Source organism: Oryx dammah, unplaced genomic scaffold, assembly GCF_014754425.2.
Source record: "Oryx dammah isolate SB20612 unplaced genomic scaffold, SCBI_Odam_1.1 HiC_scaffold_29, whole genome shotgun sequence".
Lineage (NCBI taxonomy): Eukaryota > Metazoa > Chordata > Mammalia > Artiodactyla > Bovidae > Oryx > Oryx dammah.
In genome coordinates, this window is record NW_024070213.1 from 72,929,299 (window position 1) to 73,001,387 (window position 72,089).

General features: G+C 38.2%; 1 protein-coding gene across 7 annotated transcripts; it reads left to right on the forward strand.

Annotated features, from left to right (window-relative positions):
* The first annotated feature begins 25,637 nt into the window (after positions 1 to 25,637).
* Positions 25,638 to 58,386, forward strand: CPSF6 (cleavage and polyadenylation specific factor 6). Of its 7 annotated transcripts, none has more exons than XM_040233416.1 (11): positions 25,782 to 25,907; positions 33,800 to 34,009; positions 35,382 to 35,485; positions 38,825 to 38,970; positions 39,877 to 40,050; positions 40,180 to 40,290; positions 40,739 to 41,243; positions 43,614 to 43,729; positions 44,726 to 44,879; positions 46,689 to 46,881; positions 46,962 to 58,386. In XM_040233416.1, the coding sequence occupies exons 1-10, from the start codon at positions 25,848 to 25,850 to the stop codon at positions 46,876 to 46,878; spliced, it is 1,770 nt and encodes a 589-aa protein (XP_040089350.1). In that variant the 5' UTR covers positions 25,782 to 25,847; the 3' UTR covers positions 46,879 to 46,881; positions 46,962 to 58,386. The 7 variants fall into 7 exon arrangements, with proteins under 7 accessions (XP_040089353.1, XP_040089355.1, XP_040089354.1 ...); XM_040233415.1 differs by having other exon boundaries at positions 53,593 to 58,386; XM_040233418.1 differs by having other exon boundaries at positions 46,692 to 46,881.
* The last annotated feature ends 13,703 nt before the right edge of the window (positions 58,387 to 72,089 follow it).

Consider the following 72,089-nt stretch of genomic DNA (forward strand, 5'->3'; position numbering starts at 1 on the left):
ATGTCTGATTCTTTGCAACCCCTATGGAGTGTAGCCCAGCAGTCCCCTCTGTCCATGGAATTCTCCAGGTAAGAATACTGGAGTGGGTAGCCATTCCCTTCTGCAGGGGATCCTCCCAACCCAGAGATCGAACCCAAGTCTCCTCCATTGCAGGAGGATTTTTAACCATCTGAGCAACCAGGGAAGCCCATGCTTATAGTATAATCTTGTAGCTTATTTATTTTATACATACTAATTTGTACCTCTTAATCCCCTACCGCCATCTTACCCGTCCCTTCTTCCCTGTCCCCATTATTATCCAGTAGTTGGTTCTCTAGATCTGAATCTGATTCTTTTTTGTTATAATTGCTAGTTTCTTTTATATTTTAGATTCCACATATAAGTGATATCATACAGTATTTGTCTTTCTCTGTCTGACTTATTTCACTTAGCATAATACCCTCCAAGTCCATCCATGTTGTTACAAATGGCAAAATTTCATTCCTTTTTATGGCTGAGTTGCATTCCATGGTATATCTATACCATATCTTTTTTTTTTTTTATACCATATCTTTATCCATTCTTCTATTGATGGAAATATGCTTCCCTATTTTTGCAGTTGTAAATAATGCTGAAAATAGTGGGGTGCATGTATCTTTTCAAATTATTGATTTTGTTTTTTTCCAGATATATACCAAGAAGTGGAATTGTTGGATCATAGGATAGTTCTCTTTTTAGTTTTCATGAAATCTCCACGCTGTTTTGCATATAATGATCTTTTTAAGTATCATCTTGACTAGACTATGGTCCCCGGTCATTCAATAAGGTATTAACCTAGATGTTATAGTAAAGTCTTTTTGTAGATATGATTACAGTTCATCAGTTCAGTTCAGTTCAGTCACTCAGTCGTGTCCAACTCTTTGTGACCCCATGAATCGCAGCACGCCAGGCCTCCCTGTCCATCACCAACTCCTGGAGTTCACTCAGACTCACGTCCATCGAGTCCGTGATGCCATCCAGCCATCTCATCCTCTGTCGTCCCCTTCTCCTCCTGCCCCCAATCCCTCCCAGCATCAGAGTCTTTTCCAATGAGTCAACTCTTCACATGAGGTGGCCAAAGTACTGGAGTTTCAGCTTTAGCATCATTCCTTCCAAAGAAATCTCAGGGCTGATCTCCTTTAGAATGGACTGGTTGGATCTCCTTGCAGTCCAAGGGACTCTCAAGAGTCTTCTCCAACACCACAGCTCAAAAGCACCAATTCTTTGGCGCTCAGCTTTCTTCACAGTCCAACTCTCACATCCATACATGCATGACCACAGGAAAAACCATAGCCTTGACTAGACGGACCTTTGTTGGCAAAGTAATGTCTCTGCTTTTGAATATGCTATCTAGGTTGGTCATAACTTTTCTTCCAAGGAGTAAGCGTCTTTTAATTTCATGGCTGCAGTCACCATCTGCAGTGATTTTAGAGCCCCCCCAAATAAAATCTGACACTGTTTCCTCTGTTTCCCCATCTATTTCCCATGAAGTGATGGGACCAGATGCCATGATCTTCGTTTTCTGAATGTTGAGCTTTAGGCCAACTTTTTCACTTTCTTCTTTCACTTTCATCAAGAGGCTATTTAGTTCCTATTCGCTTTCTGCCATAAGGGTGGTGTCATCTGCAATCTGAGTTTATTGATATTTCTTCCAGCAATTTTGATTCCAGCTCGTGCTTCTTCCAGCCCAGCATTTCTCATGATGTACTCTGCATATAAGTTTAATAAGCAGGGTGACAATAGACAGCCTTGGCGTACTCCTTTTCCTCTTTGGAACCAGTCTGTTGTTCCATGTCCAGTTCTAACTGTTGCTTCCTGACCTGCACACAGGTTTCTCAAGAGGCAGGTCAGGTGGTCTGGTATTCCCATCTCTTTCAGAATTTTCCACAGTTTATTTTGATCCACACAGTCAAAGGCTTTGGGATAGTCAATAAAGCAGAAATAAATGTTTTTCCGGAACTCTCTTGCTTTTTCCATGATCCAGTGGATGTTGGCAATTTGATCTCTGGTTCCTCTGCCTTTTCTAAATCCAGCTTGAATATCTGGAAGTCTGTGGTTCACGTATTGCTGAAGCCTGGCTTGGAGAATTTTGAGCATTACTTTACTAGCATGTGAGATGAGTGCAATTGTGAGGTAGTTTGAGCATTCTTTGGCATTGCCTTTCTTTGGGATTGGAATGAAAACTGACCTTTTCCAGTCCTGTGGCCACTACTGAGTTTTCCAAATTTGCTAACATATTGAGTGCAGCACTTTCACAGCATCATCTTTTAGAATTTGAAATAGCTCAGCTGGAATTCCATCACCTCCACTAGCTTTGTTCATAGTGATGCTTTCTAAGGCCCACTAGACTTCACATTCCAGGATGTCTGGCTTTAGGTGAGTGATCACACCATCGTGATTATCTGGGTCATGAAGATCTTTTTTGTACAGTTCTGTGTATTCTTGCCATCTCTTCTTAATATCTTCTGCTTCTGTCCATTTATCCATACCATTTCTGTCCTTTATCAAGCCCATCTTTGCATGAAATGTTCCCTTGGTGTCTCTAATTTTCTTGAAGAGATCTCTAGTCTTTCCCATTCTTTTCTTTTCCTCTATTTCTTTGCATTGATCTCTGAGGAAGGCTTTCTTATCTTTCCCTGCTATTCCTTGGAACTCTGCATTCAAGTGGGTATATCTTTCGTTTTCTCCTTTGCTTTTCTCTTTTCTTCTTTTCACAGCTCTTTGTAAGGCCTTCCAAGACAGCCATTTTGTTTGCATTTCTTTTCCATGGGGATGGTCTTGATCCCTGTCTCCTGTACAATGTCATGAACCTCCGTCCGTAGTTCATCAGGCACTCTATCAGATCTAGTCCCTTAAATCTATTTCTCACTTCCACTGTATAATCATAAGGGATTTGATTTAGGTCATACCTGAATGGTCTAGTGGTTTTCCCTACTTTCTTCAATTTAAGTCTGAATTTGGCAGGGAGATAAGCTAGATGATCTGGGTGGACCTGATTCAATCACTGGAAGGCCTCAAGAGCAGAGCTGAGGCTTCCCAAATGAAGAAGAAATTCTGCCTGTGGATATCTGTTCTAATCCATGCCAAGAGTTCCATCCTACACTTCCTGATAGCATGCCCAGTGGATTTAAAACTTGCCTGGTAGAACCTCATTTCACATTACTCAATTTCTTGCAATAAATCTCTTAATATATAAACTTACTGGTTCAACTTCTTTGGTTGAAAATTGACTAATACCACTGCATTGTTGTAAACAAAGATTTTTTAAATCAAAAAAGCACTACTACAAAAGAAAACATTGTAATTTGGACTTCATTAAAATTCTTTCAGGAATTCCCTGTCAGTCCAGTGGTTAGAACTCAGCGCTTTCACTACTAGGGCCCTGGTCAGGAAGTTGGGATGCCACAGATCACATGGGATCAGCCACTGATATATATATATATATATATCACTATATATATATCACTATATATATATCACTATATATATATATCACTATATATATATATGTATAGTCACACTAGGAAAAGATATTCATAATACATATTTCTGTCAAAATATTCATGTTCAGAATATGTAAATAACTTCTACAAATCAATAGGGAAAAAAGCAAATAACTAAACTAAAAGTGGACATAAAATTTGAATTAGCATTTCACAAAATAAGATACCCAAACATCCAATAAACATATGAAAAGATACTCCACATCATTACGCATTTGGGAAATGCAAATTAAAATCACAATGAAGTACCACCAGACACCAATCAGAATGGCTAAAATTAAAAGGATCAATAGTGTTAAATGATGGCAAGGATTTGGAGGAACTGGGATGCTTACCGTAGAAGGCAATGGCACCCCATTCCAGTACTTTTTCCTGGAAAATCCCATGGACGGAGGAGCCTGGTGGGCTGCAGTCCATGGGGTCGCTAAGAGTTGGACATGACTGAGCAACTTCACTTTCACTTTTCACTTTCATGCATTGGAGAAGGAAATGGCAACCCACTCCAGTGTTCTTGCCTGGAGAATCCCAGGGACGGGGAAGCCTGGTGGGCTGTCATCTATGGGGTCGCACAGAGTCGGACACGACTGAAGCGACTTAGCAGCAGCAGCAGCAGCAGCAGGGGGTTCTAGTCCCAAGAACCGTTGGGTAAAATGAACAGTATCTACCACAGCCACTTCAGGGGGTTCTGCTTTCTCTACATTGTGCTGTGTGCTTGCTTGTACTAAGTTGCTTCAGTCCTGTCTGATTCTATGTGACCCTATGGACTGTAGGCTGCCAGGCTCCTCTGTCTAAGCGATTCTCCAGGCAAGAATACTGGAGTAGGTTGCCATGCCCTCCTCCAGGGAATCTTCCTGGCCCAGGGATCAAACCCAAGTCTCTTATGTCTCTTGCACTGATGGACAAGTTGCTTACCACTAGCGCCACGTGGGAAACCCCTCTCTGCACTACTTGAGTGCATTTCCCGCTGGGTCTTTGAAAGAGAACTGTGTGAGAAATACTTTCTCAGGACATCCACCTGGGAGGCTGGTGGGATTTGGAGTCCTGGGAGTTCAGAATTCTAGTTAATATTCCTCTGATCATTACTTGGAGTGGTGCAACAGGGTATAAAAGGAACACGAGGGACCAGATAAGATCGCCTTAAGTTTAAACTTGTTGCCTAAAATTCAATTTAGCAAATGTTACGGGAGGCCTGAGTTTTTACTGCCAGAACCAATAATGAAGATAGATCTAGAGACATAATTATTTATGGTTGGCATAAATAAGCACAACTTGCAGCTGACAACTGGGAACTGAAGCGCTCCACATGTATTTCATTTGGTTAGAAAGCTTAATTTAAATAAAGCACCAGGGGAAGACCTTCTGCTATCAAAATTATTCAAAGCTTGTCCTAAGTGACGTTTTCTAAAACATAGACCTATCTGTTTGTTAAACGTTCCATTGAAACCTGATGTCTATTTCTTCCTTATTTCAGACTGAGGATTTCTAGATCAATATTTTATTCAAGTTTCAATACGCCACTATTATCAATAGAAAAAAATCAATAATAATATAATAGACTGTTTGTGTGTGCTAAGTTGCCTCAATCATGTCCGGCTCTTTGAAACACTATGGATTGTAGCCTGCCGGGCTCCTCTGTCCATGGGATTCTCCAGGCAAGAATACTGGAGTGGGGAGCCATTCCCTTCTCCAGGGGGATCTTCCTGACCCAAGGATCGAACCCGGGTCTCTTGCATTCCAGGAGGATTCTGTACCATCTGAGCCACTAGGGAAGAAGCAATAGACTATTAGAAGCATCACCTTCTTGGAACTAACTGGGCACAACTAAAAACTTAAATACAGTAAATGCAAATTTTTTACCATTTGAACCACCAGGAATACCCAAGTGAATTCGAGTTGGTTTTTCCTGTTTGCTTTTTAACCTATCTTTCCTCTCCCTTTAACCCTGAACTAGAATGATTCTAGGTTAAGCTTCCTGAGCACAGCATTGACTCCCAGTTGTTGGTTCTTACATAAAAGCTGCATTATAACACCATAGCAAGAGTCAGTGTCTGTTTTCTGACAGATCTGTCTCCTGGCAAACCAGATAACTACGTTGAAGGGCCTAAAGCAGGGCTATGTTCTCCTCCCTCCCATGCTTCCTTAAACTGTTCTTTGACAGAAAACCCGTAGATGACCTGGGTACATTCCTCCCTGCTGGAAACATGAATTAGGAATGGCTTCAAAATTGCTCAAAGTTGGAATTTTCATGGTCGCATTATGCTGTTTTTCCTATTTCTGTGATGAGTGATTAGTAAAACCTCTTTGAAAATTTTCCTTGCTAAGTTACCTCATCCATACATGATGATGAAAAAACAAAACAAAACTTCAGGGACTTGAATTTGTTTATTTATTGAAAGACCAAAATAGGTTCTTAAGAATGATCCTGTCTTGGTTATAGTTACTCCTTTGGTGAACCTTTGAAATGAGGAGGGTGTGGGAGATTGTAATTTACAGATGTGGCTGCAATAACATTTTTGTTCCCAAATGGTCCTCTAAACTCTACCACTTCCCCATCAATACCTCCTGGAGTCTTTATCCCTTCCTCTTGAACCTGGGCAGACCTTTGTACACTGCCTCAGTGGATGCACAGTGATAGAAGTGACAGTACATGGTTTCCAAGGCTAGGTCAAAAAAGGTAATATGACTTCTACCTGACTCTCTCTCTCTTTCTGCCCTTCTCCCTCTCCCTCTTTCTTTCATTCTGAGCCACCATGTAAGAAGCCCAGCTAGCCTAAAGCCATGCTGCTGGAGAGACTATATGTAGAAGCTACATAGATATACAGTTACACAGTTGCACAGGGGCCCAGCTGTTCCAGCCCCAAGCTGGATGAGTCTCCTCAACCTGATACCAGACATGTAATTGAGCAGACCATCAAGTGATTCTAGCCCCAGTCACTGTCTGCAACTGCATAACTGCCTGGCTAAGCCCATCCAACACCTATAACTACGAGAGATACTAACAATAGCCAGTTTTATTTTTAATTAGTTAATTAGTTTTTGGATGCACTGGGTCTTTGTTGCTGTGCATGGGCTTTCTCTAGTTGCAGGGCGCAGAGGCCACTCTCTAGCTGCGATCTGCAGGCTTCTCGTTGCAGTGGCTTCTCTTGCTGTGGAGCACAGGCTCTAGGTGCGTGGGCTTCAGTAGACACAGCACACAGGCTCAGTAGTTGTGGCACACAAGCTTAGCTGCCCTGGAACATGTGGAATCTTCCCAGGGCAGGGGTCAAACCTGTGACCCCTGCATTGGCAGCTGGATTCTTTTCTACTGTATCTCACCAGCGAAGTCCACCAATGTTATTTTAAGCCACTAAGTTTTGGGGTAGTTTACTAGGCAGTGATGGGCTTCCTAGGCAGTGCTAGTGGTAAAGAATCCACGTGCCAGTGCAGGAAACACAGAAGAGTTGCCTCTGATCCCTGGGTTGGAAAGATCCCCTGGAGGAGGGCATGGCAACCCACCCCAGAATTCTTGCCTGGAAAATCCCTTCTTCCCTGGAGAAGCCTGGTGGGCTACGGTCCATAGGGTTGAAAAGAGTCAGACATGACTGAAGCAACTTAGCATGCACAGACTGCTGCTGCTACTGCTAAGTCGCTTCAGTTGTGTCCAACTCTGTGCGACCCCGTAGATGGCAGCCCACCAGGCTCCCCCGCCCCTGGGATTCTCCAGACAAGAACACTGGAGTGGGTTGCCATTGCCTTCTCCAATTCATGAAAGTAAAAAGTGAAAGTGAAGATGCTCAGTCGTATCCAACTCTTAGCGACCCCGTGGAATGCAGCCTACTAGGCTCCTCAGTCCATGGGATTCTCCAGGCAAGAATACTGGAGTGGGTTGCCATTGCCTTCTCTGATGCACACACTAGGCAGTGATATATAACCCCCACCCCCCAAAAAGGGAGAGAGAATTAGTCATCCATTCTGAAGAATGTTTTGGTTAGGTGCCTCAATTTTCATAAAAGCTTGGAAAAATCTCTTTGGATAACTCTTGTATGTGTTACCATCCTAAATGAACAACATAGAACAATCACCCTTCAGGCTTTGAGAGATGATAAAAACTCCAATGATCTGCTCTCAACCATTGTTAAGAGATCTAGTTCAAAGAAGTGATCTTCATGGAGAAAGTGTCTGAAGGACTTCTACTCCTCTGGATTTTCTGGATGTATTATTTGATTTAGCTAAAAGTTTGGAAAGTTTCGATCTCAAACCATGTTACCCTGGTTTCCCATAAAACTGCTTTTGGTGAGTTGCTCTATGGGTCATGTGCCAGATTTAAAGCACTCTGTTAAGAAACAGAGCTTCCCAGGTGGCACTAGTTGTAAAGAACCTGCCTGCCAATGCAGGAGACACAAAAGTCAAAGTCACAGGTTTAATCCCTGGGTCAGGAAAATTCCCTGGAGGAAGGCACGGCAACCCTCTCCAGTATTCTTGTCTGGAGAATCCCATGGACAGAGAAGCCTGGCAGGCTACAGTCCATAGGGTCACAAAGAGTCAGACATGACTGAAGCAACTTAGCAGGCACACATTAAAGCACAGCTTTAGAAACACTTTATTGAATTTGTTGTAAGAACATCATTAAGGACACTGTTTACCACATTACTTAATGTCCCAGGTATAAAATACCATATCAGAAAAAAATTTTAGAGCTAAGTTCCAATAAGATCTTTAAAAAAAATAGAATGTTTTGCTTTCGTAGTGAAGAAAAATTATGACTGACCTTTATTTTTTCAGCAGAAAATTCAAATTCTTACCTGTGGCTCGGCTTAGATAATTCTGTGGAACCCTATTGCTTATATAATTTATTCCACTCCACTGACTTGTTTTTGCCTAATAGATGTTTCTAATGATCCTATTTATTATTTATATTTTCTAATGGATCATATGTATTCTTGTGAGCTTTTCCAAACCCTTACAGAAGAGGAGAGAATAGAAATAAAGTGAGAGGAAAATGAATATATATGTAAATTACTCTTCTGAGACCTTACCAGGCCTCCCACAGGTCTCATTTAATGATTTATTCATTTACCTTGCAAATATGGATTAAACATCTACTATGAGCCAGCTTGGAGTAGGAAATGGCAACCCACTCTAGTATTCTTGCCTGGGAAATCTCATGAAGAGAGGAGCCTGATGGGCTACAGTCTATGCGGTCACAAAGAGTCGGACGTGACTTAGCAACTAAACACATGACTTAGCGACACAACAACAAATGAACCGGGCATCGTATATAGAGAGAGTAAGGGCTAAAGCAATTGTAACACACACACACACAGAAATAGCATGCCTGAGCATGGCCCAGAGGTTTGGGTGTCAGCAGCATCGGGCAGCAAATTCAAGTAGTGACCTCCTGATCCTTCCCACAAAGGGGCCCAGGGTAAGGGTGGGAGTGGGAGTGAAGGTAGATCTTGGATGAATATGCCCTTTCGGTTCTTGGCCAGGAACGTCCAGAGGCTACCATCTCAAAAAAACTCTTTCCAATTCTGGGGAAGGCCTTGCTAAACTTGCCCTTAGACCTGGATCGCCACATCTACACTGACCAAGTCCTTTATCCACTGCAAGACAACACTTGCAACCGGTTTGTCCCACTGCTGCCAATTAGACTTTACTGATGTGTTTGACTCCTCCTCTGGTCCTCTGGTCTTCCCTCATGGCTCAAATGGTCAAGAATCTGCCTGCAGTGTGGGAGACCCAGGTTCAGTTCCTGGGTCGGGAAGATTCCCTGGAGGAAGGAAAGGCTGCCCACTCCAGTGCTCTTGCCTAGAGAATTCCATGGACAGAGGAGCCCAGTGGGCTACAGTCCATCGGGGCGCAAAGAGTTGAACACAACCAACTAACGCAACTAACGCTTGCGGTGGTCCTCTGCTGTCTTCATTTGCACTGATTGCGTCAACTTCTGCATCTGTGTCTCAGGATACACCTGTGATCTCTCAGCCTCTCGTGCCAAGGGTGACAACAAACCTAATCTTCCTTGTCAACCTTAAACCTTCACGTTCTTATCCATTTCATTATTTCTTTTTCTTTCTTTATTTTTTTGGCTTGTCCATGGAAGCCTATTTATTAACTTATTCTCTTTCTTGCATTAAGGTTTATTCAAGATATTGAATATAGTTCCCTGTGTTAGAGAGTAGGACCTTGTTGTTCATTCATTCCCTATATAAATAGTTTGCATCTCTTAATCCCAAACTCCCAATCCATCCCTCCTCCTTCCACCTTCCTCTTGGCAACCACAAACCTGTTCTCTGCATCTTCATTATTTCTGACAGCATTTCCATGAAACGTTTCTACATTTTTTTGGTCTCTGATTTTCTTTGCTAGTCTTTGCCAGCAGGGGTCTCTGTACTCTTGTCTCCAGGCATCCCCTCTATCACTTGAGATATTTTTCTGTCTTCTAAGAGGGCTATCCCTCCCTATTCTAAAGTTGGCAAATGTGGTTAGTAATCATATTACCCTAGCATTGAGAGTCCAAAGACCATGATGTTTGGTTTGCTAATGAGAATATTCATAAATATTTTGTAGTTAAATAATAAATCTCTTTTGGCTTCTGCTGGGTTCTAGGTACTTAAAAATGAAAATAGGCTTGGGACTTCCTTAGTGGTACAATGGATAAGAATCTGCCTACCAGTGCAGGGGACGAGGGTTCAATCCCTGGTCCAGTAAGATTTTACATACAACTGAAGACACTACTGAGCCCGAGCTCTAGATCCCAAGAGCTGCAAGTACTGAGCTCAACAACAAGAGAAGTCACCACAACTAGAAGCCTGTGCCCCACAACGAAGAGTAGCCCCCACTCGCTGCAACTGGAGAAAGCCCCCACACAGCAACGAAGATCCAGCGCATCCCCCCACCCCCCAAAAAAAAGAATTCTAAAAAAAAAGAAAGAAAATAAGCCTGTCCTGTACAGGCCCTTATCTATGGAGTTTTAACAAACTGCAGTACTCTGAGCTAAATTTAAATAGATGCGAATTGCTTTTTTTTTAAAAAAAATAGTCACATGCTGTCTTCCATTTACCTAATAAGAGATGCATGATCTCAGCTAATTTCTCTGACAAATTGCTGTCATAAAGTATGAGTACTCTTCCTGGCAAACAGTCCTCATGGCTGCCATTTTTTCCTCAATGGTGCATGAAAGGAATAGAAGTTCCCCTTCTGCATATAGGAAAATCATCGAAGAGGTGACTTTAGTAATTGTTCACATCACTGAGCACTCTTTGCTTAAAGTGTCAGTGCTACAGAATGAAGCTACATTCAGATGATGATGGCCCCGTGAATTCAATACAACCTTGAAGGTTGAGGTCATCTCGCATCAATATGGTACATTTCATCTCTTGTTCTAGCTCTCCATTAACACCATCCATCTGCCCTCCCCCTAACATTTTGTCAAAGGAATATCCGCCTCTAAGAACTGCTGTGTTGGCTGCTATTTTGAAGGATATGACTCAAAAAGATATAATTTTTCATCTTTTGTCCACTTGGTTGGGTGTATTAGTTACATCTTAGAGCAATACGCCATGTTGTGCTTCTACAGAGAACTAGGTCTATCCCATAGCCAAAGTGGATTTTATACACAACTCACTGCATTTCATTACACAGAACACCTTCTTTCACAGCAGCTGGTTCCATGTTTGCTATTTATCCATACCTTTAAGTACCACCTTTACCCGCATCAACTGGGCAGTAGCTGAAGAAGATATAAGCCACTAGAGAGAGCCTGCAGGAAATCCTCCTACTTGCCAGAAAGCAACCTGTGTTTACTAACACTGAACATCAAGGAAAATACATTGAGTGGAGGACATCATCGGCTAGTTATTTGTCTAATGCAAACATATTACCTTTCCATTATAAAACTGGCTTTCTTCCAGGTCTTTAAAAACCTTAACCTCACAGCTTACTCTATCAGTTAGAACACTTTGCATTACAAGTGACAGAAAATCCAATTTAAAACCATTTAAACAACAAAGCCAAAGCCTTTGGTACATCTTAACTCAAAGATCCAGAGTGAGGGTTGGTTTTAAGAAGCCTGAACTAATTATATCATGAAGGACTGGGTTTTCCTCTCTCTGTCTCTCCACTTAGTGTTGACTTCATCCTCAGCCTCTGCAACAAGGTCCTCAGTAGTCCTAGAATGCTCTCATGATGACAAGATATCATGTCACCTGGCAGATGCAAGTAGTTCCTCAGGAACTGAGTGGATTTCTTAGAAGCATATATTCCTTGGATTTCATCAGCTGTGACTAAGATATATGACCATCCCTGAACAAATAACTGGTACCTAGGAAATAAGATTGGAGCTTTCTACACCAAAGGAAATCAAGATGTGGAATGGATTTGGGGCAGTGAAAACAAAGTCTACGCAAGTATCTTACTCACGTGCATTTACCCTATCTTCTACAATGTTCATGCTACCTGACACCAAGTAAAGAAATCTTTGCTTCTTTAAACTGATAAAATTTTTCTCCTTTCGACTCAGGAGGTCACCTTCCATGAGTTATCTCATCTACCACCAAGGCCTTAAATAACCTCTGTGAAGATGCCTCTCAAAGTAGTACCTTCAGGCCAGACCTTTCTCTTGAATGTTAAAGAGATATGCCCAACTGTCTACTAGATATCTACTTTTTTTTACTCAAAAACATTTGAAACTCTTTAAAAAATCCATGTGCCTTAGAGATACATGCTAAAATATTTATAGAAGAAATGATACAATATTTGGAATTGGCTTCAAAATATTCCAGTGGAAAGAGGGAGATGTGTGAGTTTAGCTTAAATGAGATAGATGAAGTGGTTGTTGTTGAAGTTAAAGTTAAGTATCTATGACATTACCTAGTATTCCTTCTACTTTACATATGTGTAACACTTTTCATAAGAAATTTTAAAGGCACCTCAAACTCGGCACGCATATGAAAGTTAAAATATGGTTTTGGCCATACAAATAAGACTTCAAATAACAGTGGCTTCACAGGAGAAAAAGTGTTTCTCTTTTATGTAAAAGTCTGATAAATCACTCCACAGTGTCAGGGGCCCAAGTTCCTTCTATCTTATTGTTTCCCTATCCCTATGGTGTTCTCTTGGACTTCATGGCCCCAGATGTAACATCGTATCACATTTCAACCAACAAGAAAGAAAAGAGGAAGAGAATATGCCACTCCTTTTAAGAGTGCAACCTAGAAGTCACAAACATCACTCCCTCTCAGATCCCATTCAGTTCAGTTCAGTCACTCAGTTGTGTCTGACTCTTTGCGACCCCATGAATCGCAGCACGCCAGGCCTCCCTGTCCATCACCAACTCCCGGAGTTCATTCAAACTCACGTCCATCAAGTCGGTGATGCCATCCAGCCATCTCATTCTCGGTCATCCCCTTCTCCTGCCCCCAATGCTTCCCAGCATCAGAGTCTTTTCCAATGAGTCATCTCTTCGCATGAGGTGGCCAAAGAACTGGAGTTCCAGCTTCAGCATCATTCCTTCCAAAGAACACCCAGGGCTGATCTCCTTTAGAATGGACTGGTTAGATCCCATTACCTAGGTCTTAATAATATTATTAGCTGTAAGCAGGCAGGGAAATATACCATCTACCTGGGTAGTCATGTGCCAAACTAAAGAATTCTAATATTAAGAAAGACTTCTCTGAGGGGCATACTGAGGGGCAACTAACAGTCTTTGGCCCATTCTGTCTCTCAAGTCACCCAAATATTCACATGCACCTTTCTTCTTATACATTTATTTCCTCTCTGGGAGCAGAAACAACCAAAGTCCCACCTAGTTTCTGCATCCAGCTCAAAGTTAACAATCTCTGGTTAATTCTCATTCCTATTTATAACATCCACCCATAATTCCTTATGGTCTGGTAGCCTCCAAACTAAAAGAAAGTCACCTGCTTCCAATGATCCCGTTATAAATTGTAAAACAAGAATAGGATTGCCTATTATATATATATAGAGAGAGAGAGAGCGAGAGAATGAGTAAAGAGAAGGATGGGAAAGAGGGAAAGACACAGCAGCCTCTGGTTCATTGCAACCATCAAATCCTACAGATTAGTAATTGCAGAGATTCCCTGCCCTGGTATTGGAATGAGTCCCTAGGTTATCCCATATAGCAGTTGCTATTATTGTTGCCTGGGGGATGTGGAGATCTCTCTTCTGAATCCTTGCCCTTTACTCTCCATGACCCAAATTTTACCCTATGGGAGGTTCTTTCTGCCCATTCTTGTCTCTGGTTACATCTAAAATAGTCTTTGTAGAATGTGCTATAATTGGGGCTGCTTAGTTTTCAAAAGGAATATCTCTGCTACAGGCTTGGGGGCTACTGTGCACATAATTACACAGTCAAAGGTTTCTGCCAGATATTTTTAAGCTGAAGACTGATCTTTTATCGAAAAGTCATGGAAACAGATTCTCCCCTGAAGCCTCCAAAAGGAATACAGTCCTGCCAACACTTTGATTTTAGCCCAGTGAGACCCATTTCAGTCTTCTGACCTCCTGAACTCTGATTTTGGAGGTTACCTTTAATTTTCTGAGTAACATATTTAGCATGTATATCAATATAACATAGAATCTGTATCTACCTTCGTCTGAAGTTTTTCAATAGTTCTATCATAATGCAGAACAGAACCTTAGCACAAGCTATTGTATTCTGCCATCATTATTGTGCTGGCTTTTGTCTGTACGTTTACTGCCTCGTGGTTGCAATACTGTTGCCATGACTCCATTTGGTACCAAGTTTACATTCAAGGCAGAAAAAAGGAGGAAAGCATGGCAATGAAGAAAAAGGTTATATCTATCCCTATTTATTAAGAAACCAAAACGTTTCTCACATGCTGCTAGCAGAATTCCAATTAGTTTGCATTGGCCAGAATGAAGTCCCTAGCTAGAAAGGAAGTTAGGAAAACTAAGGCAACAAAGTATGTGTTGATAGATTAGGATTCCATCTCCACTTTGTAAAACTTGATAATGGTTTTTAAAAAGGGAACAAAATGCATCCCTTCTAATTATGACCTGGAGCAAGCCACCTTCCTCCATTGTAAAATTAGCACATTGTATTAGATTATCTTTGTTGGTGATGAAGGCCTGGGGCAAAATAATAAAAATAACAGCAGAATGGAAAGTATTTGAAAAATAGTTAAAGAAAAATTTAATAGGTTTGAGACTGAATGAGCCCAGGCTTTTCAATTTTTTTTTTTCTTTTCCTTTTTTCAACATACCTAGTAAAAACCTATATCTTAGTTCCAATTTCTTTTACTTATTTATTCAAAACTTTGAATAATCTCTCTACCACTAACCTGTTTAGAATTAGATTTTCTCTTTCATTAAAAAAAGGGGGAACTTGTATTTATACATCCTTCTTAGCTCTGAAATTTCTTGATTCCTTTTTAAGAAGTCAATTCAGCCAGCATTCATTTAATACCTTTTAAAACTAAGACATTCTTCCAGATGCTGTCAAAATATAAAGATGAGTGAAATATGTTCCTTGACCTCAAGAAATTCACAGTATAGTAAGTATGACATTAGGGTTTATCATCATCACCATCAACAATGCCAATGTTCTTTTCTTCAGGCCCGCTTGCTTCCAAGGTCAGTCTTAACGTTGTTGTAGCTTAGTGCAGAGATAGTTTGCAACTTCACTCTAGGTATTTCCATCCCTGCTGTTGTTTAGTCGCTAAGTCGCTGTAGCCTGCCAGGCTCCTCTGTCCATGGGATTTCCTAGGCAAGAATACTCGAGTGGTTTGCCAGGCTCACAGACTCTAGTTGTATCTCACAGGCTTAGCTGCTCCCCTGCCTGTGGGATCCTAGTTCCCTATCCAGGAGTGGAACCCATGTCCCCTGAATTGTAAGGCAGATTTTTAACCCCTAGACCACCAGGGAAGTCCCTGGGATTGCTTCTTGAAGAAGGGAGACAGCACACAGATAAAGGAGTAGGTGGCAGGATTAGCTTTTTCTTGGGAAGGATCCATGAAAATGAGATGGGACTGAAGCCCCAAGCTCCATAATAGCTTTCTTTACTCCTGAGATGAAACATTTCTTCTTGACTTTGAGTGAAGAAGAGACATTAAAAAAAAAAAAAAAAACTGGTATAAATGCTCACTAGTGAAGAATTAAATCACTGAATTGGTCATGTGGAGGGCTTAGCCATATTTGACTAACATGTTTTACTTTTTTTTTTCTTTATGGCTACGCTTTTAGACTTGTGGAATCTTAGCTCCCTGACCAGGGATCAAACCCACATCCCAGGAAGTGAAAGCTGTTGACTAATACATTTTAATCTCATTACTCTTAGGCTAGAATTTAGAATGACGCAGGATATGAAGTAACATTAGCTTTGAAAGATCCCTTTTCTGAAGTCCCAGTCTCCAAAAAGTTGAATTAAAGCTTTTTGATCCCACAAGTGAATGAACATAGGAGGTAACACTTCCTCATTTCTTTACATTTTATGCTACACATTCTTCTTGGTCTCTCCAGATCCACTTTCTGCCATTTGGCACCCTGCTCTCTACCCCTTTATGGTACATCTTCCACCCTCCCAGTTGGCTTCATTCAATGAGAGGCCCTACCAGGAGATCCAAGGTCAAGAGAGGAGAAATAATAGGTATTTACTTCCTAGGCTTTCTCTGCTGTGTGCCTCTACTGAAGGCTACAGCCTAGGCAAGCAGTCTTCTCTTAAAAGTTACCGATTTCTCCCTGAGTTTTAGCAACTGATTGCTCTCTTTGTCCCTTCAGGCTTGCCCTACAGTGCTTAATTAGTTTCTCTTATCCCTGCCCATGCTCTCATAAATGATTGCTCAGTTAAATACTCTATTTTCCCCAGTGAGTGCGGCATCCCTTTCCTGCTGGGTTCTCACTGGCACATGTTCCCAGAGAATTCCAAAGGAATATCTGTGCTTCTGAGGATTACCAGCTCCCCTACCCCACACTGTGCATATACTTTCTAATTTGAGTTGATACGTATAAAGCATTCATCTCAGGGGCACATATTACTAGATGCTCAATAATTGTTGGCTCCTTCCAATTTCTTATGTCTTCAACCTAGAACTCCATTTGAGGTAGATAGTACTAATATTATTCTTATTTTTTTCAACAGGTCTCATTGAGGTTAAGTAACTTTTGCCCCAAATGTCACAGTTGGGTCCCAAATGACAGAGCTGGGTGTCAAACCAAGATCTGTCACATTGCAGGCTACCATGCCACTTCTTACTACAACATGATGGAATTTTACTTACATTTGTAACTCTTGTTACTACCTACTACAGTGGTCCACACACAGTAGTTGCATTAAAAATATGTGTTGAGGGAATACCCTGGTGATCCAGTGGTTACGACTTGGTGCTTTCCCTGCTGAGGGCCCAGGTTCAATCCTTGGTCTGGGAACTAAGGTCTCTCAAGACGCAAAACAAAAAAAGAAAAAAAAATGTGTTGAACAACGAAACGAATAGAATTTATTCGTTCCATTATTCAATTTTCTCTTTTTTGTCTTGTGTCTTGCAGAATCTTAGTTCCTGGACCAGGGATTGAACCTTGGCCACCAGCAATGAAAACACAGAGTCTTGGGGCTTCCCTGTTGGCTCAGACAGTAAAGAATCTGCCTGCAATGCAGGAGATCTGGGTTCAGTCCCTGGATTGGGAAGATCACCTGGAGAAGGGAATGGCAACCCACTCCAGTATTCTTGCTTGCAGTATTTCCATGGACAGAGGAGCTTGGCGGGTTACAGTCCATGGGGTCGCAAAGAGTTAGACAAGACTGAGTGATTAACATTAACATTATACATTTGTTTAGTTGCCATAGAAGTTGTAGGAAAAAAATAAACAGTATGATTACTAATTTTGAGCCCCATTACTCCATAAAAAGTGATTTTTGATGTTGAAAAATACTTCCATTCACATTAATATTATTGTATTTTGCTGAAGTACAATCCTTCATGTGGATTGTGTATTTTCATTTCACCTCCAGTAATTTCCAGAAACAAATCATTAAAAACACAAAGACAGGGAGAATGGCAGTGAAACATGTTTGATATCATATGTGAAATGAATCACCAGTCCAGGTTTGATGCATGATACAGGATGCTCTGGGCTGGTGCACTGGGATGACCCAGAGGGATGGTATGGGGAGGGAGATGGAAGGGGAGTTCAGGAGGGGGAACACATGTACACCCATAGTGGATTCATGTTGCTGTATGGCAAAACCAATACAATATTGTAAAGTAATTAGCCTCCAATTAAAATAAATAAATTTATATATATTTAAAAAAAAGTATTTTCCTAGGGCTACCTACAAATTAGTCTTAGTTTTTAAAATAAGTTTTAATATTTAATAAAAGCTATAATTAAAAATAAAATAAAAACACAAGGACAAATACATTTTACAAAGCACAAAATAAGACTAATTGCAACAAACAATACACTTTAAAGTCATGGAGAGAAACTTTTTTTCTCTTAAACATTCAGTTCAGTTCAGTTCAGTTGCTCAATCATGTCTGACTCTTTGAGATCCCATGGACTGCAGCATGCCAGGCTTCCCTGCACATCACCAATTCCTGGAGCCTATTCAAACTCATGTCCATCGTGTCAGTGATGCCATCCAACCATCTCATCCTCTGCCATCCCCTTCTCCTCCCACCTTCAATCTTTCCCAGCATCAGGGTCTTTTCCAATGAGTTGGTTCTTCGCATCAAGTGGCCAGACTATTGGAGTTTCAGCTTCAGCATCAGTCCTTCCAATGAATATTCAAGACTGATTTCCTTTAGGATGGACTGGTTGGATCTCCTTGCAGTCCAAGGGACTCTCAAGGGTCTTCTCTAACACCTCAGTTCAAAAGCATCAATTTGGTGCTCAGCTTTCTTTATAGTCCATATGTCACATCCATACATGACTATTGGAAAAACGATTACCTTTGACTAGATGGACCTTTGTTGGTAAAGTAATGTCTCTGCTTTTTCATATGCTATTTAGGTTGGTCATATCTTTTCTTCCAAGGAGTAAGCGTCTTTTAATTTCATGGCTGTAGTCACCATCTGCAGTGATTCTGGAGCCCCCCAAAATGAAGTCTCTCACCGTTTCCATTGTTTCCCCATCTATTTGCCATGAAGTGATGGGACAAGATGCCATGATCTTAGTTTTCTGAATGTTGAGCTTTAAGCCAACTTTTTCACTCTCCTCTTTCACTTTCATCAAGAGGCTATTTAGTTCTTCTTCACTTTCTGCCATAAGGGTGGTGTCATCTGCATATCTGAGGTTATTGATATTTCTCCCAGCAATCTTGATTTCAGCTTGTGCTTCTTCCAGCCCAGCATTTCTCATTGTACTCTGCATATAAGTTAAATAAGCAGGTTGACAATATACAGCCTTGACGTACTCCTTTTCCTATTTGGAACCAGTCTGTTGTTCCATGTCCTGTTCTAACTGTTGCTTCCTGACCTGCACATAGGTTTCTCAAGAGGCAAGTCAAGTGGTCTGGTATTCCCATCTCTTTCAGAATTTTCCACAGTTTCTTGTGATCCACACAGTCAAAGGCTTTGGCATAGTCAATAAAGCAGAAATAGATGCTTTTCTGGAACCCTCTTGCTTTTTTGATGATCCAGCGGATGTTGGCAATTTGATCTCTGATTCCTCTGCCTTTTCTAAAACCAGCTTGAACATCTGGAAGTTCAAGGTTCATGTATTGCTGAAGCCTGGCTTGGAGAATTTTGAGCATTACTTTACTAGCGTGTGAAATGAGTGCAATTGTGGGGCAATTTGAGCATTCTTTGGCATTGCCTTTCTTTGGAATTAGAATGAAAACTGACCTTTTCCAATCCTGTGGCCACTGCTGAGTTTTCAAATTTGCTGGCATATTGAGTGCAGCACTTTCACAGAATCATCTTTTAGAATTTGAAATAGCTCAACTAGAATTCCATTACCTCCACTAGCTTTGTTCATAGCGATGCTTCCTAAGGCCCACTTGACTTCACATTCCAGGATGTCTGGCTTTAGGTGAGTGATCACACTATCATGATTATCTTGGTCGTGAAGATCTTTTTTGTACAGCTCTTCTGTGTATTCTTGCCACCTCTTAATATCTTCTGCTTCTCTTAGGTCCCTACCATTTCTGTCCTTTATTGAGCTCTTCTTTGCATGAAATGTTCCCTTGGTATCTCTAATTTTCTTGAAGCGATCTCTAGTCTTTCCCATTTTATTGTTTTCCTCTATTTCTTTGCATTGATCGCTGAGGAAGGCTTTCTTATCTCTCCCTGCCATTCCTTGGAAGTCTGCATTCAAATGAGTATATCTTTCCTTTTCTCCTTTGCTTTTCTCGTCTCTTCTTTTCACAGCTATTTGTAAGGCCTCCTCAAACAGCCATTTTGCCTTTTTGCATTTCTTTTTCTTGCTCCCTGTCTCCTGTACAATGTCAGGAACCTCCGTCCATAGTTTACCAGGCACTCTGTCTATCAGATCTAGTCCCTTGAATCTATTTCTCACTTCCACTGTATAATCGTTAGGGATTTGATTTAGGTCATACCTTTTTTTTTTTTTTTTTTTTAGGTCATACCTTAATGGTCCAGTGGTTTTCCCCACGTTCTTCAATTTAAGTCTGATGTCAATATAACATGTCTCAATAAAATAATATTTATATTTTCATATATTATGGCTGCATGTTTTAAAATATACTAATAGGGGTAGGTATTTTTAAAAGTTTGGGGACCATAGGGCTAAACTATGACCTGTGGTATGTTAGAACCAAAATCATGTTCCTGTAGAGGTCATGGCCTTGACGTGTTTGGGGTAAGTAAGAATGATAGCCTGTACTAAGTATTTATGGACTGGATTTGCTGTCCCCAACCATCAGGCTTTTGTCTGTGTGGGAATGTGTTAGATAACAAGTGGAGTGTCTGCTTGGCTCAAAACAACCATCTTTCGCTCACAAGTCTCCACACTTCCCTAACTCACACAGTAGAAATTGTAAGCCAAGTTGTTATTCTGGGACCCCACTGCCTTAGACAAACTTGGCTGGACTAGGAGTAGACTTCCATTACAGCTGTGCTAAACAGTTGCTTTCTCCTTAGGTTTTATAATTGAAACTAAGAAAGATGGCCATTTTCTTGAATAGTAGTTATTTGAATTTTGCAGCTGAGGTTGCCATTGTTGCAAGACCATGTGCATGGAAAAGGAGAGAAGGTTCTTCCATACAGAGAAAAAGCAGATATACAGGGAACCTTAGAACATGATCTCTCTTCTAATCCCTTTGCTAATCTTAAATATTTTAATTTTATATTATTTATTTTATTAGAGTAATGAGAGTGTGGAAAGGGGTCATAAAGAAAGCATGTGGGCAGCCTCTAGGAGACGGATAAAGCAAGGAAATGAATTATCCTCTAGGGTCCTCAACTCCTGGGCAACATCAACTCCTGGGCAACAGATAGGTACCAGTCTGTTACCTGTTAGAAACTGGGCTGCACAGCAGCAGGTGAGCAGTGGGAGAGTGAGCAAAGCTTCATCTGTACTTATAGCCACTCCCCCTCACTCGTATTACTTCATTCTCACAATGTAATAATAATAAAGTGCACAATGAAAGTAATGTGCTTGAATCATCCTGAAGCCATCCCCATCCCACTCCTACCAGACACACTGTCTTCAACAAAACCGGTCCCTGATGCCAAAAAGATTGGGGAACGCTGCTCTAGAGCCTTCTGGAATGCAGGCCTCCCAACACTTTGATTTTAGCCCAGTGAGATACATTTTAGACTTCTGATCTTCAAAACTGTAAGATATACTTGTGTTGCTTCAAGTCACTCAATGTATGGTAACTTGTTACAGCAGCAATAGGAAACAAATGCAGGTGGGCTAGGAGGAAACTCCTCTACAATATTTAATATATGATTGTCACAAGGCACCTTGAACTTTCAGAGAATTCTCCGTAGTTTTAAACAACAGAAATTTAGAACTGAGAGGGATCTTCATGGAGAATTTGAGGGAAAGGACTTGTCTAAGGTTACTTGGCTAATCAGTTGTAAAGCCAGTACAAGAACCCAAGTCTCCTATCTTTCATCTGTGTACAGTAACAACTGTAAGATGCCTAACAAAGAGACTGTTATGTAGAAGATACTCAATAAGCTACAGGGTTTGTCACTGCTGTCATTATTATTGTGCTTTTTCCCTTGTAATTCACTACAATGCCATTTTGTGGCCAAATAAAGAAGCACCCTGGAACAACATTTTTAAATCATCAAAATGTTGGGGGAATGTGAGATGCAAATTACTGGGTGTAAGATAGGCTCAAGGATGTATTTTAAAGCACAGGGAATATAGCCAATACTTTGTAATAACTGTAAATGGGAAGTAACCTTTAAAAGCTGGATATCAAAATTCCCTGGCAGTTCAGTGGTTATGATGCCACACTTTCACTGCCAAGGATAAGGGTTCAGTCTCTGGTCGGGGAACTAAGATTCTGCAAGCCACTCAGCAGGACCAAAAGAATTAAAATTAAGAAAACAAAACTGTATAAAAATTATTTTTTTAAATAAAATAATCAAAAAGCTAACCAAGAAGTGACAGGAATTATCTGACCAAGAAGCAGAAGGGAATAGTGTCTATACATTCACAGTGATTTTGTCCTAGGGGACATTTTAATTTAATTTTTGTTTCTTTCTCTCTTTTTTTCCCCTTTTCTTTATTTCTTCTTTAATTTTTTTTAAATTTTTTAAAACTTTTTATTTTATATTGGAGTATAACCAATTAACAATGTTGTGACAGTTTCAGGTGCACAGCAGGAGCAACTCAGCCATATATATATATGTGTGTATTCATTCTCCCCTGGGGGGCATTTTTAGATTCAAAAAGAGATGACTGAGAGGTTGAACTCCACTTTTGACAACTAGAAGAACAAAATATGGAGTCTTGGATCTGTCAAAAGTGTAATTCTGGACTCGTCAACAGCGGGTGATTTTCGGGACTTCCCTGGTGTCCAGTGGCTGGGGATCCGCCTTGCAGTGCAGGGGACGAGGGTTTAATCCCTGGTTGAGGGGCTGAGATTCTACATACTATGAAGCAACTAAGCCTTTGTGCACCAACCTGATGCAGCCAAATAAATAAATAAATATATATATACATACACTACTGCTAAGTTGCTTCAGTAGTGTCCAACTCTGCGTGACCCCATAGATGGCCTCCCACCAAGCTCCCCCATCCCTGGGACTCTCCAGGCAAGAACACTGGAGTGGGCTGCCATTTCCTTCTCCAATGCATGAAAGTGAAAAGTGAAAGGGAAGTCGCTCAGTCGTGTCCGACTCTTAGCGACCCCATGGATTGCAGCCTACCAGGCTCCTCCATCCATGGGGTTTTCCAGGCAAGAGTACTGGAGTGGGATGTCATTGCCTTCTCCAGTGATGATTTTGGTATACCATGTTTTGGGTTGGTCTTCACAAGTACTCTGGGAAGTAAAAGGCCAGCCAAATTAAGCAGTCTCCCCAAGGTCCCCAGTCACCTGGGTTAGGGTGATCCTGTTTGTTGGTACTGCAACATGCCTCAGAGAAAATGAAAATCATCTTCCTATCATGGAAGAAAATCATATACATCTCACATTATTTCTTCAAATGTTTCAATTACCATGCCCAGCTTACAGTCAGGTAACAAGACAACATGAGTGAGAATCAGCACAGTGAAGAATAAATAACTAGAACAATGAAGCAATAACAGATACAACAAGACTCCAGATAATGGAATTCTCAGAGACCAAAACCATATACCAGTGATGCCCACTATATACAAAGAGATAAAACCTAAGATTGACAGTTTGAGAAAAAAAAAAAAAATTGATGCCATTAAAATGAACCTAAGTTTAAAAAAGAATCAAATAGAAGTTCTAGAATCTAAAATTTTAAAAAATTTAAAAACTAAATTACAGTTCAGTAGATGAATTTAACACTATAGGAGAAAGAATTAGTAACCCAGAAGAAAAGGAAAAAGCTATTCAAATGAAGCATAGGGAGATAAAGATGTAGAAAATAAAAGAGAGAAGGTAAGAGAAATAGTGGATAGAAAAGATCTAACAAACATTAAATGGAGTTATATGAGAGAAGAAAGAGTGGGGCAGAAACAAAATAGGTAATATCTGAGAAATTTTCAGAACTCATGAAAGGCATCAATCAATATATTCAAAAGGCCCAGTGAATTCAAGGCATCATAAATAAAAAGAAATACACTTCCAGACATACATAGTAAAAGGGCGGAAAACCAAAGTCTAACAGAAAGAAAATCTTTAAAGCAGCCAAAGGGGGAAAAAACTCCAATGACCTTCAAAATAACAGTGACACTAAGAGCTGACGTTTCACAGGTAGCAATAGAAGTCAGAATCTTGAAATGATTTTTAAGTGTCCTGAAAGAACAGAAACTACTTTTATCCTCACGGCCTCCTCAGACTCTTCACTGGCTCTTTCACTTATAAGGACTCTTGTGATTCCTTTGGGCCACCCCCAGGAAATCCAGTATTCAAGGTTCTTGTTTCAAGGTCCGTAACTTAATCATATCTGCAATGTCTGTTTTGGAATGTAAGGTAACATAGTCCCAGATTCTAGGAACTGGGATGTGGACCCCTATGACAGGCCGTTATTGTACCTACTACATTTCCAGTCTAAAATGTGTTCTTGCCTTTTATCAGGAGTGGTTCTTTTTTCCTATAAAGCCTTTTGGAAAAAGAGGAAACCAAGTGTTTCCAAGAAGCAGAAGTGGATAGGCATTTTTTCATACCTTAAACCACTATCAACCTTCAACCCTGATGTGGTAAACATTACCACCCAAATTTTAAAGATTCTGAGATTGAACCTGAGAGCTGGTAGGTATCCTGACTGAGGTTATCTAGCTGGTAAAGTAACTGGCTAGAAATTTGTATCCAGATCACCAGACCTGTCTCTAAAACTTCAATCAACCAAGGTTTTCCACCATATCAAGTACAGCTATCACTTTTGCTTACCATTGTATCAGTAATTTCTGGGCAGGATGTATCTTATAAACTCACTCTAACTTGGTGGGTTTTTAAAAGGATGAGAAAGAATAGGAGGAGGTTTCAAACTGGAGAGACACCTTTGAATTAAAGTGTAGTAGTCCCCACTTGGGGCTTCCCAGGTGGCCTAGTGGTAAAGAACCCCAGAAGGGATATGCTCCAAGACCCCTAGTGGATGCCTGACACTGCAGTAGTACCCAAACCTAAATATACCATGTCTTTTTTCTGGACTAACAGGTAGAGTATAAAAGGTGCTAGACAAAAAGATGATTCATTTCCAGGGATGGTTGGTGTAGGATGGCTAAAGATTTCTTGGATGCTACTCATAACTATAGCTACTTAAAACTTAGGAACTATTTCTGGAATTTTCCATTTAACATTTTTGGACTGCAGTTGACCCCACGCAACTGAAACTCTTTCAGGGCAGACTACTACATTGGCTGGAAACGCTTTTTTATTAACCACGTGACTGCTGTTAAGCCACTTAAGATTCTTTAGGCCTCAGTTCCCTTTATCATCTGTAAAATGAGATGTTTGGACCTAAAGTCATCTTTCCCAGTTCCCTTCCTTCTCTGACATTCTATGAGTCTAAGAGAGGAGTCTCATTGTCTGAAGATACCTCCACTTTATAGGGTGGGCCCAATGGGGACCGCATTCAAGTCTGAGGCATTTAAACTATCCCAGGAACAACCAACTGTAGCTCAAAGGAGGTTAAAAATGACGGGCGATGAAAAGGGGGCGGGGGAGGAGATGAAAGAAGACGATGCAGAAGATACAGATGGAAAGATAAACGGTATGCAAATGACATAAGTAGCATGCAAATAACTCAAGAAAACCATCAACCGGTAACTAGCATTTACAAGGCAGACGAAATTTTGCTGGTCTTTTGAGGATGCAGAGGTAAGACATTCTCTGGAGGCGCTCATGGAAAGCCGGGTTACACTTTTGGTGTTTCATCTAGACATAAAACTTCCACCTCCCTAAAAGCCCTGGCTGTGAGAAAAGTAAGAAAAACTGAGAAATGAAAATATCACAAAATGCTTAAGTGTGCCAAAGACAACGTGGAAACTGTCTGGAGACAACTGGGACCACCCCCGCCCCGCCCCCCCAAGCCTAATCCAGACACACAAAAGAAACCGCCAGCGCCTTCGGAGACGCAGTTTCTCTTCTCCGCCAGCCAAGCAGGCGGTGGCGGAGACCCGCGCCCCCGGCTGCCCCCGCCTCGGCCCTCGGGCCTCGGAAGTGACGCAGCGCGCCCCGCCCCCGCCGCTAGATCCGCTGCTGCTGCCGCGGCGGGCGGACCTGCAAGAGGCGGCGGCGGCGGCCGAGGCCGAGGGAAGATGGCGGACGGTGTGGACCATATAGACATTTACGCGGATGTGGGCGAAGAGTTCAACCAGGTACGTGTGGGCCCGGGCTCACGCCGCCGAGGTGGGCGGCGCTGCGGCCGGGACGCGGACCTCGGGCCCGCTGCGGGCCACGAGCCGGCGCGGCTGCAGACCGTGCGCCCTTGGCGCCAGTGGGCCGCACCGCCCGATCCCGGCGCAGCGCCCGCCTCGCCCCTCGTTCTACCACGTCGTTTCGTGGGCGGCGGGCGCCGCCACCCTCCGCCGGGATCCGAGCGCGGACGCCGGCCACTGTGCAGCCGCCGCCGGCTCCTCCCTCGCCGCCGCCTCGCTCCCCATTGTTGGCGGAGGCCGGCGGGCGCTTCCCGCCTCGCTAGGCCCGGGCGGCGGGGCGGCGTGTGCGCGGCGGGGAGGACGGGCCGCCCCTGCGCCCCCTCCCCCGCGCCTAGGTCGAGGAGGAAGCCCGGCGGGGCGCGCGCCGGCCCTCACCTTGCCCCCGGCCCCGCCGCTCGGGCTCCGATTCCTTCGGTCGCTCCATTTTGTGTCTCTGTCGTCACTGGGTCGCCTCATGGAAGGCCGCGTTCACGGCCCTTTGTATCCCGCGCGCCCAGCTTCCTGAGCTCCCCTGCCCGCGTTTGCGACAGGTTTCGGCGTGGCGCCATCCCTTTCCTTCTCACTCTTTGGGAAGACGGCTTCGGTGCGGGCACGTTTGCAACAAGTCCTTTGACTTTCGGACCCATGGATCGTGTTTAAAAAGTCGGTGCACTGGCCCTACCTCGGTGGTCGAGGGCTTGCAGTGCTTCTGAGGCCCAGTCGTTCTCGGTCTTTGTGATGAAAATACCAGGGGAGATAGGTGGCCCGGGCCAAAAGGAAGACTTGGAAGCGCGAGGGTTGGATGGAACAAAAAAGATGGTAGCTCACCAAGAAAAGAGATCAGAGTAGTGATTAAAGAATCTCACCCGAAATTCACATGGTGTTTTATAGCTGTTTCCCGATTTCCGAAAGCAAAATGTTTACTGTTCTCCGAGGGCTTTGGAAAGGCTGGAGAAAGTGAGAATGCAAGGTTTTTCCGGTATCTCACAGGCCACAGTTGCCTAGAAGGACTATCCGCGGAGCTATGATGTCTGATGTTGTGCATCCTTGCAAAAGGTTGTTACGAGAGCAGTGACGTTTAAGCTGTAAGCATTCTGGTCACATCTGCTGTCTTTTATATAGTAACACATTTTTAAAAAAGCAAATTGTGTTTAACTGCAGTGTTCCTAATAGCTTTCTTACATTTTCCAGGTCCATGTAAGCTTAGTAAAATTCTGGTTAATGTGTTTTTGTGGGTTCCCCCCCCCCCTCCGTTAAGGATTTTATTTGTGCTAGGAGTTAAGGATTTTTTAAAAGAGGGAAAACTAGAAATCCTTTTTTTTTTTTGAGGGATGATGGTGCCCTTAAGTTTAAAATTAGAAGAAAAGTTCAATTAGCTTTAAATGTTTTCTACTCCATTAAAAAAGAGAGTATATTTAAACGTAACTCATTGTTATCAAATGTTAAGTTTTAAAATCTTCATTGTGTTGCGCTTAAATTTTTTTTTTTTTGGCTGTGCCTGAGTTGTGTCAGTGACAATTTAGCAAGATACCTTGAGTGCCAAACACAGTCGGATTCTAATGCTTTTTTTAGGGTCAGTAAACAAAGACCTCTGGGAAATTTCTTTTCCTTTTATTTATCAAATGAGTGTAACATTCCATCGACAGGAGGTCCATATCTGCAAGTAAAAAAACAAATGTCCAAGGGAGTCTTCATTAGCTCTCTTCCAAGAAAATATATTTCCTTTTGTCTTTGTAGTTACAGTAAAGGAGGAGCTGGACTGCAATTTTAGAAGCTGAGCATTGTTCACAACCTTTTAATGAAATACTTTTTAGGCTTTTGCATACTTAATTTGGGATGGGCATTTCTGTCATCTGTATAGGTGGATGGAATGATACTTGCTTATCCCTGTGCACCAGCTAGTGCTGACCGAACAGGAGGTAAGAAGAGATTAAAATTTGGTAGTCCTGATGAACTGCTTAATAGGGTTCTTTTAAAAATAACATTTTGTGGATTTTACCTATAGCATTTATATTGCACATGTATTTGAATGGTTTTTATCCCTAGGATCTTTATACTTTTTAATCAATTAATGGCATTAAATAGAGGCTTTGTTTTTGTTATTATTTTGTGTATCACTGGCCTTTGTAATCTACTGCTTGCTGTGATAATTCCTGTTCACAATATAGCCATAAAAGGATAGTTGATGGTTTTTTAAGGTTCATTCTTAATTTTTAAAAATGTTACTAGTATTGAAATATTTACCTGAAATTTTATCAGAATTAGAAGCAACTACAAAATTGTTGTTGGTTGATTTAATTTGCATTCATATTAGCTGGTGACATTACTTCTATTGGTTGCTAAACTGACTTTATTTTGTTGTAGTTGAGTAAAATGTCTTGCTAAGTATAACGGGTTTTATTTTGGCTTCTAAACTGCTGTAAACATTTAAGAAGTCTCTTCAATGTGAGCTGTAGTTTTAATTGCGTTGTATACTTTGAAATTCTTTGTAATATATGTGTTTTTTATTTTTTCTGTTTTAAATAGTTATACTTGTATGATGTTTATTTCATGTATGTACTTTGGTAAAGAGCAGTGTAAACCTGTTCCAAAAAGTGAGACATTCAATTGTTTTAGAAACTTTAATTTGGAGATGGTGTGAGAAAAAGTTACTGAAGCTGTAGTTCTTCACCAGATGAATTTAGAATGAAGAATAAAATTGGAGAAGGGAAGAATGCACAAGGGCCTCAGTTATCCTTTATAGCTGCTCTTTAGTTCTTAAATTGAAGATCTTTGGATGGAACCAAATTGAGAACAGTTGCTCAAGTGGAAGAACTTGAACTCCTTCCAAACCTCTATATTACTTGGATTTGGAGTTGGAAAGAAAGCTGCTGGTTTCAGTCTCTCACACTATCAACTGAATTGATGGTGTGTGTCAGTTCAGTTTGAACTGGAATTTGTACTTGAAGGTAGTAGTTACTAGTCTTATATTTAATAATTACAGACTTTTATTTTGATCTAAACTAAACTAAATTTTTTAAATTCAGTTGTTCAGTATACATTTCTTGAGTATTTTATATGCCAGCAAGGTAGGGCTTCCCTGGTGGCTCAGAGGTTAAAGCGTCTGCCTGCAGTGCGGGAGACCGGAGTTCGATCCCTGGGTCAAGGAAGATCTCCTGGAGAAGGAAATGGCAACACACTCCAGTATTTTTGCCTGGAGAATCCCATGGAAAGAGGAGCCTGGTGGGCTACAGTCCACCTGGTGGCAAAGAGTGGACAAGACTGAGCGATTGTCACTTTCACTTGAAAAGAAGGATACAAAGTATATAGAGAGTGTCTAGACTAAGTGCACTGTAGTGGGATTACATAAAAAATGACACTGACAGGTCATGTGTTACAGAAACCACTCTTTTATGTCTGTCTTTATGTGTAAACTTTTTGTTGGCAGAGGAAAGGAGAGGGAAGTCAAATTCTGAACTTCAGGAAAGCTTATACTGGGTGCACTGAAGTAGTGTGTATTTTGCTTGTTTGGGAAGCAAAGCCCTTCATGTAGAATTTAGTTTTTGATGTACCTGGTGGTGGGTCACTGAGAGCAGTGCTCATTCAGTGATCTGACAGTCAGACCTTAAAATGAAAATGTATGTAGATAGTGGGAAAAAATTCATTCGGAAGTTACAGACTTAGACATCCTTATAAGTGTACTTGTCTTTATACCATGACTCATTATACTTTACATTTAGTTACTGTGTTTCTACTATAGCCAATGTTTAGCTAATTTTGGAACATAAGTTTTATTAGGCAAATATCTATGAAATCTTATTTCTACCAAATATATATTGAATAGAGAACCCTCTAAGATAAGGCATGTAAGATGGAAACTGAGGTAGGCAGAGACTGATTCAGACAGAAACTTGGGTAGAAATGTTTAGGGGAGCTGGAATTCTTAATTATCTTATTATTTATAAGTAGTTCATTCTGTTGTTCACTTTGTGATTGATGTGCCATATTTTTAGTACCAAATTGGCTTCCTTACCATTAGTTGAGCTTTTAACAGGGATTGGAAACTGGTTTTAATATCTACTTGAAATGTAAACAAAATCAGAAAGTGAAATGTTTTCTAAAAAGATAGGTATGTGTTAGATTATCTGTTTTGTGGATTTTGTGTGTTAGTGTATTCTTTTCCATGGTATAGAAAACATTTTATAAGTGCACACTTGTATTTGCTTATATTTCTCTAAATGGAATTTTTTTTCCCCCCAATAGAGGAACTTTGAACAAGTGGCCTTTGCTGTGACATTAGTGGTGGTAACAGACAGTGCAGGAGTGGCATTAATACAGTTTTAGGAACACCGAAAGTAGTGTGCCTGTCGGGAAGAGTGAAGCTTATAGGACAACTGCCACAGTCTTCCCAGTGAAGTACAGTATGTCTGACATTAAAATTATATGGGAGGTGATTAGCAAAAGTATGTCCCTCTTCAGAGCAAGGGCATGGTGATAATGAAAAAAAGGTTGAGAAACGTTTCTTTTAAGAGGAGCTAATTGAAATTTGGTTATTTTATTATCCATCTTAATTTGAGCGTTGTCTCTGACCTGGCTACAGCTACTCATATGTCATGAGGAACATGATCTTGAGATGCAGAATCTTGAAAGGCTACCTTGCCTTTAAAATGATTATCGTAATTAAATGTAGGGAATGAAATAGTGGATTTTTTTTTTTAACAAACCCTAAGAGTTGTTGCCTACTGGAAATTTAAGTATAGTGTATAGTTCTATTGGTTATTAGTTGCTATGAACAAATTGGGCAATATTTGGTAATCTAAAATAATTAGTGGCGTAATATTGATTATTTTTTGTTTTTGAGTACCATTAAAATTTCCCAGTGGTAACAACTGAAAAGACTGCATATAGAATTTGACACTGTTGACTGTTTTTGACAAAGTTTGTCCAGTAGACTTTCAGAGCTCACCTTTATATGTGATCTGTGGTATTATTGTTGTTGTTTAGTCCCTAAGTCATGCCCAACTCTTTTGGGACCCCATGGACTGTAGCCCGCCAGGCTCCTCTGTCCATGGTATTCTCCAGGCAAGAATACTGGAGTGGGTTGCCATTTCCTTCTGGGGATCTTCCCGACCCAGGGATCGAACCTGGGTCTCCTGCATTGCAGGCAGGTTCTTTACCACTGAGCCACCAGGGAAGCCCTGACTTGTGATACTCATTTTACAATAATTTTAGAACGTGCGTGTTTTCCTCCCATTTAGAGTGGGAACAGAAAGTAGAATGTGTTCTGTATATAAGTATTTTTTTAATCTGGAAGATAGGTGAGATATGGTGAAGTTGAAAAGGAAGGTTACTGATAACTACAGAGGAGTGTGTGTTTTAAGTTGCCTCTTAGTAATGGTGGTAATGTATTCAAATTCATTAATATTTTTTCACCAAGTCCAATTGCATACCATGGGGCTAAAAGTACAGGCTGTGGCCTTGGAACTGAGTGAAGCTAACTAGTCTACTTGGAAATCAAACCCCAGGACTGTGGTCTCAGTTAGCATCATATTTCAATTAGTTGGGAGCAGTCCGACTACCAGACCAAGTAATATTGTAATATCGTAAATATTGGTAGAATCATACCAGTATGGAAAATGGGTTAGTGTCAACATAGGAATGCATCGATGGACAAAAACAGTAAGTTGTGACTCATCAGGTTAGTGTAGCTGCAATTATTATGCCTGTAAATTATTGTCTACTCGTGAACATTTTCCTAGATTTATAACTAGTGAAAAATCAAATCATATTTCATGAAAGTATAGATTGGAATACCTTTAGTGCTGCTATTAATAACCCTCGCATTCTGTTTTACTCTCCATCAAACCATATATTATGATTATAGTTTCTGCAGAGGAGGATGGAAACACAACTCCTTTTGAATAATAGTAACAATAATTGTACTTGATATGCAAAACTGGATTGCAAAAGATTTCAAAGTGCCTGCTAGCCCTTGCGGGAAACTTTCTGGTATCTTAAGTGTGTGGAATCACTGCTGCAGCTGTGCTACCTGAAGCTTTAGCTACACTGAAACTTAACAAAACTCACCCTTCTTTTTTCTAATTTTTACTATCACTGCAGTTTGATTGTGTTCCTTGGTTTCAAAAAACTCAGTTCTCAAAGGTTATTTTGGTATTGCTGTGGAAACACAATTATGACATTATTCAGTGATTTGTGGTCTTAGTTTCTGCCCATTGCTAAAGAGGGCTTTCTTCTCTGACTTACTGTAAGATCTTGTCCCTTATTAAATAAGTTACATACATTCAGCCTCATAACAATATTGTTATGTAGAGACTGTGTTACATAATCAGCAGATTGGATGACTTCATTATGTAGGAGATTTACCTGATATGCTATGTGTTATGAACTGATAAGTGGTATTTCCCTTTCTAGATTTTTTTTTTTTTTCTGTTTCTTTTAAAAAAAATCTTTTTCTGGCTTCCTTCTCAATAGCAAAACAAGAGCCATGTTCCCTTGGGACTCTACAGTAGTTTGTTGATCTGTTCATAGTCATATTGCTAATGCCTTTTCAGTGTCATTCTTTATCCATAAAATGGGTAGTCCCTAAAACGATTAGCTTCTCCTTATCTGCCGTTTGTATTCATTCTTACTGAATTGTATTAATGGAGAAGATAAGAATTATATTCGTTTTCTAAGTGTAATTGCCTCTCTGCTTTTATTACCTTGACAGAGGAGCCTGGTAGGCTACAGTCCACGGGGTTGCAAAGAGTTGGACGGGGTTGCAAAGAGTTGGACGCGACTGAGCGACTTCACTTTCACTTTTCAGAATGAAATAGTTCACATCCATTTAGGTACTTTGTGGTGGAAAGGAAGATAAAAATAGAGCTTTTCCTCTGCTACTAGCTAGTCAAGCCAGTGGCCCAGTAACTGTTAGCAAAGGCAATTTAAATGGTGCTCAGTGTTCTTTCTGCCAATACCTGCATTTCATTTTTCTTGTGCTTATTTACAGGTTGAACCCTATTTTTCCATTTTTCTTCTGTTCACATATTTGCTTATTTTTCATTTTCCTCTTACTTGCATATTACTTAGGCATGTAAGTGGCATCTAGTAGCCTTGTTTTAATTCTGCTGGGGACACTTGATGGCAAAACTTAACTAGATTCTTCCTTGTTCATGTCCCTTTTCTCTTGACCATGTAGATATATTTTGCTAATTGACTATATATCTAAGAAGTCAGGTAAGCATTAACCCTTTGTTGACTGAGAATAATAAAAGTTAATATAGATACTAATTTGGATAGTTTGACCTGTATTTTTGTTTCTCTTCCCCCTGTTCATTTGTTGTGATGTTTAGAATCATTACATAGCCATATTTCTTTATCTCTTTGCTGTGGCCTAGCTTACTATGCTTTTTCTAAACTAACAGCTTCCACAGAATTGGGAAGCATGATCCTGAATACTATATAAAATAATAGTTGTATTTTTCTGCAGTCGAAAATATTAAAGATTCGTAATGGCTCTGATTTTTGTTTGTGACATTTTTGTATCAAAAATTTGTAGTCACTGTTGTTACTTTCAGAGTATTTCGCTTCCATGAAAAGTTTATTATTTTATTTTGTCTACATGTTATTCTGTTGCTAGAGGAACATTAGTTCCTATGATAAGTATCAGTGGGGAAATAGGATTCATTGTATAGAAATTCACCTTATAGGCACTGTTCAAGAAGTGCCATAAAGTGAAAGATTTGTACTGAGATCTTTGACCTATGTCTTTTACCAAATTTTTAAAAGAAAATAATTGAATAAATTTGCATTCACATCTGTTTTAGAAGTTGTCTGACTATCGTATAATCTAGAACATTATTTCTGTATCTCAGGAAGCTGAATATGGTGGGCATGATCAGATAGATTTGTATGATGATGTCATCTCTCCATCTGCAAATAATGGAGATGCCCCGGAAGATCGGGACTACATGGATACTCTCCCGCCAACTGTTGGTGATGATGTGGGTAAAGGAGCAGCACCAAATGTTGTCTATACATATACGGGAAAGAGAATTGCGTTGTATATTGGGAATCTAACATGGGTAAGTGACTTGATTTGAATTAAATCCTTGGTGATTGATTTCAAACTGTTCTAGTAGTTACTTTTTTCTCCAATATAGAAAATAAGAATTTTAAGTTATTAAATTGGTTTTGCATGCTTGCTTACGCACCAAGAGGGGGACATACATGTACCTTTTAAATATAGTAAGTACCAGAATCTTCTAGTTCTGAATTTTGTAGACATTCAGCTTGTTTTGGTAGAGATTCCAGTTAAATGTAGTTCAATTATTTTATCTTTTACTACTCCTACACTTCAGCTATCCCAGTTTACAAAGGAAAATGCTCACATAAAGTCTCAAACCAGGATTCAGAAATATAGGAGAGAAAGATACACAATAATGATTCTTGTTTTTAAGAGTTTTCATTATCCAAGTCATAATTACACACATGCTGCAGAATTTCATTTTTGCTCTTAAATTTGAAATCTGATTGACAGAAATACTGCTATTATACATTGTACTTTAATTTGGTTTATGAGACTGTAGGTTTATTGATTGGAGTTCCATTAGCTGAATGTTTAGTATTATTATTATCTGTGTTTTATTAGCATTGAATCTTAAATATTTACTAAAATAGTCCGGTAGAGTTTTTGCTTCTCTATTTAAAAACGTTTATTACACATACTTGAAAATTTAAAAATTGCCTAGAAATCAGTTGTTACTGTACATTTCCTTAATAGTATTTTATTTTTAAATGTTTACTTATTTAAAAAACTGGCCAATCTCCCATCGTCTGAGCAATTTTTATAATGTTGGAGACAGTAGCATTGTAGATATAAAGAGTGTGGTTGCTAAGTAAGGCTGAGTCTTGGCTTCTACATATGTTTTATAACCTGGGACAACTTCTATTGCATAGAGTGTAAAATAGGAATTATATGTAAAATGGGACTTCTGTGTTTTGAGAATTAAATATTTGTTAAAAGGGTATGGTAGGCACTGAATACACTTTGGGGTTTTGTTTTGTATACTTTGAAACATAAGGTGGAGTTTATTTCCCCAAATAATTTAAGAAAAAAAGCAGCAGGTGAGATTGGTTTACTGAAAATTTAAAATCATAGCAGTTGAAAGCTGGAAGAGACTAAAAGCTCATTAAGGGTTTTCTTTTTTTAATTCTATATTCTCTCTGAGGGTATGTACCTTCTATTTCCAAAACTCTTATCAAGGGACAAAATTATGTCTATTAGGTGCTTTTGTGCTATTTAAAAATTGGAGACTGACTGGTGGTAATTGTACATAGTTTGCACTAAGGATTAATTTTCTCTTGTCTGTCCTGAGTTTACCCTTACAAACTAAATTGAAACAATAAAAATCTTAGATATGTTTTGATGGTTAATGAGGAGGAAATATCTTGCAGTGGACAACAGATGAAGACTTAACTGAAGCAGTTCATTCTTTGGGAGTAAATGATATTTTGGAGATAAAGTTTTTTGAAAATCGGGCAAATGGCCAGTCAAAGGGGTAAGAATTTTGTTTTAATTCTTTTTTTTTTTTCACCCAATGGGAGTTAGTAGCTAGCAATTACAATTTTAGGGGTGACTTTCCTTGAAGTTAATACTTATCTACACATGTGTAGGATGTTTCTTTTCTACACTGAGAGGAGGTTCTTGGGCAGAGATTCATACTTGTTTAATGTATCCTGTGATCTACCTCCCTAAAACTAGCGGAGCTGGGAGATTAGGTCTCGTTTCCAGTCTTCCTGCTTTGTCTCCATTGTGGTTGAACAATGACAGTTTGAAGAAGCATTACTATCCCCATGGTTAAGGGGTATTGGAAGATGGGCAACTGAAGAATAATGTAGCATGGATGTTTTTTATTATTTTTTTTAACTATTAAACTACACAGATGAGGTAGGATAATTATAAAATGCAGATGTACAAAAATAAGACAGTAAAAAAATATAATGTCATCTGTAGATGATTATTCTTATCATTTTAGTGAATACACTTTCAGGTATTTTCCTAGTGCTTTATTTTTATTGCAAAAACAATAGGATTGCAATTTACGTTTTATAGTATGTTTGATACACAGTAAAAAAAATGAACAATAAATATACATCTTCTCTAATGTATTAGTTCTTTCCATCATACTTTGCTACTGTAATTTATTTTACTGTTCTTATTTTTGGTTATTTGAGTTTTCAGTTTTTGTCTATTATAAATAATGTTTTATTTAAAGCTCTGGTATAGATTTTGGATATTTTAAAAGATAATTGGCTAACTGCAAAATGATAAAGTGAAAAAATATGCTTAATGTGCTTATTTTATATCCAGTGTGCCAGTGTGCAATAACTAGGAATATTTTCAAACATGTGCAGAGTCTGACTGCTTTTCACGAACTTCACTTCTACTGCCTGGTCCAAGCCACTGTTATCTCTTACTTGAACAGTAGCTTCCTACCTGGTCTACCTGCCTTCACTCTCATTCTCTACAGTTTATATAGAGACATAGCAGAAGTTGAAAAAAGAGTGACCTCAATATTTGTCTCCTCAGAATGTTGTATTGATTATCCGTTTTATTCAGAGTAAAATCTTCACTGTGGTCTATAAGGCACGAAGACCTGTTTACCCACGACATCTCTGACCTTATCTCCTACTGCTGTTTACTTTGCTATGCTGCTTCAGCTACGTTAATCAGTCTTTGCTGGTCCTCAGGCACATTGCTACTTAAGACCTTTACACTGTTTCTTCTGTTGGACTTACTTTTCCCCAAAATATCCACCTTTGGGATCTTTCACTTCAATCAGGATTCTGCCTGAGTTCCCCTTCTCTGGCCGTACTGTGCAGGATCTTCGGCTCCCATCGCTGTTTCCTTTTCCCCAGCTTTTCTTACATTGTATGTTATTCATTTATCGTCTTGTCTCCTTCTAGATTTAGATTGTAAGTTCCAAAGCTTTTTTCCACTATTGTATTCCCTAACCCTAGAATGGAGCCTGGCATATAGGAAGTGGTGCTCAGTTAAATTAGTGAATTAATTAAATTGTTTCTAAATGTTGTGACCCAAGGTACTCTTGAATCAAATAGCAGACTTTGTTGACCAGGATCTAATTAAATAAAGGACCATACTAGGGAGTAAAGGCTCCTAAGAGGCCTTCTGAGAATAATTTAGAATATTGTATAACTTTATGAATTGACACTCATTCATTTTTTTCTGTTCTAAATTTATTTTTCCTAGTGAGATACAATTCACATACTATAAAATTCACCCTTTTAAAGCATTCAAATCAGTGGACTTTATTTATAAAGTTGTATAACCATTATTATTGTCTATTTCCAGAATGTTTTGATCACCCCCGAAAGAAATCCTGTGTCTGTTAGCAACTGTCTTTGTGGATTTGCCTGTTCTGAAGTGGTGTCATAAAGAATGTGGTCCCATGTGCTTAGCTTCTTGCTCTTAGCATAATATTTTCAGGTCTCATCATGTTGTAACATGTGTCAGTACTTATTTTTAAAAAATTAATATTCCACTAAATATTACACTATGTGAATACACCACATTTAAAATTCCAGAAATTTAGAAATTCTGAAAATTTCATCCATCATTTGGTGGACGTTTAGGTGGTTTCCATTTTTGCTATTATGAATAAGGCCCCTATGAATATTCATATATGAGTTTTAGCATGAGCATTTTTTTAAGGAAGTTGTTCTTTTATCTAAATAGGTTCCACTGTAGTTCCCGTATGATTTGCAACTGTTCCAAAGCCACACACACAAAAATTTTTAGTGAAATAAGTTAAATTTATCAACATTTATAAAAATTTCTAATTTTGTTCTTAAGAATAATACTCCTCTGGATTCATGTACCAGCTTGTATGAACATAATATTTTCAGTCAGTTCCGTTAGGTACATGTATACACTCAGGAGTTTTGTTTTTTTGCTGCCATAAGGCTTATAGGATTTCAGTTCCCTGACCAGGGATTGAACCTGGGCCATGGCTCTGAAAGCTCCAACTCAAAACCAGTAGACCGCCAGAGAATTCCCAGGAAATTTATTGGATCATATTTTAACTCTCTTATATTTAACCGTTTAAGAAGCTGCTGGGATATTTGTCAAAGTGTCTGTACTATTATATATTTTTTCATCAAGCAGTGTGTGAGGGTTCTAGTTTTTCCCACATCCTCACTAGCACTTGTTAATTGTCTTTTTGATTAGTGGGTGAAGTGGTATCATTACGATTTTGATTTACATTTTGCTGTTAGCTAATGGTATTGAGCATCTTTTTATGGTGATGTTATTCGTAATAATTAAAAAGTGGAAACAACCCAAATGCCTGTCAGTTGGTGGATTTTGAGGAAATGTGGTATATCTATATAATGAAATATTATTCAGTCACGAGAAGGAATTAATCACTGACACATGCTTTAACATGCATTAAACCTTGAAAACATCATGCTAAGTGAAAGAAGCTAGTCCCCCTGAAGGACCACGCACCATATTATTCACATTTAATGAAATGTCCAGAATAGGCAATCTACAGATTTGTTCTTTAGGGTTGGAAGATGGGAAGAAATGGAGTGACAGCTGACAGTTTTTTGAGTGATGAAAATGTTCTTAAAATTGATGTGGCTATGATTGTAAAACTCTGAGTATGCTAAACAAACACAGCCTTGAATTCTGTACACTTTGAATAATATGATGTGTTACTATAAAAAAAGTTTGAGGTGGAAGTGTGACCATTGTATTCTAAGAAATGGTTTTTTTTGGTAGGTAAAATTAAATTCAGATCATTTCATTTTTAATAACCGCAATAACAGTTAATCCCTCCTCACTTTCTACCCACATCCCTTTAAACACCTTTTAGGTTTGCCCTTGTTGGTGTTGGATCTGAAGCATCCTCAAAAAAGTTAATGGATCTGTTGCCTAAGAGAGAGCTTCATGGTCAGAATCCTGTTGTAACTCCATGCAATAAACAGTTCCTGAGTCAATTTGAAATGCAGTCCAGGAAAAGTAAGCACCCCCTCAGAGGCTTTTATTAAAAGATGTGCATTTTAACCAGTCTTGTTAGCATTTGTTATGTGTTGTATTAGAGAAGGCATCTTTATATTTAGTTCATTGGAGAATCCATTTTTAAAAGTCCATGCTTTGAGTTTGATTTAAATTACTGATTATGACTGGTTCCGTGTACTGGAAACCTATTCCCATTTTTCTCTAAATGTTACAGACCCAACATTATACAACAGTGTGCAAGTTTTATAGCCCTGCCATTCTTATCCTGTCATTCCCATCCCAAAGAAAGGAAGAAGCTACATTCTAATCCTTAGGTTGAAGGAAAGTTATGTGGATATCTGTTATGGTGGGGGAAAAACTACTGATAACCAGAAAGTATTCATTGGTTTTCTGCTTGGCACCAAGACCTATCACCACTTGGTAAAGTGACTATAGAAAAGATCTGCCATTATGTACTTAAAAATGTTATCACTTAAAGAGATAAATGGATGATTATGTAATTAATAGAGATTTGAGTGGTTGTTTTTCTTAATGTTCTAGCACTTAGAACTTAACTGATGAATGTTAAAGAGTTTGAATGATTTATACTTACTGAAATTTAGATTTCTGTTAGAGAATTTTGGTCTTGGCTGCTGCAGAATACTGGTGTTTTGAAAGTAACTCATTATTTGTTTATCAGAAATACATTTAAGCTTAGATCTTTGAGACTTCAAAAGAATTTAAATAGATGTGAATGTTTTCCTAAATGGGTACTTCTCATGTAGTTTGGACTGGCCCAAGGCATCTGGAAGTTAGTAAGCAGTATACATAAACTTTGATTTAGAGTTGTTTCTAATATCTAACAGTGGTTACATATCAGAGAACTGTTTTAATAAATGCTATTTATGAGTATTTGGATATTTGCAGCTACACAATCAGGACAAATGTCTGGGGAAGGTAAAGCTGGTCCTCCGGGAGGCAGTTCACGTGCAGCATTTCCACAAGGTGGTAGAGGACGGGGCCGTTTTCCAGGGGCTGTTCCTGGTGGGGACAGATTTCCTGGGCCAGCAGGACCAGGAGGGCCACCTCCACCTTTTCCAGGTAAAATTTTTCTTAAATTGCCATGGATAAAATGTGTCTACCTAATACCTCTTTTCCTTTTCTCTCTTTTTCAAGTAATGCATTATTAATGTGACTTACTCTCCTTGTTATGCTATTTTTGGAATCCAGGAAATTTGATCAAGCATCTTGTTAAAGGAACTCGGCCTTTGTTCCTGGAAACTAGGATTCCATGGCATATGGGGCACAGCATAGAGGAATTACCCATTTTTGGCCTAAAAGGTCTTTATTTTTCTCCAAACTTGCTTGACTTATATATAGAATATTTACATCCGTCTTATTTTCTTACCTCTTAAAAAATCCTTTCAAGACCATTTTTCCTTGTTTCACTTTCTAGCTTGACATCAGAGTAGACTATAAGGTGGGTGATTTCGCTGTAAGAAGTGTGTGTATGCTGAAAGATGGAAACTCTCTAAGCACTGTAATTTGTTAAAGTTTTTGTTTCAGTAGTTTTTCTTAAGCATTAAATTGAGCTAGTTAAATGTGGAAGGATATACTTCATCTTTGTAACTTGTTAGTGTAGCATTTACCATATGGGTTTCATTTAAAGAGAAGGAGTCTTGGTCTATGAGTTATGCTTTAAAAGTATAATTGTGGCATGAAGATTAAAACACCTTATTGAAGTGTTTTTCTTTTTTTTTTCTCTCTCTCTCCCCCCTTTATTCTGTAGCTGGACAGACTCCACCACGTCCACCCTTAGGTCCTCCAGGCCCACCCGGCCCACCAGGTCCTCCACCTCCTGGTCAGGTTCTGCCTCCTCCTCTAGCTGGGCCTCCTAATCGGGGAGATCGCCCTCCACCACCAGTTCTTTTTCCTGGACAGCCTTTTGGGCAGCCTCCATTGGGTCCGCTTCCTCCTGGTCCTCCACCTCCAGTTCCAGGCTACGGCCCCCCTCCTGGTCCACCACCTCCACAACAGGGACCACCTCCACCTCCAGGCCCCTTTCCACCTCGCCCACCTGGCCCTCTTGGGCCACCCCTTACACTTGCTCCTCCTCCGCATCTTCCTGGACCACCTCCAGGGGCCCCACCGCCAGCTCCACATGTGAACCCAGCTTTCTTTCCTCCACCAACTAACAGCGGCATGCCTACATCAGATAGCCGAGGCCCACCACCAACAGATCCATATGGCCGGCCTCCGCCATATGATAGGGGTGACTATGGGCCTCCTGGGAGGTAAGTTAGTATGCGTCTATAAAAGTAGCCTTGGTATATTTGATCTGCAAAAGCTATTTTTCACTCTTGTCTGTGAAGTTTTAAAAAATTAGGAGCTTTCCCTACGTACATAATGTTCTGTATGTTTTCTCTTATAAGAAGCAGTATGGTATGGTGAGAAACATACTGAACAGCATTGGGAATAATCCAGCTCTACCACTTCCATAGGCTTGTGATTTTAGGGCAAGTCACTTTATTTCTGTCATTTTTAAGTTAAAAGAGGTTGGTAAAGATACTGAAGCAAGCTAATGGGATCCTCAAGCTACTTTTAAAATTTTAACGTCAATATCATCTACCATTGATGACACTACATAGAAAGCTAAAGTTTCTTCATTGTTTTAGAAATTAGGTCAGTTTATTAGATAGTATCTCATGTTTATCAGGAGTCCTGTGTAGCAAAATTGCTAACTTTTAATTAAAGTGGGAACATTAAATAATTGATAAGCATCTTTGGGTAGACAAAGACTTGTAAAACACAGGCTTTATGGGAATTAAAATAGTTAATGGCAATCCTTAGAGAAATGCTGCCTGGAAACTAAAGTACTTTTAAAGCTGCTGCTGCTGCTAAGTCGCTTCATTCGTGTTCGACTCTGTGTGACCCCATAGACGGCAGCCCACCAGGCTCCCCCATCCCTGGGATTCTCCAGGAAGAACATTGGAGTAGGTTGCCATTTCCTTCTCCAGTGCATGAAGGTGAAAAGTGAAAGTGAAATTGCCCAATTGTATCCAACTCTTTTCGACCCCATGGACTGCAGCCCACCAGGCTCCTCCATCCATTGGATTTTCCAGGCAAGAGTACTGGAGTGGGGTGCCATTGCCTTCTCCGACTTTTAAAGCTATCCATGCTCAAATTGTAATCTGGAGAGCTGTGTTAATCTTTAAAAACTACTTGAATTTGTCCCCTTCAGTTTATTTTGAGTTTATAGTTTGATTTTATATTCTTTAACTGTTAATGTTGAATTACTCTGTATTTCAGTTTGTCTAACAGTGTCCTGCAGGGATGGATTTGAGCATCTGCCTAATTTCATACAAGTGTACAGGGCCAGGGAAATAAATTTGATGTTGTAGATAAAGTCTTCTGACAGTTATCTATGCATAGACATTGTGTCTTTTTTGAGTGCCTGAAATACTTTGTTTTCTTTTGAGAAATGTTATATCTAGGAAGGTAGCACAATTTTTCTTATATTCAACTTAATTCCAGTGAGCAGCTGTCTATTAAGTGTTCATTGTATGGGTGTGGGTTAGGTGGCTTGGTTTGATAAGCTTAAAGTTTGAATCGCATGTCTTTTTTCTAACATAATTGAATTTCTGTAGTACCAGTTTTTCTAAAAATATTTGTGTATATATATTTGGTTATTATTGAGTAATTTTTAATTGGAAGTGGGAGAAAACTGACTTTTTTTTTTAAGGAAATAGGATGGGTATGAGTCACAGAATTTATCTGAAATCATACATGGACGTTGGAAAACTTGTAATTTGGTTAGACTGCTTACAGAGTTTTGAGAATAACAATAATACCTTATAAACATGCAGAAAGTTGTATTAGCTCTTTCTCATCTCATCTGAATGAACTGCTTCTGCTTGCCTCAATTCAACATCCTACCTAGTAACTAATAACGTAAAACGTTTACCTTTTTTGTACTACACACATAGTCACAGTTTTTCAAGTTGTCCAGCAGCTTTAGAAAAATCTTGGGATTTTGTTATGTTTTTTTCAGTAAATATTTGTAGGTACTGAGGGTCTTTTATTTGCCAGATATCCTGGGGATTCCGTGGGGCGTACAAGATAGGTCTAAGATCTTGTCCCTCCTGAAATTTTATTAGTTAGACATTTATTATTCTTCTGTTGTGAGTTGGGCTCTGCGCCTAAAGGATCCAAATATAAATGAAACCAGATTTTGGCCCTGGCTTGTGTAGGGTTGTAGTTTTTGCATTCAGCATGTTTTGGTTAGATATATATATAGACAGACATCAAAACAATTTTTTACATGTTTTTGTATGACTTTTGAAAAAATATTTTCTTGCAGTTACGTAGATATAGCATTTCTTTTTTTTAAAGTACAAAATAATTTATTACAGTATTAGATACAGCATTTCTGACCTCCAGAAAGACAGGGTTTTTAAATTGCTACTTTATTTCAGCTGAAAGATAATGATTGTGCAAGGGAATTTTACATACACCTGCTCTGTACAAAAAATAGCATATTTCAATATGAGAAAATAACTGTTCTGAGGCACTTGTCAAAAGCAGTTATTTGAATTGCATTACACTATTATGACTAATTTAGAAAATCTTTTGAGTATGATTTAAGGTTTATTTTGATTTTATAGGGAAATGGATACTGCAAGAACGCCATTGAGTGAAGCTGAGTTTGAAGAAATCATGAATAGAAATAGGGCAATCTCAAGCAGTGCTATTTCAAGAGCTGTGTCTGATGCCAGTGCTGGTTTGTATATTTCTTTCTGTATTAATATTTCTTATTTATGTTATTAGGAATGACCTAAAACTTTTAAAAACTGATTTTAGTGTTGGCTGTGGGCAGGCTTTCCCTGGTGGCAGCGAGCAGGGGCTGCTCTCTGGGTGCGGTTCACTGGCTTATCATTGTGGTGGCTTCTCTTGCTGCGGAGCACAAACTCTAGGCACACAGGCTTCGGTAGCTGCAGCACCCTGGGTCAGTAGTTGTGGCGCATGGGTTTAGTTGCTCCGAGGCATGTAGGATCCTCCTGGACAAGTGATTGAACCTGTGTCCCCTGCATTGGCAGGCAGACTTTTCCACTGTACCACCAGGGAAGTCTAGGCATGACCTAAAGCTTTTAAGTACAACTTTGAAGATGGGTCATCTACATGTAGTAGTTATTTTTATATTTCCCAATCATTATCTACCTTTTATTTAAAAGGCATTGAAGGAAATAGTTTATACGTCTATAATAGTTATACGTCTATAATAGTTATACGTCTATACATCACGGTGCAGTGAAATACCCCTGCTGCTGCTGTTGCTAAGTCGCTTCAGTCGTGTCTGACTCTGTTAGACGGCAGCCCGCCAGGCTCCCCCATCCCTGGGATTCTCCAGGCAAGAACACTGGAGTGGGTTGCCATTTCCTTCTCCAATGCATGAAAGTGAAAAGTCAAAGTGAAGTCGCTCATTTAAACATTTTAGGTATAAATATAAGTATTAGCCCTGACATTTAATGGCTTAGGGGCCTCAGGGCAGCTCATTTATTCCCATATTTATTAAATGATCACATGTTTCATACAGCTATAACAATAACAATCTTCATGTACTTTAAAGCCTTTCCCAAATGATGAAACTGAAAGAATTAAGACATTGTCTAAATCATTTTAAAGTGCATTGCTTTTTTAAAATGGTTGCTTAAAATGTTTAGATGATATTTTTGAAACAAAATTTGTTTGACTTAAACCTCTCTCCTTCCACTCACAGGTGATTATGGGAGTGCTATTGAGACATTGGTAACTGCAATTTCTTTAATTAAACAATCCAAAGTATCTGCTGATGATCGTTGCAAAGTTCTTATTAGCTCTTTGCAAGATTGCCTGCATGGAATTGAATCCAAGTCTTATGGTTCTGGATCAAGGTAAAACTTTCCTGTCTCACGTCTATTTAAAATTGCTGCTTTGCAAATAGAGAAAAATATTGTGTTTGGGACTCTATAGGACTTTGATTTACTTATTACTGTTTATTTAGCAGCTAATGTGATTTTGTTGTTGTTTACTAAATGTCAGGTGTTTGCTTGCTTAAAACACCTCAAAGGCTTTCAGTTGTTCTTACAATTCTTATTAGAATAACTGTAATAATGCAAATGTAAGCATTGTAAACAGTATGATACAGTTCGCCTCATTATGTGCCTCTGTTGCTCACTGTTCTCTAGCAATATTGGTTTCCCTTCTCTTCCTCTTGACATATCAAACTCTTGTTTCTGTATTAACACTTGGTATTTCTTCTACTGGGAGCTCTTTTCTTTGGCTCTTCACATAGCTGTTCCCTATTCTTTTCTCAATTCAGTCTGTCTAGGAGGGTGTCTTCTCCCAGGTTATTCTAATTATTCTGTTTATTTCTTTAATAATTCTTCCTGCAGTCTGTTCTTTCTTATTGTTGTTAAGTATTGTTACTTATTGTTCTTACTTTTCACTAGAACATATTGAAAAATGGGAGGGGTCTTATTTACCTGTTTTGTTGATTACTGTGTTGGTAATGATGTAGAGCATGGGTGCTAAATAAATATTTCTTGAACAAGAGAGTTTATGATCTATTTCTTAGGGCTTTTTAAAAATTAGGCAATTATTTTTTTGGCATTACTGCTAACGTTGAAATTTTACATATTTTAGAAAGGTAAAGCTTAATCTTGACATGATATTTTTAGGTCTTTAGTGTACTTAACAGGTGGTAGAGTCATCTTCATTAAGCTAGGAAAAGGAGTTTGTCTTTGTCATGGTTCCCAACTTTATTACTTTTGTGACCCGGTTTAAGGATCTTTGGATCTGAACAAATTTTCATAGCTAAAGACTATATCTTACATAGTCTTTTAACTTTTTAAGTCCAGAATAACTTCTACCTTGATCACAAGCTTAACACTTAATAATGTTTGCTAAGTTGAGCTGTCTGGTACAGAAATACAAAATAGAGATTAAACTAATAGGCAGTTATTTCCTAATTGTGAATTTCAGAACTTAGACTAGTAGTATTTCTAAGATACATGCTTTGGTTAAAGTACCTGTTTTTTGTTTGTTTCTAAAGGAAGTTCATGCAGCATTTCTCTTTACTAAATAACAGTGGGAATAACTTCTCAGTCTTTTTTAGTGGTCGTGTGTACTGTTTCTTCTTTGCTTCCCACCATGCTTCTCAGCACTGTCATCCTCCGAGCATACATATGTATATATTTCTTAGCAGGGTAGCACTTACGATGAACCATACTTTGGCTGGTTATAAATGTAAGATTGATACTTACATACATGTTTACAGTAATGGGTTATAATTTTAAGTAGTTAAGTCTCATTGTGTATTGAGTGATTTCATGAATTTTATTTCTAAAAAACTACTTTTCTATATATTCTTTTGGTTAAAACACAAGTTCTATGAGATTTTCTTTACTTTACCTTTCTGCTTTTCATTCCATAAATATTGCATGTCTCTTTTAGGCTCCTGGTTATAATAGATGTTATGATGTATTGCCATGGTGTGTCTGGTTCCCAATTTTTAGGTGAATATTTTTTAAAATGGAATTTCTAGTTCATGCTTGTTGCTGAGTTAATAAATCATTATTGTCCAGGATATTTTAGTCTAAACTATGTTTTAAAGTTTTTTTTTGCCTTGGGTATTTTTAAACATCAAAATGCTAAATTTTAAAGCTAATTATGGAGAGCATTAATCCAGTAATTTCTTTTAGAAGACGTGAACGATCAAGAGAAAGGGATCATAGTAGATCACGAGAAAAGAGTCGGCGTCATAAATCCCGCAGTAGAGATCGTCATGATGATTATTACAGAGAGAGAAGCCGAGAACGAGAGAGACACCGGGACCGGGACCGAGACCGGGATCGAGAGCGTGACCGAGAGCGCGAGTATCGTCATCGTTAGAAGGTGGGTATTCCTTGTTCCTATTGGTTTTAGCATACCTATTATTAATAGTAATTATAACTCCAAGGCTATTGTTTATACAGTATATACCCACATTTTATATCGTCCCAACTACTTGTTCTGAATTTAATCTTCTGGAATCATCTGAGGTAAATGACAGGTGAGTAATGACAGGTAAACATTTTGACCTCTTATCCTTAAATATTGCTTGCTTGAGTTAACAGCTTTTAGGTTTCAGACTGTTAATGATCCTAGGAAAGCAAGAAAATAATCAAGAGGACTCATTGTCTACTTCTAAAATCTAAAAATTGGAATTCTGTTAATCACATACATAGTTTGCATGTGATTTAAAATATAAAGTATGAATTAATTCTTACTATAATATGCTTGGACTTCAAAAAATAAATTTAAAGTTTCTCTCCTTGAACTAACTTTATTTATTCCTAAAAATTTTATAGACAATCTGACACTTGTTGCTAGTTGGAAGGTGGTTTGTTAGCATTGAGAAAAACTTTTTTTTTTTTTTTTTTAAGAAAAGACACTTTTCCTGCCATCTGGGCTTTGTTTTTAAAAGAAAAGAAACAGTATTCTTTGATTTGCGAAGAAGATAAGAAAGTTACTCAGTTAAAATGAATTCAAATATTCCATATAGAGAATTTTAAGTTGTATCAAATCATACATCTCAGGTTAGAATAACCTTGAAGTAATTTTATTTGATGTTTCATTCATAAACCATAATCATTGTGTCTTTTTTTTTCTGTATTTAAAAACTATTGTGTACATTTTTCATAAAGCGGGAAGAGTTGTCTGTTTATACTTCATTTTCACGTGTAATTTTATTTTTATATTTGTGAACAGCATTTATTCATGTGAAGAGTGGGAAGAGGGCACTATAAGGCTTGTGCCTGTGACACAAAAGTTATTCTGTAAACAGAATTTTTTTCTTCATAGGTTGGTGGCATATCCAAATTAAATTAGACTAAAACAAATCCCTGATAGGTTACTACTCTTTACATGATTATTTTCCATAACTAAAATTGGGAAATACTGAAAATTCAGTAATTATTAGTGTTTAAATTGTTATGAGCAAAACCAAAGACTTGTATGTAATTCTGTGACAGAATAGCAGTTTCTTTAAAGTAGATATATTTTAGCAAATGAGATCCTTTTTTAAGTAATACTACTTAGAAAACAAGCAATGTGAGTCTTATTTTTGTGGTTTACAGATAAGTTATCATATTATTTACAGTTTTAAGAGCTTTTTGAAGGGAAAAGGCAAGTTTTAATACTTTTCCTTGGATTTTGAATATGTATCTTGAATATATAGCAAACTGTAATTTTAAAATAGTTCTCCATGTACTGTATTATAGAACTTAATACAATTTTCAAAACATTATTTTAATATAAGGCAAAATTTTTTTTACTTTTAAAACTAAGCTTTTTGGAATTGATACTGTTCTTGGATGTAAGAATTGAATGTTGTGTCATGTAAAATTAAACATTAGATTTTTTAGATGTAGTCCCTTCTTCTCCCCAAGTTGAATGGGCCTAATCCCATCCTAAAAAAAACTCCCAGTGCTCATCAGTTGCTTTAGGTGAATTATGGCCACTTTAGTGAAATGCTTAATGTTCATCAGCCATTTCATTTAAAATAAGATACAGGTCCTTCAAGTTATATTTTTACTTAGACTTTGTCAGTTACCAACAAGCTTCTAGTTAACTGAAGTCATGAGAATGGAACTTGCATAACTTTTCAATCTTCTCCAGGACTGGACATGCCCATTAGGGGCATTCTGAACCAGTTTATATCCAAAGTTAATTAACAGGTTTTCTTACTAGTTTTAGTTAAACTAGCATAGATAGATAGGTAAACTCTTTCTGAAAAGTCCATTGTTAATTTTAAATACCTTGAATTAACTAACAATACATTCCAGTAATGGGTACACCTAACTATATCATGGTTTGAGTTTCATTACATTCAGACATTAACTATGAATTCTTAACTTGCAAACTAAATATTGTCGGCATTTTTTCTTAATCGCTGATGTGTACCATACCAAAATTCCCATGTTTTGTTTGTACATTATAATCAGAATTGAGTTGTAATATTGTTATGTGCCTTCATCCAAGCAAAATTTTACATATGCATTTCCAGTGCAAAAAATTTTGTTAACCTGGAATATTGTACCTTTGCTATATACCAAAAAGTATTTATTGCTGATGTAGACATGGAATAAATGGGGTGAGGGGGAATTGGGATTAAATATATCCAAGTGAAAAACTTTCTTAAGCAAATAAAAAATATTTGCACATTTAATCACCATCAAAATAAGGTCTATTGACCTTTTTTAGAAGTTTTAAAATATGAGTCCTTTTGAACTTTTATGTAAACCTTAAATGGACTAAATGGAATAAGAGTAATTTGGAAGCTGAAGTGAATGTCACTGTTAAGTCTGTATACAAATAAAACAATAATGTGACCTATTATTAAAGTGATGAATGGCTAAAAGGGCAAGTTCTTAATTTAACTGGAAACTTAATGATGTTGGCGAGCTATTAATGTCTGTCCCATCTTAATTTTTTTGTGTTTGAACTGTTGGTAATGTTAACTGCATTCTCTCATTTAAAAAATGTATTAGTTTTTCTAAAAGCATTTAATATCTAAGTTCAAATATATAATATTTTAATGAGGATATCAATATTGTGAATTTCAGCATGTAAATACATTGTGCTTCATATTCTGTAATTTCTGCCTCAATTCTCAGACCACTCTGAGCAAAACAAAAGTAGTTCAGTGTTTTTAATATTGTATGCTTTTTACAGAAATAATTTTATTTTCATAGTTATTTTCTTTCATATTTCTGTTATTACTTGTTGGGAACAACGCTACTTAGCAAATTTCTGTTAATGGTTCTGCTTTTGTTTGTATACTGAAGATTAATGAAAGGATTTTTAAAAACTACTTTCTATTTGTGCTTTTCGTCTCCCCGACACATGACTTGACACATTCTCAAATCATTATCCATTCCTTTGATTAGATTTTTAAGCATCATGTATGGGGTATAGGTTAAATAATTATACTTTTCTTTGCTATATGATTTCTCTTCTCCTATCATAAATATTATGATCTTAGATTTTGTTGTCATTGTACAAGATTTAGGGTGTTTTGCATTCCTTACTCAGTTTTTTAGCTTTGCATTAATTTGGGAAAAACAAACCAAAAAAGCCGAAAGAATCGAATGTTCTTTTTTAAATATTAAGATGTTTTATCTCCTTAAGAGTTATTGTTACTTTGAGTCTTAGGTGAAAATTAAATACTTCTAATTATCTGATGAATGATACTGGTGATGAGATTTAAAAATTATTTCTGCAATTCTTAGGTCATCTGAGATCAGACTAATATTACCCATCCCTGTGTTTATGGTTTCCCCATATATTCTAACTGCTTCTCTGGATACGCTACCTCTCACTTTTAATTTTCCTTGCTTTCAGTATTATTAGCAAAACCTGTGTGACTATACAGGTATGTTAATTGCAGTGAAAATAAGGTAGTAAGTGATCCCTAGAATGTATGTATAGTGTGTTTTGCTCACTGTGGTTTAAGAATATGGTTTTATTTACAAATAATTAATGTTCCCTGTTTCTTTAAAAAAAAAAAATCAGTACCAGTGTGAGTCACCTTGATCTCTCACCTTCATTTCAGTGTAAAATTTGCTACCAGTGGTTTAGTTTGTGAATTAAATTGTTTTGAATTAATACTTAATTAGAATGAACAGTTAGCCTTGTTTAAGAGAAGCCTAATAACCAAAAAAGGAGTAAGGGTGTCATGTATGCTATTCAGATTTACTAATATAATATGCCTTGGTGGTAGCATGTTTTAACTTTCACAGTGAAATCTAAATCACAGCTTATTTTGAAATGGCCATTTTGTCAGATTTTGGAGCAAAGATGAGTATTCTTTGTGAAGTTTATTTCTGCCATTTAGTGGACTGCCTGGAGCAGCAGTCATGTTATATTTCATAGTGTAATAAAATTTGTTAGTTAAAATGAGGTAAGTACTGTCTCTAGAAGTGGAAAGATGAAAGTACAAAATGTTCTGGTAGTAAGGGAGTTTTTTGTAAATATCTACCATAAACAAGATTTTGTGTACTATGTTCTAGTCAATGCAAGAAGGGATGTTGATTTTAAAGAGTTGTTTTTAGATATTTCTTTGTCTTCTGCCCACCTCATCTCCATTTCTCTCATCAAGAAATTTTCAGATAAAAAGTGAACTTTGTTACACTGACTTAATAAATTAGAATCCTTCAAATTCAGTATATTAATGTGAAAACCTGTAAAAGATCCATATCTAATATATATTTGAATCTTTTACTTGAAAGATGAAGTAACTGATACCAGTAAGTTTTCTTGGATAAATTTCTAACAGAAGCATTCATTATTTGAACTGTTAATACTGACTTGATCTTAAATTATTTTGGGATTCCCTGGTAACTCAGCTGGTAAAGAATCTGTGTGTAACGCAGGAGACCCCTGTTTGATTCCTGGGTTGGGAAGGTCCCCTGGAGAAGGGATAGGCTACCCACATCATCATTCTTGGGCTTATCTCAAAATGCAGGTGCTTCTCTGTATTGAAATTTTAACTTAGTGATCACTTTATATACTCATTAAAGAGGCCTAGATTCCATCTGTCTCAGTTTTTTTTACATCTGTTTACATAGATCTTCCTTCTATAACTGATAGCTAAAGCAAGACATTGTGTAGTTTTGACATTATAGATTTGACTGCATGGTATTCTGAAAATATGACCACTGAATGTATTTGTTACTTTTAAGCTTTTTTATATCTTTGTTTATGTAGATTTCTGCCTAGAAATTTGAGACTATAATATGGAATTGGGTTATTGGAAATGGGTTGTATTGCCTTCAATTTTGCCTTTTTTTGAGATTGTAAAATTTGTATTTCCAAATGGATACATGTAAAGTGTTTAGCAATAGAAATAAAAACTGTCCGATTATCCCCCAGATTTTATGTTTGTATGGTGAAAATTAGAGATTTATTAGTAGTAAAAGTCTTATCTTTAAAGCAAACAATAAATGTATTCATCCTAAAGATACATGTTGTAATTTCACAAACAGCATTCTTTACATATAAAGTAATAGAACTTCTCCATTCGGAATGATATAAAATTGCAGAATATGCCATATGGTTTTTGGAAGGGTTGGATATTTTTGTTTTGCTCATTGTGACTTAATTTTTCCTTCTTAATGAACCCTTTTAGTATGACAGAATAATTAGGGAGATAGTGTTCTCTTACAGTAAGAATTGTGAATTTCCTATTTATATATATATATATATTTTGGTTAGAATATATGCCTTGTCTCTCTTAAATGCTTCAATACCAGTTTGTTAAGTATATTGAAAAGCAGTAAAGATATGTGAAAGCCAGCCGTCTTCCAGATTTTTTCCCTGAAATAATTCCACCAAAAGCTTTATCAACATAAGATAAAGTACAATAAAAGTTAGCATTAAAAAAGGCTTAAGTATCTATATGAAAAATAAGGGCAGATAAAAATAGTTCAAATTTTTCAGGATTATAGTGTCCGCTTTTCTCTTTTGCAGTTGTAAAATTTAGGTTTTTACTGTTAGGCAATGTGAATATGTGTGTTGATGCTCTTAAGATGTTTACACCCTAGTTGAGGAGGGAAGGACATGAAAGAAAATTTATAGTTAGTTGTGACAGAATACTAATTATTCTTATTTGTAGAGCAAAAGGTATTTTTCTTAATTTTATGGAAGACTGTCACTAAACATTGTGCCCTTTTGCCTCTTATATCATCTTATTATTGATATGCTCTCTTGGAATTGATATTTCAAATAACTGGTGTTTCAGTGGTCACTAATATCACGTTAATTGAATATGTTTCCTTTGTGAACCTCTACCTGAAGTTTGCATTTTTATGTATTCCTAAAATTTTAGTTTATCTCATTTATTGGGTTTTTTTTTTTCCTTTTTGTGAGTTTTCAGTGAAATTTGTAGATTCCCATTTAGCTTGTTTTGGCTTAGTTTATATACATTAGACATTTTGATATAGGTGAAATAGAGTGACAGTACTGTTATAAATTTGTATATGTCTAAAGATTTGTATGTGAATGTCATTATATTTATTTACATGTGCATACTGAGCTTATATTTACAAGTTTTGTAACATGGAGGTCCGTTTGATTTATATTTGCAGAAGTTCCTGTATACTGTCAAATACAACTAATTTGTAAAATAATTTATTGCATTTATATTCAGTTCTCATTTGTTTTAAGAGTTATATAGAATTTATGTGGATGAATGAAAAATATTTACATTAAAATCATACAGGCATTTTCCATTTTTGTAGTTTGAATACTTTTAGAAAATGACTTACAAATGTTTCCATTTTCACAGAAACAGTAGCTGCTACATTTTCATTTGTTTCAGTCATTAAATTTATAAGGCAGTAATACTTAAGAAGAAGCAAATCAGAATGCCTCTTTTAATCATCACATAAATTGGGAGCATTCTCCATCACAAAGGCAGCTACTGTTTCAGTTAATTCTTATCTTGTGTTAGAATACGTAACAGTGAAGTAGATGCACGACTTGTGTATGTATAGTTAAGCCAGCGTTTTTCTGTGTATTATGGGGAATAGCAAAATCTACATCATAAATTTTGACACATTACAGCTGAAGGAAGAGGAACACCTTCCAAGACAAAACAGTCTTCTGGAAAAATGACGCTTGTCCAGCAGTTTGCTTCTTGTGATTGAACTGAACCTGTAAGGATTCATGGATAAAATGAACAGGAATAGATCTGAATAAAGCAAATCTGCATAAATGGTAACCAGTAGCTCTACTTTTATTTTTTATGTTGCTTAACTGTTTTATTTGAAGGAAACCTGTGTGATTTAAAAAGTTAAAGCTTTTGCAACTTTATTACTGGTTATATACATTTGGCCATTATAATGTGCAAGCAATTGGAAAAAAAAACGTCAAGTACATGCTTGTTTTATAGTAGTTTGTTCTTGTTAAAAAAATGTTCATATGATAATGTCTGTAAACAGCACCACTTTGATTACAATAGATGTAGTGTTGTAATAAACTGTTTAATGGGGCTGATGTGTAAAGCTGTTCAAGTTATTTGATGTTTACACCTCAGGGAAAGTCTTGTGTTCAGCAATATCTAAAGATAATGTTACTATGACATTTATACTGTCGTTAAAAAAAAAAAAACATTGCAATAGCGTTTTTGGATATGCATCAACCTAATCTTGCGTTCAGTGAATTAAACATACTAATTAAGTGTCTCTTGCCCTTGATTTTGATATTAGAATAGGTGATTACCTGGATAATATTTCTATATTCTGCTTTTCTAGCTGTTTTTACCTAGTTAAGCTTGTGACTTTGCTGAATGGTATGTAAACTTGTAAAAAACTGAAATTTCACGACATAGCAATCCAGTCATTGTGTTAGGGGTCAACAAAGATTTTGTGATTTTAATGTTTTAGTAAAAACCCACAGTGATTTGCTACAGTCATGCAGCTTAATTACAAGACACATGTACTGAAACGCTTAATTGTAAACTGCTAGCATTGAAGAAATATTTTGACAATTCTGATTTGATGCAGCGGTTATTTGCTATTTTATATTGATAGTGCTTATGGTTTATTTTTGAAGCCATGGGCGTTGTAAATATAGGCAGCCGTGCAGCAGACAAATGTGAGTAAAGAAAGCCTTAGTTTTATTTTCCAGTTACAGAAAATAGACTTCTAAAGGGTGTGAGGCTTATTAACATTGGGTTGTATTCTCCTGTATGTGTAATGGGAGATTATAGGTGTACCTGTCTCCACAGTTTAAGGAGTTCTGTGTATTCATGCAGTCTGTTTAATTCACGCTAAAATTACCTAGTTAATCAAAGGTTTTTTCCAAACCTGCCTTGCATATGAGCCCACATTTAAAGCACCTGGCTAGCATGTGTTCTTAATCAGCATAGGCAGAGTGTCAATTTAGGAAGGTCATTCTGAATCACTGCTTCAAAAATTTGAGTTAAAACCTTTAAGCTTGTTTTTAATGTTTTTAAAATCTAATAATCTTTGAGAGATCTTCTGATAATACACGTTTTTAAAGTATAGCTAAATTTTAGGACAATGCTAATTTAAGCACCCTGGATATTATGTAACGTGCAACCTTAGAAGCCCTCCAGAGAACTGCAGTTCTTCACTTTCATGTTATCCACTGTCGTACTAGCTCCTATAGAATTAGCTGTTCCAAATATTGCCAGTTTTATTTTAAAACATTTTGTGATTAGGGTGTTTATGCATGGAATCACTGATGTTCATCAGAACTATTTGCTCTCAGAAATGATTTTTTAAGTGTTCTATCTTGCTGAAAATGCAGTTGGCTTTTTAACATTTGAGAGTTGTATCAAAATCAGTTTTCTTGCTTTGTGTATAGGTGTTGTTAGTTTTTATTATTTCTTAGCTTTTTTAATATTATAATGCCGTAATGCGAAGAAGTATGGACATAAATATTACAAGGGAATTAGTTAATAGTTTAAAAGGTAAGTAAATGTCCATTGAGGATACAATTTTCTCTGAAAAGTTTAAAAATGGAATCATAAAAATCTTAACTGTGCTTGAACTTGAAATGAAAACTGGAAGTTTTATACTAATTAAATCCTTCATATATGTTTTCGTTTTTTTAATCAGTGGAACCCTTTAAATTGCTCATTCTATATCATCCTTCTCCCCGCTTGGCTGATCTCATTACGTACTTTTGTTGCAGACAATGTGAGTGTACTATACTTGTTTGCTGTTAGTCTATTATTTTTAAATGTCATCAAAAGGGAATAACTTTTTGATTTGACCAGTTTTTCCAGAGTCTTTATCTGATACATGAATGTATAGCAGTAAAGGTGAAAATGCAAGCTTGGTTTTATTCTTCATTCCCTCCCCCCCTGCTTTTTTAATGGGCTGATGTTACTGAAAACTTTTTTAATGTTAAAAACAATCCAAAGAGATTAATCTTTACATAGACACCAAAAAAAAGTCCCAGAGATCTTTTTTATTTCTTTTGATAATAATTGTGATGGCTATGAAATAAAAACCTGAGTTTAATTCTGAGCCATAGCATTTATCAGTGCTATGCAGTCACATTCCTTTCAGCTGGTAAAGTTATGAATGAGTGATATAGCACCTAAATGGTATTGCTTCTGAAGCAACCCTTTGAATTGAATGTGCTTTTGGTTAAAGGACATAGGTTTTGGAAAGGATATTCCCGTATAAATTTGTGAGTGTTTTGTCGATTTTCATAAGCAAGATTTGGAGTAAGTTGCAGTGGCTAATGATCATAATTTAGCCCATTTACCTAGAATATTCGTAAGCAGTTAACTACAATTTGGAGTTCACAAAAAACTTATGGATTGTAGCTTAAGGTATTATTTTCAGTTCATTCTCCTATGGAGAATATTGCTTTGTTTTCTACTAGTTTATGGTCCGTTCTTAAAATGAACATGGCGGTTTTAATCAATGTATAACATTTTATAGTGAAAGGAAAATTGTTGGAATGGTAAAGACTTTCTTTCCTTTATGTGTTAAAATGTGCCAATAACCTAAATACCTACTGTTTGATACAATGAGATACTACTGCAAGACTTTCTGTTGCAGTGCTCTCGACATTTTGGTTTTCATACCTGAATGATCATTGTGTTTTCTGTATTTTGTAAGATGGCCTCACTTTTGTGTTTTAAGCATTAGCTTGTTTTTTAAGAGGAAGTTTATGTTCTAATTCTTTACTGAGAACACAGTATTGAGATCCTAGCTCTTTTACATATAACTGCCTTTTAAATTTTATCCATTAAGTTCATTTGCATCCCATGGCCATCTGTAATGTTTCCTGTAGTTGTATGTACTTTTAAGTGCACGCTTATCCATTGTACACATTAGACATTTTTTGTGCTGAAATATATTAAGTGGGATTTTTGTAGCAATGCATTCTATTTTTCTGTTCTACAGTATTTGTGTTGTTGTTTTCTACATTAACCTTCAGTTTAAACACTGGTGTATATGTTTTATTTTTTTAGCAACTTGACTCTTAGAAGCCTTAGACTAATTTTTTAATAAACACTAAACCAAAAATTATAAATTTATTAAGATGTGGCCTTACATATAGCATTCCTTGTGTTTGTAATGTGAGATTTTTGATTTAGAGATTTCAAAAGATTCAGGATTAAAATAATTTATTGTAAGCTGAAATAGAAAATGTGTTTTAAAATGTCTAGGCTTCTGGGAGGAAGTTCTTATACTCTTCTTTCTTAGAATCAGAAAGAAGTAATATGAAGTTTTATAAGTACTCAATAGTCAGGCAGTTGTATTGTGTTCGGATTGATTTAGGTTTGTCTTAACCAATTTCTTTAAAGTTTCAGGTTGTTGGTATTCACTCTGAATGTGCAGCTATTATGGTTTTTTATGGGACATATAAACACTTGGTTAGGTTTATATAGATTTTAATGTTTTAAAGACTTCCTGTTATATTAATTAGCCTCTTGTAATGGGAGTTTTTAAAAATATTAAGTAGAGTTTAATCGAAGTCACACAAATCTTGAAACGGTATCTGCAGACAGTAAATACTTAAGAGAGTTTTTCATGTGGGAGTATCCTAAAACTCCGCCATAGATGTAAATGTTTTACATCAGTTTCATAATTGGACAGATCCTGCATTTAGTGGAAACATTTCATTTTGAAGATGTGTTCTTTGCATCTCCTTGTTACTGCATAGTCCTTCCCAGCATTTGTAAGTTAAATTATTTTAAAATGGTGAATTCATGTTTATTTTTTTACTTTGAAAATTGTAGTACTCAGGTGGTATTTAATGGGAAAAGATCCTTTGGGGTAAATCATAATGTGTTCTAAGGAATGCATCTATAACATTGATGACTTTAGCCTTAAAAAAAAGGTCTATTATTCCTCCTTCCTCTTCATTCCATGATATATTAGCAAAGTAGTTTACAGCCTTGTACAGCCTTACAAAGTTGTTTTACAATTTTTAATGGAAAGCCCTTAACAAAAAATTGTATCATATTACCAGTATACGTGAATTACTGAACCACGGTTTGTAAATAATTTTATCTAATACCAGAAGGCCAAAGAAAGTCTTAAAATTTTAGCTACTGACTCTATGGTGACTTCACAATAAAATTTCTGTGCAAAAGGTAAGGTGATATTTGATCAAATAAATACATCTTTTTGATGTCCATGAGAAATAGACTTCCATATTAGCTTCTATTAAAAAGCTCATTCCATTTTATTAAAATGATTGTAATTGCAATTTTGTGTTTAATGTTTACTTTCTGTCTTTTCTTTCTTTAGCATTTAGGTGACTGTTCAGCAGTTTGCTATATGGCCATTGTTGGCCTTTAAACTGCACTTAGTAACGAGCATGGTATTTATCTTGTATTGAAAATAAAACACAGTTTTTATAAGACTTTGCAGTTTGTCTTTTTTGTTTGACTTATGATTTGTTAACCGTTGTGTATGGTGTGAATAATAATCCATATATATGCAATATAACAGAAATTGGACTCTTGGTATTTTATCTTTAAGCCACCCTCCTGGATAGTGGGTTTTTTTTTTAATTGACATTTTGATGGTCTTTAAAGCAAATGATATCTGACTAAAATTAGGATTTAGAAACCTAAAAGATTTTTAGGCTGCTTTATTTTTAAATCTAAGTTTCAGAGAACATTTGTTTAATTTTAGAGGATTTAAACCTTACTAGACTTCAGTCAGACCTTTTTCTCCAGCTGGAGGCTTAACTGGCAGCTAGACATCTCTACTGGAATGTCTGCTAGGCATCTCAAAGATAACATGCCAAGGCTGAATTCTTTTACCCTCATGCATTCCCCACCACCTGCTTAGCCCCAACATCTAGCATCAGCATCATTCAAATGCTTAGGGCCAATACTTTGAAATTATTGACTCTTTTCACACCCTATGTCCAGTACAGCAAGAAATCTTTTTGTCTACTATATCTAGAATCTGACAACTTAATTACCACTCCCACTACTTTGATTTTTTGCCTGTATTACTGGAGGAATTCCTAACAGGTCTCCATGCTCTCTGCTCCTGCCTCCCTATAGTCTGTTCTTGGCACAGCTGTCAGAGTTTCTGTCATGTCTCTGTTCAAAGTCCTGCCATGACTCCCCATTCCTATTAGAGTAAAGCTTCAGTCCTTAAAATGTTCCTCTGTGATTTGGCTCCTAGTTTCTCTCTGGCCAGACCTCCCAGTACCTCTCTCCCTGCATTCCAGCCATTCTGACCCTCCTTTTTATTTATTATTTCCGGCTATATCACATGCCTTGGAGGGTCTTAGTTCCCTGGCCAGGGATTGAACCTGGACTCTCAGTAGTGAGAGCTTGGAGTCCTAACCACTGAACCACCAGGGAAGTACCCTGGCCTCCCTTTTCAGTCCAGGCATGTTCCTCTAAAATTCTTAAGAGGGTGACGAAGGATGAGATTGTTGGATGGCATCACTGATTCAATGGACATGAACTTGGACAAACTCTGGGAGATAGTTAGGGAAAGGGAGGTCTGGAGTGCTGCAGTCCATGGGTCGCAGACTCAGACACGACTTGGTGACTGAACAACAGCAAATGTTCCTCTCAGCATTTAGGCCATTTTACTTGCTTGGAATGCTTTGGATATCTGTATGACAGTGTCCTCTTACTGAGGTCTGTTTTCACCTTTCTGTTGAATGGAACCCACTGTCTTCCTTCATTCTGCTTTTTCTAAAGTGTTTTTTAGCTAACAATACATAATATTAGCACAATATGTTATGTTTGTTGTATGTAAGACTACAGCATATGAAAGCATGGATCTTCTAAGCCTCAAGTGCCTGCATAAATAAATTGCATGTAGATGTTCAATAAATAATGAATGCATATCCTGAAAGTTTAGGTCTACCACATTATCCTGGTAACTTAAGCTTATGACAGTGCAGTGATAAGAGCTAGTTCAGCATCTTCCAAATTTTATTTTAAAGTATACAACACAAGAAAACACTGGTCATGGCAAACACACTCTTCCAACAATGCAGAAAACGACTCTACACGTGGACATTACCAAATAGTAGTACTGAAATCAGATTGATTATATTCTTTGCAGCCAAAGATGGAGAAACTCTATACTGTCAGCAAAAATGAGCCGACTGGCTCAGATCATGAGATCCTTAGCAAAATTCAGGCTTAAATTGAAGAAAGTAGGGGAAAACACATAAGCCATTCAAGTATGACCTAAATTCAAATTCCTTAGGATAATACAGTGGAGGTGACAAATAGATTGAAGGGATTAGATCTGGTAGATGAGTGCCTGAAGAACTATGGACAGATGCACAGGAAACAGTGACCAAAACCATTCCAGTTGCCTCAGATACACAGATGATACCACTAACGGGAGAAAGTTAGGAACTCAAGAGCCTCTTGAGGGTGTCAGAGGAGAGTGAAAAAGCTGGTGTAAAGCTCAACATTTAAAAAACTTAATGGCATCCAGTACCATTACTTCAAGGAAAATAGAAGGGGAAAAAGTTGAAGCAGTGAGAGATTTTGTTTTCTTGGGCTCCAGAATCACTGCAGAATCACTTCAGCCATGAAGTTGAAAGACCCTTACTCCTTGGAAAGTTATGCAGGCTGAGATGTATTAAAAAAGTTAACACTTTGTCAACAAAGATCCATATAATCAAAGCTATGGTTTTTCCAGTAGTCCTGTCCAGATGTGAGAGTTGGACTATAAAGGCTACTAAGTGGAAGAGTTGATGTTTTCAAATTGTGGTGTTGGAGAAGAGTTCCTTGGACTGAAAGGAGATCAAGCCAGTCAATCCTAAAGGAAAGGGAAAGAAAGGGAAGTGACGTCATTCAGTTGTGTCCAACTTTCTGTGACCCCATGGACTGTACCCTGCCAGGCTCCTTCGTACATGGGATTTTCCAGGCAAGGATACTGGAGTGAGTTCCCATTTCCTTCTTCAGGGGAATCTTCCTGACACAGGGATTGAACCCAGGTCTCCCACACTGCAAGCAGACTCTACCTTCTAAGCTGTCAGAGAAACCCTTCTAAAGGAAATCAAGCCCGTATATTCATTGGAAGGACTGATGCTGAAGCTCCAGTATTTTGGCCACCTGATGCATAGAGCCATCTCATTGGAAAAGACTCTGATACTGGGAAAGATAGAGGGCAAGAGAAGGGGACACAGAGGATGAGACGGTTAGATAGCATCAATTCAACAGACATGAATTTGAGCAAATTGGGAGACAGTGGAGGACAGAGGAGCCTGGCTTACTGCAGTCCATGAGCTTGCACAGAGTTGGATAGGACATGACTGAACAACAACAACAGCCACAAAATAAAACTGGCCATTTAAACCATTTTAGTGGCCTTAGGTATATTCTCAGTGTGCAATGCAGCCATTACCTCTATACATGTCCAGAGAGTGAAAGTCTCTAAGTTGTGTCCTACTCTTTGTGACCTGATGGACTATACAGCCCATGGAATTCTCCAGGCCAGAATACTGGAGTGGATTGCCTTTCCCTTCTCCAGACGATCTTCCCAATCCAGGGGTCAAACCCAGGTCTCCGGCATTGCAGGCAGATTCTTTACTGAGCCAAAGGGAAGCCCTACATGTCCAGAACTTCATCCTAAAGAAATCGTGTACCCAGTAAACAATAACTGACCATTCCTCTCCCACTTCTAGACCCTCCCTGGCAACTTCTATGCTTTCTATGAATATGTGTATTCCAGATACATTATATAAGTAGTATTACAGAATATGTTGTCTTATGTGGCTGACATTTCACTTAGCATACAGTTTTCAGGATGCATATTGTAGCGCGAATCAAAATTTTATTCCTTTTAAGACAATATTGGGTTGTATGTATATGCCACATTTTGTTTATCAGTTTATTTGTCAGTGGCCATTTGGGTTTCCACCTTTTGGCTGTGGTGAATAATGCTGCTTTGAAGGTCAGTGTATATATATCTATTTAAGTCTCTTCTTGCAGTTCTTTTAGATACATATATGGGAGTGGAATTGCTGAATTTTATAGTAATTCCCAGGTGGTGCTAGTGGTAAAGAACCCACCCACCTGCCAGTGCAGAGCTGTAAGAGAAGTGGGTTCAATCCCTGGGTCAGGAAGATCCCCTGGAGGAAGGCATGGCAACTCAGTCCAGTATTTCCTTGAGAATCTCATGGACAGAGGAGCCTGGGGTTGCAAAGAGTCACACACGACTGAAGCGACCTAACATGCACGCACATGATAATTCTGTAACTTCCCATGTGGTGCAGTGGTAAAGATACTACTTGCCCATACTGGAGACACAAGAGACATGGGTTCTATCCCTGGGTTGGGAAATCCCCTGGAGTAAGAAATGGCAACCCACTCCAGTATTCTTGTCTGGAAAATTCCACGGACAGAGGAGCCTGGTGGGCTATTACAGTCCGTGGGGTCGCAAAGATTCAGACACAACTGAGCACACAGACACAAGGTAATTTTATATTTAACTTTTTGAGGAGCCCTTAAGCTTTTCCACAACAGCTGTACTGTTTTATATTTTCCATGAGCCATGCATGAGAATTTCAGTTTCTCCATATCTTGAATAAACTTGTTATTTTCCATTTTTCTTATAATAGCCATCTTTTGGCTGTGAAGTATGACACTGTGAACTGTGATTTTTATTTTTCCTTGAGTTTTAGCATTTTTGCCTAATGTAGTTTGACAGTGCTGTGAGAGACATACACATAAAGCGTGTCATGTGTCATGGAGAAATGGCCCTTTGTCATGTAATGTCTCTCTTTATCAACTGTGGTTTTTAAAATAACTCATGTTTAGCCAGTCTTTCTAAAGCATTTAATGAAGTTTTCTTTGAACCACTTGTGTTTGCACTCATATTTTGTTGCTTTCAGTTCAGTTCAGTCGCTCAGTTGTGTCCGACTCTTTGCCACCCCATGAATTGCAGCACACCAGGCCTCCCTGTTTGAGTTCACTCAAACTCATGTCCATCGAGTTGGTGATGCCATCCAGCCATCTCATCCTCTGTCGTCCCCTTTTCCTCCTGCCCCCAATCCCTCCCAGCATCAGGATCTTTTCCAATGAGTCAACTCTTCGCATGAGGTGGCCAAAGTACTGGAGTTTCAGCTTCAGCATCATTCCTTCCAAAGAACACCCAGGACTGATCTCCTTTAGAATGGACTGGTTGGATCTCCTTGCAGTCCAAGGGACCCTCAAGAGTCTTCTCCAACACCACAGTTCAAAAGCATCAATTCTTCGGCTATCAGCCTTCTTCACAGTTCAACTCTCACATCCATACAAGATCACTGGAAAAACCATAGCCTGTAAGTTAAATAAGCAGGGTGACAATATACAGCCTTGACGTACTCCTTTTCCTATTTGGAACCAGTCTGTTGTTCCATGTCCAGTTCTAACTGTTGCTTCCTGACCTGCATATAGGTTTCTCAAGAGGCAGGTCAGGTGGTCTGGTATTCCTGTCTCTTTCAAAATTTTCCACAGTTGTGGTGATCCACACAGTCAAAGGCTTTGACATAGTCAATAAAGCAGAAGTAGATGTTTTTCTGGAACTCTCTTGGTTTTTCCGTGATCCAGTGGATGTTGGCAATTTGATCTCTGGTTCCTCTGCCTTTTCTAAAACCAGCTTGAACATCTGGAAGTTCATGGTTTACATATTGCTGAAGCCTGGCTTGGAGAATTTTAAGCATTACTTTACTAGCGTGTGAGATGAGTGCAATTGTGCGGTAGTTTGAGCATTCTTTGGCATTGCCTTTCTTTGGGATTGGAATGAAAACTGACCTTTTCCAGTCCTGTAGCCAGTGCTGAGTTTTCCAAGTTTGCTGGCATATTGAGTGCAGCACTTTCACAGCATCATCTTTCATGATTTGAAATAGCTCAACTGGAATTCCATCACCTCCACTAGCTTTGTTTGTAGTGATGCTTTCTAAGGCCCACTTGACTTCACATTCCAGGATATCTGGCTCTAGGTGAGTGATCACACCATTGTGGTTATCTTGGTCGTGAAGATCTTTTTTGTACAGTTCTTCTGTGTATTCTTGCCACCTCTTCTTAATTTTGTTGCTTTACATAATATTAAGTCATGAAATCACAGAAAATTCTATCAGTGTAGTTTCAGAACACACAAACTGAGTCTTGTGTAATTAGAATTTTTTCTACACGAATGTGTAAATGGGTTTTATAGAGACTGTATAGCTAGGTTAGGTGGAGGGCATTTTAATCAGTTCTTGTCATTGGGTACACTCAGGTTATTCCACTAGATTTTTGACTTGTATAAAGGGTACTATAATGAATATTCTTATGAGTAAGTATAAATGCACATATTCTTGAGAAAGTAGTTTCTTGTGCTTGATTTAACAAATATGAACAGTTGATGTTTTTGGCATAAAATTGCCCTCTGACCACAGCTGCATGTGAAAATGGATATTTCTCCATTTCCTTTTGAATAATGAATGGTTTTAAAATTACTCATTTTAGAGATGAAAATTGGTATCTTTTTAAAAAAATGTGATTTTTTTACAGTATAATATTTTAAAATATTTAATTTTAAAAATATCTTACAATGTTTGCTGCCATCTAGTGATAATTTTATTTGAGAAATAAAAGGGTAAGTCATAATTTAGTAATTTCATCTTATAATTGAGGAAACAGTTAAGTGTATGCATTCAGACCCCAAATAATATAACCAATTAAGAGCAAACTCAGGAGCTGAAAAATCCAAGCCAAGCTCTCATCCAAGATCTGAAAGATTCTTTTCTAAGCTGTTGTCCCTGTTAAGTCACAGCAGCACAGTCAAACCAAAAGATCAGGTGATGATGAGAATAATACTCTTGATCATTCTAATGAAAGCCATTAAGAAAATTTTATATCTTTATATTTCACATAAGTGTTACTTGAAGGAAAGGAATTTTGTACCTACATATTTTGTATTTACATGTAGGTTATTTGTTGGGAGAATATATTTAACTTTTCTTTGAATAGTGTATAGTATTCTAATGCCATTCTGAATAGATTTCTCAGGGTAGGTTTAAGAGTGTAGACTTAATTTGACTTAACTACGTAATACCTGTTTTATTTTTAATCCTAGGTGAATACCTTATCTTTTTTTTTTTTTTTTTTTAGCATTTGATTGTCCACTCTATGCTATATGTGGCATTCAGAAAGGATATATCAGCCAAGGGATATTCATTTTGCCCTTTGAGAGGAAATAAAATAATTTATACCTGATGAATATTCAAAATGACTGCAGTGTACAAAATAGCATGAAAACACAAAACCATGTGCTATCTGGAAGAAAGCAGTTGAAGCAACAGACATCTACTGGGCACTGTCCCATGTGGTATTTCTAAGAAACCAATTCCATTGGAGTTCCTCATTTTATAGGTGAGAGAAATTTAGGAAGATTCAGTAGCAAAGCAGTAATCCACTTTTGGGTCAGAAGAGCCGATATAGAGAGTGTGACAGTGGGACTTAGTGGTCATTACTTAGAGAAGATAGGAGATGGTGTGAAAGACTACAGTTACTAGAGTCAAAAGGTTATGAACCTCTGTGAACATCAATATAGAAAAAGATTAAGTAGTTAGTATTAAATTTAATAAAAGATGTGCAAGTGCTTTTGGAGAAAGTTGAATATTTTGAGTCCTTTTTGATTTGCTATGGACTCAAATCAATGGACATAACCCATGTTCATGAATCAGAAGATTTAACGTAAGTATAACAATTCCCTCCAAGTTGACTTAGCATTAATACAGATCCAACTAAAATTCCAAGAGGTTTGTCAAGTCTTACTGTATATTACAGTCTGATTCTAAACTTTATGTGGAATTAAAAGCAAATAATATGGACTTCCCTGGTGGTCCAGTAGCTAAGACTCCTGTCCCTAATGCAAGGGGCCCGGCTACGTTCCATGGTCAGAGAACTAGATCCCACATGCCACAATAAAGATAGAAGATCCATCTTGCCGCAACTGAGACCCGGTGCTGCCAAATACCGCCCCCCCTTTTTTTTTTAGTTAATAAAAATTTAAAAAGAGAGGAAGAGAAGAGTTGCTGTCACATACCAAGACCTGTAATAAGATAGTCAAACTTTATATGGCAATTAATAGGCCATGGAACAGTACAGAGGGACCAGAAACCACATATAAATGAAAACTAGAGTTTATGCTAAGATGGAAATTGTAAGGATTATACTGAAAAAGAAAAATGGACTCTTTACCTAATGCTACACATAAACATCAATTCTAGGTGGATTAAATGTGGATTTAATGGGACAGACAAAGCTAGACTATTAAGAAAAAAATACATAGGAAATAATTTCATGACCATGAATTAGACAAGGATTTCTTAAGATATAAGTGAAAATCATAAAGGGAAAGATTGATAAATATGAATAAGAACTTCTGTTCATTAAAGACACATTAATAGAGAAAAGACAAGCCCCAAAGTGGAGACTTTCCAAAGAGCTGACTTGTTAGACTCTGAAACTGGGAAAGATTGAAGGCAGAAGGAGAAGGGAACAGAGGGTGAGATGGTTGGATGGCATCACTGACTCAATGGATGTGAGTTTGAGCAAGCTCCAGAAGGTGGTGAAAGACAGGGATTGCAAAGAGTCGGATGCAACTGAGCGACTGAACAACAACAACAAAGTGGGGAAAGATACTTGACACATAAAACTAAGGATTAGTATCAATAATACATAATAAACTACAGCTCTATAAGAGAATGACAAAAATCCAGTGAAAAAACGGGCAACAGACATGTTAATATTTCACACAAAAATGTTCCATAAGTACACGAAATGTTCAACTTCATTAGGAATCTGAGAAATGCATATTGAAATATTCCATAAATATATGAAGTGTTCAACTTCATTAGGAATCTGAGAAATGCATATTGAAATCACTAAGTGTGATATACACAGTGTATATACACTTAGTATATAGGCCAAGAAAAAAAAGTTTGATAAGTTGTGTGTTGGCTAGGATATGGTGCAATGAAGAGTACTGCTGGAAAGGATGTGAATTGTTACAATGACTTTGGAAAACAGTTTAGCATTACTTTGTAAAGTAAATGTGCATATATATACACCGGCGAAACTTGCTTTTTTGTGTGTGGAAGCTTTTACAAGAATGTATATAGCAACATTATTTCTAATAGCAAAAAACTAGAAACAGTATTAATAGTAGGACATCTGTACAATGAAAATACTACTCAAGCTGAAAAGATAACTCTAGCTGCACACAGCAACATAAATGAATCTTAAAATTATGTTGACTAGAAAAAGCAAGTCACAGAAACATTCACACAGTATGTTTCTATTTATATAATGTTCCAAAACAGGCAAAATTTTGAAAGTGTATTAGAGATTCCGATACAAGGAAAACAGAAAAGTTCAAGGAAGTCATGAACAACGTTTAGTACTGGAGGCAGGGAGGCAGAGGAGCACAGTGAAGGGAGCATGCCACAGGAGGCTCACGAGGTGGCATATTGCGTTTGTTAATTGTATGGTGTCAACTGTAAATATACGTTCAGTTCAGTTCAGTCACTCAGTCGTGTCCGACTCGTTGCGACCCCATGAATCATAGCACGCCAGGCCTCCCTGTCCATCACCAACTCCCGGAGTTCACTCAGACTCATGTCCATCGAGTCAGTGATGCCGTCCAGCCATCTCATCCTCTGTTGTCCCCTTCTCCTCCTGCCCCCAATCCCTCCCAGCATCAGAGTCTTTTCCAATGAGTCAACTCTTCGCATGAGGTGGCCAGAGTACTGGAGTTTCAGTTTTAGCATCATTCCCTCCAAAGAACACCCAGGGCTGATCTCCTTTAGAATGGACTGGTTGGATCTCCTTGCAGTCCAAGGGACTCTCAAGAGTCTTCTCCAACACTGCAGTTCAAAAGCATGAATTCTTCGGCGCTCAGCCTTCTTCACAGTCCAACTCTCATCCATACAAGACCACTGGAAAAACCATAGCCTTGACTAGATGGACCTTTGTTGGCAAAGTAATGTCTCTGCTTTTCAATATGCTATCTAGGTTGGTCATAACTTTTCTTCCAAAGAGTGAGCGTCTTTTAATTTCATGGCTGCAGTCACCATCTGCAGTGATTTTGGAGGCCCCCAAAATAAAGTCTGACACTGTTTCCACTGTTTCCCCATGTATTTCCCATGAAGTGCTGGGACCAGATGCCATGATCTTCGTTTTCTGAATGTTGAGCTTTAAGCCAACATTTTCCCCTCTCCTCTTTCACTTTTATCAAGAGGCTTTTTAGTTCCTCTTCACTTTCTGCCGTAAGGGTGGTGTCATCTGCATATCTGAGGTTATTGATATTTCTCCCGGCAATCTTGATTCCAGCTTGTGCTGCTTCCAGCCCAGCATTTTTTATGATGTACTCTGCATATAAGTTAAATAAGCAGGGTGACAGAATACAGCCTTGACGTACTCCTTTTCCTGTTTGGAACCAGTCTGTTATTCTATGTCCAGCTCTAACTTGTTTCCTGACCTGCATACAGGTTTCTCAAGAGGCAGGTCAGGTGGTCTGGTATTCCCATCTCTTTCAGAATTTTCCACAGTTTATTGTGACCCACACAAAGGCTTTGGCATAGTCAATAAAGCAGAAATAGATGTCTTTCTGGAATTCTCTTGCTGTTGCGATGATCCAGCGGATGTTGGCAATTTGATCTCTGGTTCCTCTGCCTTTTCTAAAACCAGCTTGAACATCAGGGAGTTCACGGTTCACGTAATGCTGAAGCCTGGCTTGGGGAATTTTGAGCATTACTTTACTAGCGTGTGAGATGAGTGCAATTGTGCAGTAGTTTGAGCATTCTTTGGCATTAGATATATTTAATACAAAATAAGATTGCAATTATAGAAATTGCCTGTTGTGTAAGTACAGCTGAATTCTAGATCATGCTATCATACCTAGATAATGTCACTAACAAGTACTTAATACTTAAGATAGATCTCCAAAAATGTTGCAAATGCTACTTTAAAACAACTGATTTCCTATTTATGTTTGAAGATTCATTTGAATACCAGTTTACTTGAAGTATGAGCACAATCTGTTGAGGGCAAAGTGATGGTAGACAGATAATGTTATAACCACTCTCCTGGTCTAATCAGATTCTTAACAAGAAAGAAGCATGTATAGTCTAGAAAAGTGTATTTTAAACTAGTATTGCTTTTATGTTTTATTTCAAATTTTCAAATAATGTAAAGCATTGTTTTTGTTCAGTTGCTAAGTCAGTGTCTGACTCTGACCCCATGAACTGCAGCACGGCAGGCTTCCCTGTCCTTCACTGTCTCCCGCAGTTTGCTCAAACTCATGTCTGTTGAGTCGGTAATGCCATCCAACCATCTCATCCTCTGCTGCACCTTTGTCCTATTGCCCTCAATTTCCCCAAGCATCAGAATCTTCTCCAATGGGGTGGATCTTCACATCAGGTAGCCAAAGTTTGGAGCTTTAACATCAGTCCTACAGTGAATATTCAGGGTTGATTTTCTTTAGGATTGATTGGTTTGATCTTGCAGTCCAAGGGAGTGTCAAGAGTCTTTTCTAGCAGTGTAAGGTTTATATTTATCAGAAGTGAGCTAATGACAATACTTTCTCTCAGAACAGCCTTAAAATACAGTACAGGTTAAAGGAAGCCAACTGCTTGGTGACCAGTGTCCCAGGGTACTGGAATAGGTGTTGAGAGAAGTGCAGTTACCAACAATGGTCAGTAACAAGATAGTCTGAAATTTGAGTTAGATGTGAGGCTACACAAAACTATATTCTATGTATTCATTTTCTTAGATGGGGTGCAGTGAGTGGGTGATACAATCAATGTCTACGGATGTAGACTGAATAGTCACCCTCCCTCACTGAGCAGACCATTCTGGAGTTTTCTGCCTCTTAGAGCCACTCTTGCCTGGAGAATCCCAGGGATGGAGGAGCCTGATCGGCTGCCGTCTGTGGGGTCGCACAGAGTTGGATAAGACGGAAGCGACTTAGCAGCAGCAGCATTAGAGCCACTGTGGGTAAAATTTTGTATTTAGAAATATACCTGTGCCAAGCCATTTCTGTCCTCATGTGATGTGGTGCCTCCTTTTTTCAAAAACTGTTTGAAAAACAACTATTCATGCTAATGACTCCCACAATAGAGGCAGTCTACTTCTTGCAGAAATTAGCTAAGATGGAGATAACCAGAGCTAGAGTCGTCTTGAGACAAAATGGGGCTCTAGTGGCACCCCACTCTAGAACTCTCGCCTGGAAATCCCACGGACAGAGGAGCCTGGTAGGCTACAGTCCATGGGGTCGGGAAGAGTCGGACACGACTAAGCGACTTCACTTTTCACTTTCATGTATTGGAGAAGGAAATGGCAACCCACTCCAGTGTTCTCGCCTGGAGAATCCCACGGACAGGGGAGCCTGGTGGGCTGCCGGCCTATGGGGTCGCACACGACTGAAGTGACTTAGCAGCAGCAGTAGCAGCGTCGTGTTGGAAGCACCTGCCACTAGGTGGCAGGCTAAGATGGGTTAGGGAAGCTGGTATATGGATGGCAGTGAATAATGTCTTCCAGACAAAAGGCCTTAATTACCAATTACTGAGTGCTTACTAGATGCCAGGCACTCTTCTAGGGCCACATTAAAAAACAAAAACAAACCCTTCATCTTAAGATTAGTGAAGAAAAGATAATTTTTCTTTGAAGCAGTGGATTTATTTTCCTCAGTTTGGAGGGCGCCTATCTATGACTGAGTTCTTTTTGAATACTATGGAGCTAAATTGGCTGAAGAAGACATCGCTCAGGAACTTAACTTTTTGAGTGTCTTTATATGTGCACTTTTCAGGGTTAGTCCCAAAAGAGGTGTTGCTGCAGTATTTAGGATACCTTGGGAAGAAGGGTTTATGTGAGGTCAAATACGGTGTTCAAATCAGAATTTGTCTAGTTAGCGTCTCTCTCCAGGTAGGAGAGATTCGTTCATTTAACAAGTGTGCTGACCACAGATCTAGGAGCTAGACATGCAGCCCTGGGTGTGACAGATAACATCCTTCTTCTCTTGGAGCTTGTTTTTAAAGTCGAATTTACCAACTGGTGTTAAAGTTATTAAGTGAAGTAAAGCACGGTATTTTTATACAGGTTCATCAGGGAAGGCCTTTATAAGGTGCAGTTTGAACAGAGATGCAAAGACAGGATGTCAGCCATGTGTATATCAAGGAGGAGACCATTCTAGTGGAGGGAATAGCAAGTGCGAATGCCCTGAAGGGTAAGTGAAGCAGCAAAGGATAGTAGAATGAGGGAAGAGGAGAATGGTTGGAAATGGATTTAGGAAGATGTTTGGGGGCATGGTTGGGTAGGGCTTTATAGAGAATGGTAAAGATTTTAGTTTTTACTCACAGTGTGACAGGAAGCATGGAAGGGCATGAGTAGAGGAGTGTCGTAATCTCCCTTTTATCACTGGTCACTATCTGGAGAAGAAATGGTTAGGGAACAGTTGTGGGAGCAGGCAGACCAACTGGAAATTTTGCATTAGTGTGGTGAGTAATTGAAGTGGTTTGATTGAGGCAATAGTTGTGAAGAAGCAGTAAGGCAGTATATTTTAAAGGTAGAGCTGACTTCATTTGTTGATGGACAAAAGCTGAATGAGAGAGAAAGAAATCAAGGATATCTCTATAGTCTTTGACCTAAGAAATAAAAAAATAGAATTGTTTTCTACTGAGATAAAGACTGGAGGGTTGGGTGGGATTTTTTTTTTTTTTTTTTTGGTGGGAGCAGAAATAAAAAGTTTCATGTTGGGCATGTTGAGTTTGAGACAACGATTAGGCTACCAAGGGGAGCTAGGTACTCATTTGGATGTACATATCTGGAATTCGGGACAATTTCATGACTAGAGGTACAACTGTGTGAGGTATCAGTATCTAATGATATTTAAAGCAGTGGGACCAGGTGAGATCACCAGGAGAACAATGACGGATAAAGAGGAAAGGTCAACAGTCTGAAAAAGGGGGCTCCTATACCTAGAAATAGGGAAGATAGAATGATGCAACCAAAAAGATAGGCAGCAGCTCGTGGGGTAAGAGAACCAAGGAAGAAAGGAAGAGAGGAGAGAAAGAAGAGAGAGATGGAAGTGTGGGGAGGCAAA

What these genes read in the sequence shown, in the direction of transcription:
- CPSF6 (XM_040233416.1), top strand. Translation starts at nt 25,848, where the DNA reads ATGGCGGACGGTGTGGACCATATAGACATTTACGCGGATGTGGGCGAA. An exon ending in ATATTGGGAATCTAACATGG is followed by an intron (nt 34,010 to 35,381) that starts GTAAGTGACTTG and finishes AATATCTTGCAG; the next exon opens with TGGACAACAGATGAAGACTT. An exon ending in GCCACCTCCACCTTTTCCAG is followed by an intron (nt 40,051 to 40,179) that starts GTAAAATTTTTC and finishes TTTGGAATCCAG; the next exon opens with GAAATTTGATCAAGCATCTT.